Source organism: Tasmannia lanceolata, unplaced genomic scaffold (genome assembly GCF_043159265.1).
Source record: "Tasmannia lanceolata isolate RefF3 unplaced genomic scaffold, GAP_Taslan_0.1 ptg000006l, whole genome shotgun sequence".
NCBI classification, from domain to species: Eukaryota; Viridiplantae; Streptophyta; class Magnoliopsida; order Canellales; family Winteraceae; genus Tasmannia; species Tasmannia lanceolata.
In genome coordinates this window covers 28,860,367-28,932,455 of record NW_027518683.1, presented here as the reverse complement: position 1 = coordinate 28,932,455, position 72,089 = coordinate 28,860,367, and the positions used below count along the sequence as shown (strand labels likewise).

The 72,089-nt window shown below is 39.0% G+C and overlaps 3 protein-coding genes across 4 annotated transcripts; 2 read left to right on the top strand and 1 right to left on the bottom strand.

The window, feature by feature from the left end:
- The first annotated feature begins 26,916 nt into the window (after positions 1 to 26,916).
- On the top strand, positions 26,917 to 41,185 carry LOC143878537 (N2,N2-dimethylguanosine tRNA methyltransferase). Of its 2 annotated transcripts, none has more exons than XM_077380810.1 (6): positions 26,917 to 27,773; positions 38,066 to 38,266; positions 38,355 to 38,454; positions 39,184 to 39,387; positions 39,887 to 39,949; positions 40,749 to 41,185. In XM_077380810.1, the coding sequence occupies exons 1-6, from the start codon at positions 27,106 to 27,108 to the stop codon at positions 40,851 to 40,853; spliced, it is 1,341 nt and encodes a 446-aa protein (XP_077236925.1). In that variant the 5' UTR covers positions 26,917 to 27,105; the 3' UTR covers positions 40,854 to 41,185. The 2 variants fall into 2 exon arrangements, with proteins under 2 accessions (XP_077236925.1, XP_077236926.1); XM_077380811.1 differs by having other exon boundaries at positions 27,637 to 27,773; positions 38,140 to 38,266.
- A 10,395-nt stretch (positions 41,186 to 51,580) lies between these two features.
- LOC143880212 (small ribosomal subunit protein eS26y-like) lies at positions 51,581 to 58,180 on the bottom strand. Its single transcript, XM_077383024.1, has 5 exons — positions 58,021 to 58,180; positions 57,845 to 57,937; positions 57,069 to 57,153; positions 56,863 to 56,993; positions 51,581 to 51,856 (listed from the first exon to the last, which is right to left on the bottom strand). The coding sequence occupies exons 1-5, from the start codon at positions 58,021 to 58,023 to the stop codon at positions 51,791 to 51,793; spliced, it is 378 nt and encodes a 125-aa protein (XP_077239139.1). The 5' UTR covers positions 58,024 to 58,180; the 3' UTR covers positions 51,581 to 51,790.
- Positions 58,181 to 67,561: 9,381 nt separating this feature from the next.
- Positions 67,562 to 68,948, top strand: LOC143878906 (uncharacterized). The gene is made up of 2 exons (XM_077381122.1): positions 67,562 to 68,349; positions 68,906 to 68,948. The coding sequence occupies exons 1-2, from the start codon at positions 67,562 to 67,564 to the stop codon at positions 68,946 to 68,948; spliced, it is 831 nt and encodes a 276-aa protein (XP_077237237.1).
- The last annotated feature ends 3,141 nt before the right edge of the window (positions 68,949 to 72,089 follow it).

Genomic DNA, 72,089 nt, shown 5'->3' with positions numbered 1-72,089 from the left:
TAATTTAAGAGGAATGCTAGCAACACGCGGTTATAGAGCCGCTTGAACCACGCCGGGTTCCTATTGGCTACTTTTCCGGCAGCTGGCCTTATTTAAAAATACGGAATTCTACTCTTTAACCATGGTTAATATAAATCCCTAAATTGTAGGTTTCCCTTTGCATCGCTTGCCAAATAAATACAGTTTTTTTCACTACTTTTTCTAATCGTAAGTAGCTTTTAATGCTGGGCGCTAAATTCTCCTCCAATCAAACCCATATTCACCGACCCCGGAGCCAGAAAAGAGGGGAGAAGAACATTATCAGGTAACCCATTGCCATGAATATGTGCCAAAATGCTTCAAGAATTAGGTGTCCAATTATGTACCATAACCGATTGGAGTCCATGAGAAATCAGCAATTGTGACTTTGCAGCCATTACACCTGATTTGATATGAACACCTATTCCTTTTTGCGTTGTTTGAGTGAGTTGAGGTAGAGGAACAGTATCCCAGCGGGTTGAGGATGATACCCTGATGGTGCCCTTAGTTGGAATAAACTTTCACCTTATCTTGTGGCTCATCTTCACACTTGGGAGTCGGGATTTTCTCTGGAGTGATGAAATCTTAGGAGGAGGGGGGGGGGGAGAGAGAGAGAGAGTGCTTGGTAAACACCCCAATCATCTATTACTGGCTTTTAGTATGATGCCATCATATTTTACTTTTTTTGCAGGAATTGGCAAACTCCCTGGACATTACAATCGAGAGTGCTTTCGTAGATCAACCATTTGATCCATACATGTCACTACTAAAGACTAATGGGGTTTTAGTCTTCCTTGGATTTTCAAGTAAAACAAGCCTCAATATGGGTACCTCCATAACTCTTGTAGCCATCAAACCGCTCTCTCTTCCAGATTATTATACTCTCCTTCAAGATCTAATAGCCCAATTGTGTAATAGTCATTTACAAACAGAGTCTAAATGACTTGATTAACCGTACGAAGGGCAGGACATATATTTTTTGGATCCACATGATATAGTAGTACGAGAGGGAGAGAGGGGCGGTAGATTTTTCCATTTAATCAAGAGAAAATGACAAAAAAAAAGAGGCTTTATTATGATAATGATGAAATAAATAAGAGGGGGGTGAATTGATTTTAACACTAAATTAGCCATTTTGAAAATTAATTATGAACCCTATTTTGAATTTTCTTCTCTTGATTAAATTTTTGGTTAGTGCAAATAAGATTAACACAAAATGAAATGCCAAACCAAAAGGGAATGAAAGTGCAAGAACAAGAAAGAACACACCGATATATAGTGGTTCGGGTAAAGCCCTACTCCACTCTTCTTAAGATCGTCCTTAAGGTTTTCCACTATGTGAGACCTCCACGATGCCCGGCTCCGAGGCGATTACACTTCCAAGGGATATTAAATAAGGATGCCCTTACACCTTTACACCGACTCTCCTTCTTCACCGAGTTCTAAGCGATGCTCCCTAGGGTATTAAGGTAGGATGCACTACCCACCTTTACAATAAAATGGAAGATGAATAGCTTGGCTTCTTCTTGAAAGCTTGATGCTCTTTGAAGTCCCTTGATTGCTCTTGAATGGTGGTAGCAAGTGAAAGCTCTAGATAGGGCCGGCAATTTCACCCGTGAAGACGAGGATCCGCCCCGCCCCGCCCCAAACGAGGCGGGGCGGGGACGGAGGCAAAAGTGATTCCCGGTGCGGGGGCGGGGATGGATCTGGGATCGCCTCGCCCCGCATAGTAATACTACCAATGTAATCGAAACAGCGAAACTGATTCTGAAACGGTGAAACCTTTCCTTTATTCTTGTAGTTGTAGTGCAAAAATTAATTTTTTTGTTATAGGCTACTGATATTGGCAGCCATGTTTTATAAATACACTAACTCGTATTGGCATATTGCCTTTTACTATTGAAAGTTTGAAACAACTGTCAAAGACTCAAAAGTCAAAATTCAAAAGTTATTAAAGTTTCCAAAAATTAAAAAACAAAGAAGGATTGGGAGGTAAGCATTCCCCGCGGGGCGGGGATGGGGATCCCCCGGTTCCCCCGAAAGCGGGGATGGTGCGGGGACGGGGAATTCAACCATATGCGGGGGCGGGGGCGGGGGCGGGGAATGCAACATCCGGCCCCGACCCGCCCCGTTGCCAGCCCTAGCTCTAGATCCAAACTCAAAAGATTTGCAAGTTGCAAGGCAAGTTTGGGAAAAATAAATTTTTAAGCTCAAATGGATTCCAAGTGTGTTTGAAGGCTTAAGAAAGTTTTTAAAATGTTCAAGAGAGAGGAAATAATCCTCTTGATGTTGTATATATAACCTCTCATCAAAATATGACCGTTTGGGGGTGGCAATATCAAAAGTCACAAATTAATTCAAATCCCAACGGCTATATTTTGGTCTGTCGCGAGGTTCTCGGAGCTCCGAGAAATTCTCGGAGTTCCAAGAAATATTCTCGGAGTTCCGAGAGAACGGCCAGAAGATGAAAAAATTCTACTGGACCATTTCTCGGAGTTCCGAGAAAATGGCCAGAAGCTACTGGACCATTTCTCGGAGTTCCGAGAAGCCTAAAAATCAGCAGATTTTGAGTTTTTATTGCTTGTTTGATTTTTGGCTTTTGGAACTCAACTCCTATGATAATTTTAGAATGTTTATGAGGGTCCCAACATATTGGTCCACCACATAACCATTCACTAATCCATTTTAAGTTCTTAAGTGTGTTTGAAAAACTCTTTTAAAAAACACTTTGCCTTGTCTTGGAAATCTAAAGAGAAATGATGTACAATGATACCTATGTAACTTTCAACTTCTCTTTAGTCTTGGTCTTCAATTGATCTTCCATCTTTTGTATGCTTGCTTGAGAGATGATGTGAGCTCCACTTAGCTCCTTTTACTCTTATGTTGGTACGTCTTCAAGCATGACCATGTAGTGTGTTGGTTTCTTCAATTGATCAATCTTATCTTAAACACAACACTTCAAGGCAAATTGATTAGTATTCAATAACACAATCAATTATGTTTAGAATCATCAAAACAAGATAGGAGAGTAGACCCTTGGGCTTACAAATGACGTGTGAAGGGGGGAGAATTGAAAATGACAAAGGTTAACGTTTGAGAAAAGTAAAAACCACAATTTTGAACTGAGGGATAGTTTGGTGTTAAAAGTCCCAAACCTGTCACATATATTTTTTGGATCCACATGATATAGTAGTATGAGAGGGAGAGAGGGGCTGTAGATTTTTCCATTTAATCAAGAGAAAATGACCAAAAAAAAGGGCTTTATTATGATAATGACGTGTGAAGGGGGGAGAATTGAAAATGACGAATGTAGAGTGATAGTGACAGGTTTGGGACTTTTAACACCAAACTATCCCTCAGTTCAAAATTGTGGTTTTTACTTTTCTCAAACGTTAACCTTTGTTATTTTCACCCTCTCTCTCTCTCTCTCTCTCTCTCTCTGGCATTTCTCTCTCTCTTCAGCCCTCTCTCTCAACGGCACCCTCTCTCTCTCCCGCCCACTATCTCTCTCAACGGCACCCTCTCTCTCTCCCTATCTCCCGCCCTCTCTCTCCTGTAGCCTCAAATTCTGAGCGGACCTCCTCTCACAGGTAGGTACTCTCTCCATCTCAGTTGTTTTTTGAGATTTTATGTTAGGGTATTGAGAAAATCAGTTTGGAAACCAAAAATTAGGGGTTTTGAGAAAATCAATTTAGAAATCTATGGTTGGGAAAAATAGTACTCTCTCTCTCTCTCTCTCTCTCTCTCTCTCTCTCAGCTGCGAAAATCAACAACTAAACCTTTATTTTGTTATAAATCTAAGGTTTAAAGCCCTAAAGTTTGATTTAAACCCCTAATTCTTTTAGAAATCTATGGTTTAAAGCCCTAAAGTTTGGTTTAAACCCCTAATTTTTTTAGAAATCTATGGTTTAAAGCTCTAAAGTTTGGTTTAAACCCCTAATTTTTTTAGAAATCTATGGTTTGTAGACACCTCCATGTTGCTACGCTTTGAAAAGCAAGAGATTCAGAAGTTTCATCAAGTCTTGAGTCGGTCTTCTGCATTAGATTAGGTACTCATGCCTTTTTAAGGAGTTTTGAAGTTGGTTCACAATCCTAAAAGTCTCTAGGGGGTTCCATTAGCCTCTAGAAGATGAAAATTCAAGTTTCCGATCAAGTAGGAAAACTTGCTAATTTTGGAATTTCTTAGGGATTTCCTCATTTTTCATCGATTCTTGCACTATATGGGTATTTTGGTCATTTTCAATATGTCCCATTTGACCCTCGAGTTGTGTCTGAGAAATCTTAAGTGATTCCACAAATTTTGAAAAACCTGCTAAATTTAGAACTTCTCAGGGGTTTTACTTGATTTGGAAATTTGAATTTAAAAGAATTTTAAAATAATTGTCAAATGGGTTGGGTCAATATATAAAATATTGAATTTAAAACAATTTTATTCAATTTTTTTGAAAAAAATCCAAAACCCATGTGAGAAGGCCCATTGGGCAAAGCCCACATAGGAAGGGGCCCAAGTGGACCCACCCATGTGGGTCGGCCACATAAGTGGGCGCCCCACATGGGTGGTCCGCTTAGTTGGGTGTCCAACATGGGATGAGGTGGTTGGTCACATCATATTTATTTTGAAAAAAATTATAAAGAAAGGAAGTGTTATAATTAGAAAGGGTTAGTATGGTCAGGTTAGTAAAATGGCTATAACTTTTTACCTTCTTGTCCAAAAAATTTACGATTATACTTGTTTCGAACGTCTCAAAAATATCTACAACTTTCTAGTTTACAAGTATATGACTTTTCCTGAATCAGCCTCTAAATAGGTAAAAAATGAGCTCAAACGTTGGGCAACCCTCTTTGGACGAAAACCATTCATAAAAGCTAGTTTTCTATGTGAGAAGGCTTCTAGATTGATTTTGAAGGATCTCTATTGTGTAATTTAGCATTGCTTAGCTTGCAAGAAACAAGGTTTAGAAATAAGTTCAATATGAAAATCAAAGAATGAGAAAGTCAAAGCACAAATTGAAAACAAGCTAAAGAAATGAGCTCTCACATTGGAAACTACTAATCTTCTCTCAACCCTAATCTTTTCTATAAAAGCAAGCACACACAACCGTTGGCCCTACTCCCTTTGAAAATTTTGTCCCTCTCTCTCCTCTCTCTTGGAATTTATTCCACTTTTTGTGTGCTTTGGTGTTCATCTCTACCACTTGGTTCTACACAAAGTGCTTTCATATATTCAACATATTCAACATTGGAGGCTAATCAGGATTTTCTTTGCAATTAAAAGGGTAAGTCAAAGCGTATATCCAATAATTACTTACCCTAGAGACAAGGCGACCAAGCAAGGTTGGTCTTCCAAATTCCTCTTTCATATAGTTTAAACTAGAAGCATGCTAGGAGTGAAATTGTGATTTTCTTCGAAAAGCTATGAAGATGAAATTGTTTGCACGTGAAATTCTGAGGAGATAAGATCAGGTTTAGGTTATTTCATAATTTAAAATTTTTTCTTGGAAAATCTATTTTTTAACATTAAAATCTAAAATTTGAAATTAAGAGGGTTTAAATCCACTTTACAAAGCAACTTTAATAAGCCTTTCAAATTTCTTGAATTTTTCAATCTCTGACTCTTTTGTGTATTAAAAAGCATAGAAATCTGGAATCTCCAGAAATTTTGACTTCATTTTGACCACGATTTGACATTTTGAACTTTACCCTTAAAGGGATAAAATTTCAAAGATCGAATTTAAAAAGATGTCAAAACAGATCAAAAAGCAATAAAAATTTAAATATAATAGAATTTTAAGGTTTTGGAATAGTACAAAGTTTTGGAAGAATTTTGGATTTAATTTAAGAGGTTTAAAAATTTATTTAATTCTAAGGGTATTTTTGGAAAAAACAAATTTTCGAGAAATACATAAGGTTTCTAGAGATGAAATTAGTATGAGAAGTAACTAAGACTTAATGTAATCTCCTGTGAATTTTTTAAGATTTTTAGTTGCTGTTAGATATTTGTTTATGATTTTTCTACCAAATCAAGTATGCAATATTAAATCAGATACAAATAGTAAATTGCAATGAAAAATTCTAGAAATATTTTATTGAGAGTTACTGTTGGAATTACATGTTTTCATAAAGTTTGGATTGATTTGAATTAGATTTACTATGTGTTTATTTGTAAATTCATAATCTGGATAGATACTTTTAAAATCAAAAAGTGATAGTAAATCAACTTTAAAATTCATGAACATTTTACAGTAATCTTCTCTAGTTAAGAGAAAGCTAATGTCAAAATTTCATCTTATTTTAATTAGATTTTCTATGAGTTTATGTGTAAATTTATAATCTGGACAGAAATCTTCAACATGGGAAAACTGATAGTATATTACATAAATTGTACAGTAACCTTCTCTGGTCAAGAGCAAGTTACTGTAAAAATTTGAATTTATTTAGATTAGATTTGTTATAAGTTGCCGTGTAAATCTATAATCTGGACAGAACTCTTCAACATTAGAAAGCTAATAGCAAAACATATTTAAAATCCATAAAATTTTTACAGTAATCTTCTCTGGTCAAGAGAAAGCTACGGTAAAAATTTCAGCTTAATCCAAATAGATTTGCTATAAGTTGATGTGTAAATCTCTAATCTGAACTGAATTTCTTTAAAATACTTAAGAAAATCAAAATAAATTTGAATTGCTATAAAACTTTTCAAAGAATTCTAATGCTCTATCATGTATTCAATCTTTAAACTATTGAAATAGAAACTTTAGGGGTCATTGATTTTCTTTGCTAATTTGCAATGTTATGATAGTTTAATCGCCCAGATTGTATTCATAATCGTATCCAATTTGCGATCAATCCTTGATAATTTGAGTATTTAAATTATAGTATGTTGTTGGCTCCGAGATCCACTGTCCACGGAAATCTTGAAAAATATGCCATGCAATAACATACTATAACTTACGTGCCAAATTATACAAGGGTGGAAAGCACGATTCCCTTTCATGAATGCAACTCAAGGCTTAAATTCGTCAACCCCTAGAGCCTTTGGTATTCCTCAGATGTTAGGAATTAAAATTTTATGAAAAATTGAAAATCATTAAATTAATAAATTAAGATCGTTTGATCCATGCTTTTGGAACTGTTTGATTGCGGTCTCCCATCGTAGGAACCTTTAGGGCCTCTTATGAACACTTACATCATGTTGTGTCCTAGATTTTAGGGTGTCCTAGAGTTAGGGAGTTCAGCCTCATCACGACCGATTGCTATTATTAGCAATTGAGTCATAGATCTAGTTACACTAGTTACCCATTTTTTCATAGGACAAGCCTAGTTACTTAGGATGTAGGTTCACCTGCATTAGTCTAAGAGATAGGACCTACATTAGTCTAGTGAGATAGGACCTATAGCATCTTAGACGGAGTCCTAGGATAATAAAATCTACTCAACTTGAACTAAATAATCTCTCTTAAACTGTTGAAACAGTCATTCCAGTCTAGATTGGTGTCCTAGATGTCTTAGGCATGTAGCTTAGTTCAGGCACCGAACTACGATCGACTCTGATTCCAATGAGGCTTGGATACGTAGGCAGCTTTGGATGCTTTGATTGGCATACTAAGCACGAGTCGGCCCACCACAAATGGTGGGGTTTTGTATATTAATTTTTTCTAAATTCTTAACTAAATTAATTAAAATATATATGATTTTCCTCAAATTAGAATCTTAGGAGAACATTCATTTAAATTGAATACAAACAAATTAAGAAAATCAAGATACACATTAGGGAATACATTGAAATTAGATTTTAGGATGCATGTCACATAGTTCATAGAGTTAAATGAGCCATTTAAAAGAAATTCAAGAGAGTTAACTTTTGGAATCGAATACCGGATTACCGGGCAAGAATGGTGCATGTGGTGGTAATTCACCATACCTTCCATTCTCGTAATCAGGTAACCAGTCTAGATTTCTGGTTACTTATGGGTTCTAGATCTCTCATCTAGGTGGCGACTCTGTCATTCTCTTTTGCGTGAAATTCGGATTGCTTTTGTGATCCCAAGTTCACGGAAAATATGATTTATATCAATAATAAAAAAGCACACGCCAACCGCGTCGGTACGAGAGACCAAGAGAGAGTGTGGCGGGCCACTCCCCTCTCGCGGGATCGGGTTCCACATGGTTTAAAGCCCTAAAGTTTGGTTTAAACCCCTAATTTTCCCCAAAATTTTCACAAATTATTGGTTTAAACCTCTAAGTTTGGTTTAAACTAAAGATTAGTTTAAAGCCCTAAAGTTTGGTTTAGAAATTCAGTTTAGAAAACCATATATTTTCCCAAATCAGCTGAGAAACCCTATATTTTGGAAAATCAGTTAGAAAACCGTATATTTTCTCAAATCAATTGAGAAAACCCTATATTTTGGAAATCACTTTAGAAAACCCTATAAGTTTCCCAAATCAGTTTAGGCTCAAACCAATAAGTTAGGGTTGGTACCCTATGATAGCTGGGTATTAACTGAGATACAATACAATAAAAAATATATGGTTTAAACCAGTAATTTCTCACACCTTATTGGTTTAAACCCCTAAATCTTGAATAATAAATGGTTTAAATCAATAATTTATGACAAATCATTTGTTTAAACCCCTTCTATTTCGGAAATCAGACTCTAAGTTTTGAAAAATAATGGTTTAAACCAATATTTGATATAAATCATTGGTTTAAACCCCTAAATCTTGAAAAATCAATGGTTTAAACCAATAATTTATGAGAAATCATTGGTTTAAACCCCTAATATTTGAGAAATGAGTTGGTTTAAATCAGTTGTTAACTTTTTTTCATCACATTCTGTCTGAACAGGTCCAAATCTGATTTATTGGATTTGATTCCATCTTTTCCACCTAGTGATCATCTCCTCAAACCATGGTAATGCCTCCGTTACTCTTTTAAGCCTTGTATTTTTTTAAAATGTTGTATATATCTGATAATAGTTTGTTTTTCAAGTGTCTTATGCTACGTCGAGATGCTGTCCCTCCAAGTTTCACGACTTCTTCAGGTCCCATGAGTTGAGAAAAGTACATACTGATATGCTAGAGAGCAGCCCATTTGGGGCCTTGCTTAAACTAGAAGGTCTGAAATTGCACAAGGCAATAGTGACCGTCCTCGTGCGATCTTGGATACCCAAGTCGAGGGCATTTAAAATAGGTGGCATATTAGTCCCCTTTGAGGTCAAGGATTTAGAATTGGCATTGAGCCTAAGCCTTATAGGGGATAGAATACGGATAGACTGGCATTCGACAGAGGAGGTCGAAGGTTTGCTGGTGCTTGGGCGAGATTTGGTGAGATTGCAGATGTTATCAGGGAAGAGTCCAGATCGAATGAGATTGCATCGGTCCAGACGACGGTGAGACATGTGTTGCTGTTCCTGTGCTGCTCTGTGCTTTTTGCCCGGGCTGATCCTGTGGATCACAGGACGAAATCCTGCATCTTTCCCTACTTAGGAGCAGAGACCGTGGGAAGAATTGATTGGGCATACCCCATCTATGACTTCCTGGTAGAGTCATTGGATTCATATTCCAAAAACGGGAAGACGAGATATATCAACGGATGCGCTATTGTGCTACAAGTAAAGAGTATATATATTATATACATGATTCTTCTTTTGTAAGTTTGGTTATTTGTTCTATAAAGACTGTCTGTCTTCATTCCAGGTGTGGCTATTCGAGCATACTACCTTGTGGGCACCTTCAGCTCTAGATGCACATCCATGCCTATTGAAGTAGATCACAGGGATCCAAACAAGGAGGAGTGACCAGGCAGCCCTTATCAGACAGATCCGTGATGGGAGGCTAAAGAAGACGCATGTTAGACCTAAATCTTTTGTACTCCCCTAGTACTCACTTATTCTAATCGAGATTAACTATTCAATTTCAGGTTGTGAGGTGCCTACTACATCTTCCTTGAGAAGAGCTATCCGTCGCAGCTCCTCGAGAAGAGGGCCTGATATCTGTTGCGGCAGATGAGGTCGAGGAGGCACGTACTCTGGTGGGAGAGGTAACGAACATCACTCTCTTTCTTGCATAGGGTCGTTATATTCAGGTTATCTAAATTTTATTAATTGTTCGTAGGTTGCTAAGACAGAATATCTCGGAAACGAGGAAAGCGTCCACGATATTCCCATTTCAGAGGGTCTCGTATCCGCCGCAGCAGATGAGAGCGAAGAGGCTGCTACTCCGATCACAGTGGTAAGGAACAACCCCTGTCTTTCTTACATAGGCTCGTCATATTCAAGTTATCTAAATTTCCTCTATTGTTCATAGGTTTATAAGAAAGAACCTTCCGTGACCGCCCCAACAGACGAGGAATGCCTCTAAGACATTCGGATTTTAGAGGAAGAAACGATAGCGTCTCTGAGTGATATGTTACTAAAGGTACTGAATTTTAAGTCCATTTTTAATTACTATAAAGTCCATTCTCTGAGTGATATGTTACTGAAAATCCGATGTAGGGGGTCCCAAGTTATACTAGAATGGCAACACAATGAGGAGGGAGAATATGGTTGTTTTAAGAAATAGAATCTACCAATTTAAAACCTTTTAAACCGATTTTAAGATTAAGAGATCAAGAATCAATATTCAAGCATACAAGTTAAATCTAATGGTGCAATGCAAATAAGAGAGCAAAGAGATAGAAAGAGTGCACCCGAGATTTAAAGTGGTTCGGTCCTCAAATCCGAGGCCTACTCCACTCCACCAACCTAACCCGTTGATGGCTTCACTATTTGATCTTCTTAACCTTGGCGAAGATCGAATGCCAATTACAATAGCTTTAACTTTGGTGGCTATCCTCACCCCAATAGCTTTAACCTCGGTGGCTATCCTCACCACGGAGAATGGGCTTCGCTTCTCCGAATACTCGCCCGAATACAACACTCGAAGGTTGAAAGAAAGAAATGAAAAATCCCTCACAAGGGTTACAAAATGGATGTACAAATTTGAGCCTATGATCCAAATCCTAAAGATGGTGATGAGAGGCACAATTGAAGTTTGATTCACTCTTGGATATTCAAATGAAGTTTTAGAGTGTTAGGATTGATTGTTTGTATGTTTAGAACACCCATATTTATAGGAAAACCAAAATATGACCGTTCAATGGCATTGACGTAATTCCAGCAAAATTCCAAACGGCTCTTTTTCAGACCGTTGGAGTGTTCTCGGAGTTCCGAGAATAATTCTCGGAGTTCCGAGAATTCTCGGAGTTCCGAGAAGCCACACAGAAGTTTGGAAAAAGTCTACTGGACCATTTCTCGGAGTTCCGAGAATTCTCGGAGTTCCGAGAAAAACTCTCGGAGTTCCGAGAAGCCTATGCAGAGCAGATTTTCAATTCTGTTTTGGGCTTCCAGTTCTCAACCAAGATGGGATTGCTATGAGGGTTCCAAGGTGTTGGAACTCCACAAATACAATCACTTGTTTATTTAGGGTGTGTGAGATTACCTTAATTATGCCTCTAAAAAACCTAATCTAGGTTTGGATCAATTACATTCTAAAAGACAAAAAATGGTTTTCAATATGAATTTCTTCATGTCTTCAAGTCTTCATGACTTCTTGCTTGATGACTTTGGCCTTCCAATTAGTGGTCCAATGTGGGCTTCCTGGCCTTCAATCCAAGCATCCTTGATCTTACTTTATCATGATCTACAACTTAGACAATCAAACACATTAGTGATAAATGATCACTTGTGTATTGGAATCATCAAAACAAGATGGGAATGCCAAGGTAAAAACCATTGGGCTTACAATCTCCCCCTTTTTGATGATGACAAGCACAAGAGATTTGCAAATCAAAGCATATACTCTTTTCACATTTTTCTTACTCTAGAGTCTTTACTCTAGATTCTTCTCCCCCTTTGTCATCAACAAAAAGAAGGGGTAAGAAAAACAAAGGGTTTAAAATTTACAATTTTAAAGCTCTCCCTTTTTCAAAGAAAAATTTAATTTTAACTCCCCCTAGTTAAAATAATTTTACAATACAAGAGGGGTTATCAAAAAACCATACAAATGAAATATATTCAATTTTAAGTTCAAAAACCCCTAATCTACACAATATGAATAACATCATATGGGGGTTTTGGGAACCCAAGATTTCTTGGTCCCACATCTAGCCCTACTCTTGGATGCACATTGGAATTGGTAATGACCATTCATTCCACAAAAATGGCATCTAACAAGAGGGTTAGATACACTAGTCCTATCATGATAAGCATGTTGAGGTCTACGACTAGTTTTACTTAGGATTATGTCAATAATTTTATCTTCATTTAGAAATCCATGTAAACATAATCTAAGTCTTTCATTTTCATTATGAAGATGGGATGTTTGAACTAAAAGCTCATTTCTTTCATCTTCATAAGAATTGGAGGAGCTTGCCATATTTTGAAATTTTAAAAGTTGGCAAGTTTTCTCATCCAAACTACCCTTAAGGGTATTAATCTCAAGTTTATGATTTTCAAGTGTAACTTGTTCTTGAGATATGGAAGAAGATAAATCTCTTTTCAAAAAATCAAGTTCTTTTTCTAATTTTAAAATGGATTTTTTAAGAACCTTGTTTTTGGAAATTTGGGTATGCAAGGTTTCACACAATTCATCATAAGGTATGCTCTCACTTTTACTACTAGATGAAGAATATGAGAGGTTAGAGTTTACCTCAACTTCATGGGTGAATGTCATGAAGCAAATATCATCTTTTTTATTGTCTTCCCCTTCACTTGAGCTTTTGCCCGATGTGCTTAACGCATCCCAACCGGCGGCAAGAGCCTTATGCTTCTTCCAATCCTTCTTACCCTTGTACTTAGAGGAAGTTGATTTTAGAAGTGGACAATCCGGTCTTTTGTGTCCAATTTTCTTGCAATTGAAGCATCTTAAGGCTCCATCAACATCACTTTCTTATCTTTCTTATGCTTCTTTCTCCACAAGCTCTTGAATCTTCGTAAAGCTTCTTCTTCGTCACTATCCGCTTCACTTGATGAGTCTTCCTTGGAAGCCTTGAGTGCTAGGGATCTAAATTCCCTCTCCTTCTCCTTTGGCTTCTTTTCCTCTTGTCGGCTAGTAAGGAGCATCTCATGGGTGATGAGAGATCCTATAAGCTCCTCTATGGTTAGCGTCTTGAGATTTTTTGACTCTTGAATCGCGGTCACCTTTGGATCCCAATGTGGAGGAAGAGACCTAAGCAGCTTACTTACAAGCTCATCAGTAGGATAAGATTTACCAAGATTAGCCAGTTCGTTAGAAATAATAGAAAAACGTGTATACATTTCCGAAATACTCTCGTTTGGACTCATTCTAAACATTTCATACTTGCTCTTTAACAAGTTTATTTTGGAATCCTTGACTCGTGATGTTCCCTCATGGGTAGTCGCAAGGGTATCCCAAATAGTCTTGGCGGAATCAAAAAGAGCAACTCGATTGAACTCCTCGGTAGCTAAGGCACAAAACAAAGAATTTATTGCTTTGTAGTTCAAATTAGCTTGCCTTTTCTCTACCACATTCCATTCTTCAAATGGTTTGGAAGGTACATTGTATCCATTTTCAACAATGTACCAAAGTTCTACATCTATCGAAAGAAGATAGATGCGCATCCTTGTTTTCCAATGTCCATAGTTTGACCCATTGAAGAAAGGAGGTCTAGTTGTGGAATGGCCTTCCGGAAGTCCGGTTCCAATTTGGTGTGTCATTTCACAATTAGAAGTTGCCAAATAAAATCTTTCCCTAGTTAGATTTTGAAATAACTTTCACAAAAATTTTAAAATCTTTTAAGAGCCAAGGCTCTGATACCAAGTGAAAATCCGATGTAGGGGGGTCCCAAGTTATACTAGAATGGCAACACAATGAGGAGGGAGAATATGGTTGTTTTAAGAAATAGAATCTACCAATTTAAAACCTTTTAAACCGATTTTAAGATTAAGAGATCAAGAATCAATATTCAAGCATACAAGTTAAATCTAATGGTGCAATGCAAATAAGAGAGCAAAGAGATAGAAAGAGTGCACCCGAGATTTAAAGTGGTTCGGTCCTCAAATCCGAGGCCTACTCCACTCCACCAACCTAACCCGTTGATGGCTTCACTATTTGATCTTCTTAACCTTGGCGAAGATCGAATGCCAATTACAATAGCTTTAACTTTGGTGGCTATCCTCACCCCAATAGCTTTAACCTCGGTGGCTATCCTCACCACGGAGAATGGGCTTCGCTTCTCCGAATACTCGCCCGAATACAACACTCGAAGGTTGAAAGAAAGAAATGAAAAATCCCTCACAAGGGTTACAAAATGGATGTACAAATTTGAGCCTATGATCCAAATCCTAAAGATGGTGATGAGAGGCACAATTGAAGTTTGATTCACTCTTGGATATTCAAATGAAGTTTTAGAGTGTTAGGATTGATTGTTTGTATGTTTAGAACACCCATATTTATAGGAAAACCAAAATATGACCGTTCAATGGCATTGACATAATTCCAGCAAAATTCCAAACGGCTCTTTTTCAGACCGTTGGAGTGTTCTCGGAGTTCCGAGAATAATTCTCGGAGTTCCGAGAAGCCACACAGAAGTTTGGAAAAAGTCTACTGGACCATTTCTCAGAGTTCCGAGAATAATTCTCGGAGTTCCGAGAATTCTCAGAGTTCCGAGAAAAACTCTCGGAGTTCCGAGAAGCCTATGCAGAGCAGATTTTCAATTCTGTTTTGGGCTTCCAGTTCTCAACCAAGATGGGATTGCTATGAGGGTTCCAAGGTGTTGGAACTCCACAAATACAATCACTTGTTTATTTAGGGTGTGTGAGATTACCTTAATTATGCCTCTAAAAAACCTAATCTAGGTTTGGATCAATTACATTCTAAAAGACAAAAAATGGTTTTCAATATGAATTTCTTCATGTCTTCAAGTCTTCATGACTTCTTGCTTGATGACTTTGGCCTTCCAATTAGTGGTCCAATGTGGGCTTCCTGGCCTTCAATCCAAGCATCCTTGATCTTACTTTATCATGATCTACAACTTAGACAATCAAACACATTAGTGATAAATGATCACTTGTGTATTGGAATCATCAAAACAAGATGGGAATGCCAAGGTAAAAACCATTGGGCTTACAATCTCCCCCTTTTTGATGATGACAAGCACAAGAGATTTGCAAATCAAAGCATATACTCTTTTCACATTTTTCTTACTCTAGAGTCTTTACTCTAGATTCTTCTCCCCCTTTGTCATCAACAAAAAGAAGGGGTAAGAAAAACAAAGGGTTTAAAATTTACAATTTTAAAGCTCTCCCTTTTTCAAAGAAAAATTTAATTTTAACTCCCCCTAGTTAAAATAATTTTACAATACAAGAGGGGTTATCAAAAAACCATACAAATGAAATATATTCAATTTTAAGTTCAAAAACCCCTAATCTACACAATATGAATAACATCATATGGGGGTTTTGGGAACCCAAGATTTCTTGGTCCCACATCTAGCCCTACTCTTGGATGCACATTGGAATTGGTAATGACCATTCATTCCACAAAAATGGCATCTAACAAGAGGGTTAGATACACTAGTCCTATCATGATAAGCATGTTGAGGTCTACGACTAGTTTTACTTAGGATTATGTCAATAATTTTATCTTCATTTAGAAATCCATGTAAACATAATCTAAGTCTTTCATTTTCATTATGAAGATGGGATGTTTGAACTAAAAGCTCATTTCTTTCATCTTCATAAGAATTGGAGGAGCTTGCCATATTTTGAAATTTTAAAAGTTGGCAAGTTTTCTCATCCAAACTACCCTTAAGGGTATTAATCTCAAGTTTATGATTTTCAAGTGTAACTTGTTCTTGAGATATGGAAGAAGATAAATCTCTTTTCAAAAAATCAAGTTCTTTTTCTAATTTTAAAATGGATTTTTTAAGAACCTTGTTTTTGGAAATTTGGGTATGCAAGGTTTCACACAATTCATCATAAGGTATGCTCTCACTTTTACTACTAGATGAAGAATATGAGGGGTTAGAGTTTACCTCAACTTCATGGGTGAATGTCATGAAGCAAATATCATCTTTTTTATTGTCTTCCCCTTCACTTGAGCTTTTGCCCGATGTGCTTAACGCATCCCAACCGGCGGCAAGAGCCTTATGCTTCTTCCAATCCTTCTTACCCTTGTACTTAGAGGAAGTTGATTTTAGAAGTGGACAATCCGGTCTTTTGTGTCCAATTTTCTTGCAATTGAAGCATCTTAAGGCTCCATCAACATCACTTTCTTCTTTCTTCTTCTTATCTTTCTTATGCTTCTTTCTCCACAAGCTCTTGAATCTTCGTAAAGCTTCTTCTTCGTCACTATCCGCTTCACTTGATGAGTCTTCCTTGGAAGCCTTGAGTGCTAGGGATCTAAATTCCCTCTCCTTCTCCTTTGGCTTCTTTTCCTCTTGTCGGCTAGTAAGGAGCATCTCATGGGTGATGAGAGATCCTATAAGCTCCTCTATGGTTAGCGTCTTGAGATTTTTTGACTCTTGAATCGCGGTCACCTTTGGATCCCAATGTGGAGGAAGAGACCTAAGCAGCTTACTTACAAGCTCATCAGTAGGATAAGATTTACCAAGATTAGCCAGTTCGTTAGAAATAATAGAAAAACGTGTATACATTTCCGAAATACTCTCGTTTGGACTCATTCTAAACATTTCATACTTGCTCTTTAACAAGTTTATTTTGGAATCCTTGACTCGTGATGTTCCCTCATGGGTAGTCGCAAGGGTATCCCAAATAGTCTTGGCGGAATCAAAAAGAGCAACTCGATTGAACTCCTCGGTAGCTAAGGCACAAAACAAAGAATTTATTGCTTTGTAGTTCAAATTAGCTTGCCTTTTCTCTACCACATTCCATTCTTCAAATGGTTTGGAAGGTACATTGTATCCATTTTCAACAATGTACCAAAGTTCTACATCTATCGAAAGAAGATAGATGCGCATCCTTGTTTTCCAATGTCCATAGTTTGACCCATTGAAGAAAGGAGGTCTAGTTGTGGAATGGCCTTCCGGAAGTCCGGTTCCAATTTGGTGTGTCATTTCACAATTAGAAGTTGCCAAATAAAATCTTTCCCTAGTTAGATTTTGAAATAACTTTCACAAAAATTTTAAAATCTTTTAAGAGCCAAGGCTCTGATACCAAGTGAAAATCCGATGTAGGGGGGTCCCAAGTTATACTAGAATGGCAACACAATGAGGAGGGAGAATATGGTTGTTTTAAGAAATAGAATCTACCAATTTAAAACCTTTTAAACCGATTTTAAGATTAAGAGATCAAGAATCAATATTCAAGCATACAAGTTAAATCTAATGGTGCAATGCAAATAAGAGAGCAAAGAGATAGAAAGAGTGCACCCGAGATTTAAAGTGGTTCGGTCCTCAAATCCGAGGCCTACTCCACTCCACCAACCTAACCCGTTGATGGCTTCACTATTTGATCTTCTTAACCTTGGCGAAGATCGAATGCCAATTACAATAGCTTTAACTTTGGTGGCTATCCTCACCCCAATAGCTTTAACCTCGGTGGCTATCCTCACCACGGAGAATGGGCTTCGCTTCTCCGAATACTCGCCCGAATACAACACTCGAAGGTTGAAAGAAAGAAATGAAAAATCCCTCACAAGGGTTACAAAATGGATGTACAAATTTGAGCCTATGATCCAAATCCTAAAGATGGTGATGAGAGGCACAATTGAAGTTTGATTCACTCTTGGATATTCAAATGAAGTTTTAGAGTGTTAGGATTGATTGTTTGTATGTTTAGAACACCCATATTTATAGGAAAACCAAAATATGACCGTTCAATGGCATTGACATAATTCCAGCAAAATTCCAAACGGCTCTTTTTCAGACCGTTGGAGTGTTCTCGGAGTTCCGAGAATAATTCTCGGAGTTCCGAGAAGCCACACAGAAGTTTGGAAAAAGTCTACTGGACCATTTCTCAGAGTTCCGAGAATAATTCTCGGAGTTCCGAGAATTCTCAGAGTTCCGAGAAAAACTCTCGGAGTTCCGAGAAGCCTATGCAGAGCAGATTTTCAATTCTGTTTTGGGCTTCCAGTTCTCAACCAAGATGGGATTGCTATGAGGGTTCCAAGGTGTTGGAACTCCACAAATACAATCACTTGTTTATTTAGGGTGTGTGAGATTACCTTAATTATGCCTCTAAAAAACCTAATCTAGGTTTGGATCAATTACATTCTAAAAGACAAAAAATGGTTTTCAATATGAATTTCTTCATGTCTTCAAGTCTTCATGACTTCTTGCTTGATGACTTTGGCCTTCCAATTAGTGGTCCAATGTGGGCTTCCTGGCCTTCAATCCAAGCATCCTTGATCTTACTTTATCATGATCTACAACTTAGACAATCAAACACATTAGTGATAAATGATCACTTGTGTATTGGAATCATCAAAACAAGATGGGAATGCCAAGGTAAAAACCATTGGGCTTACAGTTACTAATTTTTCATTTCCGCTTTTCAGATGAGCATACCTTTTAAGGGGATGAGAGGGAGAAAAAGATGCTGATAGGGAAGTGAAGGAAGAGCATGTGTCTATACGCAAGGCTGATTTTGATTTGTTAGTGGAGAGGGTTAGAGAACTTGAAGAGAGGTCAGTATGACATGAAAATGAACTAGTCGAGCTTAAGATGATCAGTTTCCCTACGAACAAGTTATAATTATCCGTAGGTAAAAGGTGTTTTTCACTACATAAATGGAAAATAAAATCTGTAGGGATAGTCTTTTTCAATTTTTTTTTAAATCCTTATAAATAACCATTTTGTGCGACCAATGGTACCCGTACTTTCCAAAAACAATCTATACATATTATCAAAATTTCTATTATAACATCTATTTTCCACAACAACATATACAAATATGAAAAAAATGTTGTCTTTAGAATATTTATGAAATCACAATTCATCCATAGCAAACATCTTGAAATTGTTCCGTCAACAAAATACTACAATATTGTTCCCAACCACATATCAAAACAATATATTACATTGTTCCCAACTATATCAAAACAAAATACTACATTGTCGCCAACCACCTATCAAAACAAAATACTAGCTTCATTGTTCCAAACCATATCAAAACAAAACACTAGATTGTTCAACATTCTTTATCATCTCCTCTCTTCATCATCTTCATCATCTCCTCGATCCTCAGTATCATTTGTGATTTAACAATTTAACCTACAAACACAAATCATGTATAAATTAATGGTAAAATCAACACATGCATATAAAGTAAATTCATTTTTAGAATTTAAATTGTCATTTAAAACTAATTGTACACTTACAAATGCACGAGGCTAGGCAACATTATTTCCTAAGGCATCGCCGATGACTTTAAATTTTCCATTTGGTCTTGGCAACTTTTCTTCTCAAGATATACCTCCATTGAGCATTACTTCACACCTCCCACATCCAATCTTCCCCCCTACAATTTGTGTGGAATCTTCACTTTTGAGCAACCCTTTTGCCACAACAATGCCTTCAAAATTCATCAACGTACAAGGAATACATACATGAATTTGAAAACAATTAAATCATAAACATGGTGCACATACAACCATAGATAAGAACTTCATTCATTCACTAATAAGAACTATTATGTACTTAAACCTGTACCGCTTATTAATTGATAGTAGTATGGCATACAAAATTTGAAATAATTTCTCTACAAAGCTCTACATCCCTATGATCCAACATTAGAGTAAAGGATTTTTTTGGGCTGTTAGCTTATTTGATGGTTTTAGATCAAGCACACAAATCAATAAATCATGAAAATGAACTTCAAATGTATCATGATCAAGTATACATTAACATCCTACTACTAGGGATGGGAAATGGGGAAGTAAGAAAAGTGAGAGTGAACAAGAAAGAGACATGGGAGTGGTGTCATGCCTAATTGTAACGGTGTCTATATCAGCCCTTGAGAATATGTAATTATATTGATTTCCCATGTTGGTTGTTGTGAACAGAAAATCAAATCCATTTTTGACTTCATAATGCAAAGCAGTTGCTCCAAAATAAGGACCCCATCCTCCATGCATAAGCAGTTGTTCCAATGCCATGTTGGATGCAACCAAAATAGATACTCAAGTTTAAAGGGGACTGTACATGAACTCCAACATAATCAATTTGGATCCACTGTTCAATGAAGAAAACTACCTCCTCCCTGGTTTGTCCAAACCGGCTGGTTTGGCAATTCAAGCATTAATTGATCCGGATATGCATGCTCCCAAAGTTGACATTGAGCCTGCCTCACCCAACGGGTACAAGCAGATTCTTTTGACTAATATCTCATCCTTAAATGCTGAGGAGAATATTATAGTAAAGGACAGCACGAAATCTACAATTGCCATGATTTGTCCTACTGACTTGGAAAGTGTTAAATGTAATATACCCTTAGAGGTGTATACTTGTCAAAAGATATATAATATATATATAGTGGTTCGTATGGGAGAGATTGCTTAACACAACTCTCAACCATACGGCTTGTTGTCCCCTCCATCGTCTGTCTGTCTGTCTCTCTCTCTCTCTATGTGTGTGTGAACCATGTAGTTATCTAACAGAAAGAAACTTCTGTCCCTTGTAGGAAAACCCTTCCCGCCAAAAGGATATTCAAATTAAAGGCATTCATGGTCCCAATGTCTGTACTTTGGAAGAGGCCAAGGTCAGTCCTGTTGTGACTCAAAGCACAAAAGAGGACATTATACCTTTCAAATCTGATGGATCAATCGAGACAGAGTCTAATCGGAAGTCTACATCTCCAAAGCTCTCTCGTCCAGCAAGCTTCATTGCAGAGTTTCATCAAAGTTCTAGCTTGAGTCCCACTGGTTTCTCTTCGAAACCTACTAATTCAACATTTTCTGTAGAAGGAAAGTTCACCTCTCCTCCATGCCATTTATCCCTTGAAGGCCAAACCCTTTTTTGCTCAATCCCTAATCTTCCAATTAAAATACTTTCGGCAAAAAATGGGATTGAGAAAAATGACCCCTTTGTGGCATCAAAATGATGGCCCTCCCAAAGTCCCCCTCATTCCCATCTCTTCTACTAAGCCTCCAACTCCCTGGAAAGCTCTATTGGCTCAAGAAGCTGAGGAACCTGTTCAAACAAATCTCAACTTTATCATTCCGGAGAAGGAGGAATTGGATAATCTGTAGCTGGATATCAAGGATGAGGAAACAAAGGAATCAGATCTTAAATGGTCAAACTGTCTGGTAGGTTATTTCTTAGGTAAGAGACCTTATTTTATAGCTTTAAAGGAAAACCCCACTCGCAAATGGAAGCTCAGAGGAGCACTTCAAATGTTCACATTGGAAGATGGTTTCTTCTTGTTCAAATTCGTGAATTCAGAGGATTGCATTTGTGTTCTTGAAGAACCCAGCCATAGCTATGGTGGGAGACCTCTTATTCTACAAAAATGGACCTCTGAAACTTCTCTTGTCAGGGAGAAATTGCTTGAAATTCCAGTGTGGATCCATCTCCCGGGGCTGAACCTTAAATTTTGGACAACACACATTCTCAGTCGAATCGCAAGCATTATTGGGAAACCTCTATACATGGATTCTCACACTGCTGAATCCACTAGACTCAATTTTGCAAGGATGTGCATCCGAATCAAGGCAGGACAAAACCTCCCTGAAACAATAAATCTCTAAACATCTTCGGGGGTTAGTGTATGAATGGAAACCAGAGACATGTAGTACATGTATGGGTTTCAACCACAAATCATCTGAGTGCAGCCAAGCTTGTAGACAACACCTCTCTCTCCCGAAAAAGTGTGGAGACCGATTGCCAAAAATGAGGAGGATCCAATTTTGCAAACCTCAAAGACCCAAGAGGACCACCTCAAAGATGAGTTCCCTGTTCGCAATAGCATTCCTGTCATCATTTATTTTCTTCTTTTATATTAGTCACCAAGGAAGATCAGCACCTTCTGATAAGAATTTAAAGGACTACCAGGGAAATTAATAGCAAGAAAAATCTAAACTAAATCAGTTAAATGCTAACAGTATGAACCATTTAACACAATAAATCTACAAGAAACAAGGGAAATAAATGAAAGGGACCTCCCATCAGTCACAACAGTTAAAACATCCCACTAATCTATTGTAACTAAAAGAGAGGATGGAATATATATAATGCATAAAATATCAATTAACAATAAAAATTGGTAATTGAACACCAAAGCAATGAACTCCAATGTGTAATGTGCAATTTCTCATCGGTAAATGTACAAATTGTCCCTGAAGGCTATTTATTGGATTCCATAAATCCATATTTCACGCCTAAAAGTATTTTAACAAAAATAAAAAGGGGCAGAGAAAGAAAATTGGAACTGCATACCTTCCAGGATTTTCTGAGACCGGCGGAATCACATAATCGATGATGATAAGGATATCCAACAAATGCCTGATCTTCTCCTTCTACGATTCAACCACCTAGTGGTTAGAATCCAAGTCGTTGAGCTCATTAAATCCAGGAAAAATGCAACAGAACGCAAACTTCAATAACCCAAGATAAGATATCACAAACACCAAACACCCCACAACACTAAGGCAAAGTAGTAGAGAGAAGAAACGAAAAATTAAGAAATATCAATAGAAATAAAACTACAAGAAAAGACAAGTGCAACATTAAAATGAGTAATGCCACGACATAGATGAATATAACATTAACATGACACTTTTGAAAACAATTGTAAAATTTACCAAGGCAGAATAGATGAATACAAAAATAGCTTTTGTTCACAAGATATAAGGATAAGTATACAATCTTTTAAAGCTGCTTCTAAAGTCTAATTTAAATGAGGAATGCCAAAAATACAGAAGCAAAATTATACCACCTCAAGACTCATGTTTTCGAGGAAAGAACAACATTCCCAATATTCAGGAAAAAATGTTAAGAAAATCTGTTCTTTCCTGGTTATGAAGTAATTTTGCAAAGGTAATTAATCAATAATAAACACAAATTAGCTTTTAATAGATCTTATAGAAAATCAGAGTACCTACTTATCATTCACAATCCATCCACCGAAGAAAAAAACAAGTCCATTTTCTCTTCTAAAAAGAGAAGATTGTATCGGAAATAGATCCTAGGCATAAAACCCAATACCACCGTAATCCCTAGAAAATCAGAGGAAGAGAAAGCAGAGAAATGCAAAAACCTGAACAAAAAAGATAAATGAAATATACATCACGATCAGACTCGAACTGAAGCCTGAATCAACCACTCGGTTCACAAGAACAAATCAAAGAACTCAAGTGTAAACCCCTCTCTGTTCTCTCCTCCACATCCAAATACCTTAAACCCTTCTCTAGTCTCTCCTCCACAGCCAAATACCTCAAGCCCCAATTTCTCCTTCACAGAAATATCTCTTCCACAGATGTTGAAAACTGTCGAACTAAGAGAGAATAGAAATTAAGGCTTTAGGGAAAGTTAAGAGAGGAGTTCTCGAGAAGAATAAGAAGAGGGACTTTATGATGGAGAAGAAGAAGATGGGTCTGGAAGAGAGAATATGGGTTTCATTGAGAGAGAGAGAGAGAGAGAGAGAGAGAGAGAGAGAGACTGGGCATGGTGAAGAGATGGTTCGGTGAAGGAGAAATTGGGGCTTTTGGCACAATAGGAGAGGACCAATACTGCAAGAACTTCATTCCCTTGGCCATTTCAGAGAGAGAGAGAGAGAGAGAGAGAGAGAGAGAGAGAGATCTGAAGGCTTCTCCACCATCGTTTCCTTCCAATCCAAAAACCCTAAAGTCCCATTTCAAACAAAACTGTAATGTCGAGGAATATAGTTCGGATGAGAAAGAGAGGGAGAGAGACAACCTGCTGTTGTTGGATGGAGGCAAGGATAGAGGCCACCGAGCACAAAGAGGAAGAGGCCTTGCTAGCTAGGGGACATAAGAAAACACGAATGTGAGAGGTTTTGACAAAATAAAAGAAGCAGAAAAAGTAATCGCGCGACAAAATAAAAGAAAAGGGAAACGTGAGCGCGCGACTAAATTTTAAGTGATTTCCGTATGGAAAATAAAAAAAGCATACCCCTACAGGATTGGTTATTTTGCCATAGGCAAATATACCAATTTCCCTACAGACACATATTAATATCCGTGGGTAAAACCATATCGTAGGCATATATAAGACGCTTTGCTTACGGATTACTATACCAACCGTAGGTAAAAGTTTTATCCCTATGGAAAATTAAGCAACCGTAGGGAGATAGTGTATATCCCTATGGATTTAGGATCCGTAGGTAAAAACAAAGCTTATCCCTACAAACGTAATTTAAGTCGGTAGGGAAAGCCCAGTTTTCTTGTAGTGCATTGATCTTTGAAAAATCACAACTGATTTTCGATATATTACGGGTTTTAAACAATGATTTCTCACAAATATTGGTTTAAACCATTGTTTTTCAAAAGTTAAGGGTTTAAACTAATAATGTTTGAGAAATTATTGATTTAAACTATTGATCTTTGAAAAATTAGGGGTTTTCTCAACTGATTTTTAAAATATTAGGGGTTTAAACCAATGATATCTCACAAATTATTGGTTTAAACCATTGATTTTTCAAACTTTAGGGGTTTAAACCAATAATGAGTGAGAAATTATTTGTATAAACCATCGATCTTTAAAAGATTAGGAGTTTTCTTAACTGATTTGTTATATATTACGGGTTTAACCCAATGAATTCTCAAAAAATATTGCCTCAAACCATTTATTTCTCAAACTTTAGGGGTTTAAACCAATAATGGGTTAGAAACTATAGGTTTTAACCAATAATGTATGTGAACTTATAAGTTTTAACCATTGATTTGTGAAAATTTCGGTCTTTATCAACTGATTTACAAAATATTAAGGGTTTTAACCAATAATTTGTGATCAATTGTTGGTCTAAACTATTAATTTTTTAAAAATTAGAGGTTTTTTCAATTGATTTTGAGGTTTAAACCAGATATTTCTCCTAAAGTATTGGTTTAAACCATTAATAGTTCAAAACTTAGTGGTTTAAACTAATAATTTGTGACAAACTGTAGGTTTAAACCATTGATTTTTCAGAAATTAGGGTTTTCCCAACTGATATTCTAAAATTTGTGGTGTAAATGAATGATTTTTCACAGATTATTGGTTTAAACCATTGATATTCCAAAATTTGGGGTTTTAAACCAATAATGTTTGAGAAATTATTAGTTTAAACCATACATTTTCCAATAATGTGTTCCTAATTATTAGTTTAAACCATTGTTTACCGGAACAATAACTGAAGGAGAACAATAACTGAAAAAATTAGGGGTTTTCCAGACTTTATGAGAACAATAACTGAAAAAACTAAAAGACAAAGTGACAGTGAGAGGGGTACCAACCTGAGAAGCGCCGCCGTGTGGGGAGCGCCCTCTTTTGTGCCGGTGACGAGGAGAGAGAGGGCCGGTGAGAGAGGTAGAGAGAGTGCAGGAGAGAGAGAGAGAGGCGGGAGAGAAACGCCGGGGAGAGAGAATGAGAGGCGGGAGAGGGAAAGCCGAAGAGAGAGAACGAGAGGTGGAGAGAGAACGCCGGAGAGAGAAAGAGAGGCGGGAGAGAGAGAGAGAGAAGTGGGTGTAAAGTGGTTTGGGGCTCTCAAAATATTACAGCTGAAGGTAATCATCACCTGTAATTTTATTTGATAAGGGGAGAGAGAGAGAGGGAGAGGGAGAGAGAAAAACGTACACTAGGGGCATTCTCGTCTAAAAAACTCTACATTGGTCATTTACAACTCTCCCCCTCTAACAGATCATTGTCATATCAAAGCCATTTTTTTGGGTCATTTTCTCTTTAATCAACCAACGTGCATGAAAACCAATAGATTTTGTATAAACAATCAAACTATTAGATTCATGTCTGAAAGTTTGTCTTTCTTCTCCTTGGTCTTCTAGAATCTTAAACTTAGGTTCCTCTCAGTCGTCTTTTTCATTTGCATTCAGTTTTAGTTTTTGGTATCAGTAGCTTTGGAGGATTTCTCGGAGAGAATTCCCTTAGGCTCTGTTCACTTGCGTTCTTGAGAAAGCAAATCCCTGGAAAACAGCCTCTTTTTTCCTTGACAAGACCTTGACAAGACAGAATTTTGGTGTTCACTTGCTTTCCTGAGAAAGTAACAAGCCTAAGTGGAAAATGTCAAATAATGACATGGAAATTGCCAAAAATGATGTGGAAATGTCTCTTTTTTCACAAGTGTGGGAAACCAAATCCCACTATTTAGGTCGGATTTGCTTTCCCGGGAAAACAAGTGAAAAAAGGTGGGCAAGCAGTTTCTTGGGAAACCTTTTCCTGCATAGTTCCTGCGTACGTGAACAGGCGCGGGAAACCTTTTCCTACACAGTTTCCATGGATTTCTTTTCCTAATGCCACGTCAGATTCTCGGGAAATCTTTTCTTTACCTTTCCCGGGAAAACAAGTGAACAGAGCCTTAGCAATAGGTAACTTACCATTAAAACTAGCTTGAATGAGAAAATTCCTTTTGCAAGCGATGAATATGGGTTTGATTGGGGGAGAATTTATCGCACAACATTGAAAGCAACTTTACGAGTAGAAAAATTAGTGCCAAACCTACAATGTAGGGATTCATAATAAAGAGTAGAATTCCGCATCTTTAAATAAGGCCAGCTAGGCGGATTAGTAGCCAATAGGAACCCGCGTGAGTTCAAGCGGTTCTACAACCTCGTGTTGCTAGCATTCCTCTTAATTTAAATGGACTGCAGTGAATTTATAATTATCAGGCCGTGGTTAGATTCCAGTTTTTTTTTTGGAAAAGTTTGAAGAATTTTTTTTCTCTAAAATTTCTTATCTTGACCCTACTCTTTTCTAGGCTAATATCCCTCTAATTCTCTAAATTAACCCATATTCATTCCAGTTTGCTTTAAATTGCGGGATGAAAATTTTTTCACACGAATATTTTCTTCCGTCAGAATGGTTTTCTTGCAATCCAACTGAGAGAAGCACTGTACAAGTACACGTGGCAGCATTTACAAAGCTTCAATTCAATCCATTCCCGCTTTAACAATTTCAAACAGATGAGAAAACTCTCCTCTCTCGCCATGCCCCTCCCTCTTTCAATATCCTTCTCTTCTCTATCCTTCGCTTCTCTTTCTCCTTCCCAAAACCCTAACCCTAACCCTAAAAAACCCTATCCAACCTCTTCAATAATCCTAACTCTCCAAACCAACCTTGACCACAACAAAGACCAGCATCAGAAGAAAACAGAAAGGGGTCTCGAATTCCAGACCGGCGATTCCTTCTTCCGCTCCGAAAGCGCCATCGGCCGAGACCTCGGAATCCTTGCCGCATCTCTCTACAAGAAATCCAAAGGAAATCTTCGAGTTCTAGACGCCATGTGTGGCTGCGGAATCCGATCCCTTCGATACCTTTCACAGGCCGAAGCCGATTTTGTATGGGCGAATGATGCCAATGAAGAGTATAGACAGACCATCATTTCGAATCTTTCGGGGGAAATTAGGGTTTCGGAAGAGGGAAGTTTGAGATGGGTTGTGACCCATTTGGATGCGAATAGGGTTATGGTTGATAATTATCTGCATAGGGATTTTTTTGATCTCATTGATGTGGATTCATTTGGTAGTGATTCTTCCTTCATGAGTTCTGCATTTTCTGCTCTGAAGATTGATGGGTTGCTTTATATTACTTCCACTGATGGGTATTCGTCTGGCGGGCATCGGCCTCAGCAGTAGGTGTTTTTTCCCCTTTTTTCTGTGAATTTTGATTGTTTAGGGTAAGTAGAATTTGGAATCTCTTGGAAGTTTCATAGGTAGATATTTTGGGAAATTAATGAGTAGAATGTGTGTATCTGTGAATTGTTGCAATTTTGTTTGAATGTTAAGGGTGCTAATGCGTTTTTGTAACTTAATTTCAGGTTAGTTTGAGTGTGTGCTATATTTAGAACTTGGGTTCAATTCGTGCCAAAACTTGCAATATAAAAAGATTTTAGATTGTAATTTTACCAACTAATTGTATTTCCAAACTACCCCTATTGTTATTTGATTGATGAAAGGGAATGGGATCAATTTCATGTGGGATTTCTATCTCACGCAGACTTTCAAAGCCCAAGGAAAGGATAATTGTATACCAGGCATATGTTCCATATTTCTACATTGTCACAAGTAACCCTTGATTTGCCAATCTATCAATCAAGGAATTGCCTTTCATGTGTATAGCTAGACCAGTTCCAAGGACTGTTTTTCTTCACCCAGATCTTTGATTTATACAAATTTTCTTTATTGGAGGTAGCTGGATTGAACCCATGGCCTCATGAGTTTGGTCCAAATGACATTCCAAATGAGCTAAGCTGTAAGGCTAGTGCTCCCACCTCAATGGCATGAGCTTAACCAGCAGGGGCGGAGCCAAGAATTTACAGTTGGGGGGGGGGGCTGGACTAATTTACACTTGTCTCCATTGGTCATTGGGGGGCGATGGCCACTAAACTAGCTAGACATGCATGCATAACCATACACCATAAAAGGAATTTTGCAAGTCATTGGAGGGCCATGGCCGCCCTCAAGCTATATGTGCCTCCGCCCCTGTTAACCAGTGACCATTGTCTTAATCAAATATTATGCCTATCTTCATTTGCTATTGTACAACCATCGAAGCTGGCACAACAAATGAGATCATTTTGTTCCTAGATTTATTTACTGCTTCCATCAAAGTGGAACCTGAGCTAACCAGTTAGATATGGAGGGTTTGTCCATCTATCCCATGCTCTGATGGGGATACAAAAGCTCATAATCAATCCCAATACCAAGGTAATTGCCGCATGGAAATACCTTTATAATAAACTTGTCGTAGGTCTCTCATAGAAACATTGAGAGTAATGTCTTTGACAGCATCCCTCCATCCTGTCAGTGTCAGAGAAAACTTATGTTTCATGTGGTCCACATAATTGGTGAGAAAGGATTTGCCATAAACATTATGTCCTCTTGTTTCTTATTGGTCGTTGTCACCTAAACCAAACCTTGGAAAGAAATTGATAGAAGTATTAGTATATATTAAACAGGTTAAGGAAATAAAACCATACATGTCTTTGCAGTCTGTTCTATAGAATTCACTTTTCGCTTCCTTTCAAGAGGATCAAATTGTTGTCATCAGTTATATAAATTGGTTTAGGAATAGTACCATCGAGACTGTTATGTATTTTTCTCTCCTGCTCTCCACCTTGGTGTGGGATCTTTGTTTTCTTTTAAAACCCTAAACCTAAATCCTTTGTAGTCAATGAAGTTGTTGGTATTTTTTTGTTTTTTTGAGTGGCAAAGGATTATTTTAAGTAGAGAAAAAAGCGGGAGGCCCCACGACCGAGATGGTCAGTACAAGATAGCATAGATTGAAATAGAACACAAATAGCAGAACAAAACCCTCAAGGAGGGAGATAATTGAAAATCTCTAAGCCCTCCTTGGATACCCCTGCACTGGCCAAAATACCGGCATCACTATTTGCTGATCTTCTGACATGCTAGAAAGAGATGGATGACCTCACCACTCAGTCTGAAATCTCATCAAATCAATGAGCAAATCTCCAAGGGAAGGCATGACTCCTTGTTAGCCACCTGATAACACTAAGAGAGTCTCCCTACATGATCAATCGCTCAAGGAGACTGCCATCTAGTATCCTGATTCTTTGAGAACTGCTCTAATCTACACCTCATTAGAATCATTGATCCCAATGGGTCCTGAAAAGCCCACCTTGTGAGATTGTTGGTATTATAACTCCAACAATGATATTCTTTATAACACTCTTTTCTTTTCATTTGTTCAGTGCCAACTGTCGGGTGAAGTAAATTTGGGATGTGTAGGTTTGTTTGGAGATTTATAGCTATTGTAAAATAAGAAATTTGGATGCTCTGAGTGTTGAAGACATGATGACATGATAGGGATGGATCATTATACATGATTTCTTCCATTTTTACTGCACCAAATTTGGTAAGGACTTGATTGAATTTCTTGTTAGTTGATAGTCTTTTGAATTTTGAAATTTTCTTTTCTTTTTCTAGTAATTTGTTTACCAAATATTCTCTATTGAGAGTAGTTCTTTTATTTTTTTGAATGGTGAAAATTTATTAAAGAAAAAAAACACACAAGGCCCAAGGACTGAGATGCTCATGAGAGACACACAACGAAAAGAGGGAAAAAGACACAGCTAAACTCATGGTGGAATGCGGAAGATGATCAAACACCATTCAAAAAAATTTGATGAAATTGTAATTATTAAAAATTACTTGAACCCTTGAAGTTTGAGATCTATTCTTGGGACTTTTAAACAACCTATATCAGTGTTAGTTGCATGTGGAACTGGTTGATGATGTTGTATCATAGTTGTCAATTCTGTTTCAAAGACATTTTTGTTTGCCTCCTAACTTGGAATGTTTCGGAGTTATGTCTGTTTTGGTCTTTCGTTTTGGAAATAATGCAAAAAAGAAAAGAACAGAAAAGAAAATATTTAGGTAAGTCATCAAATGCAACTAGCGTTAACTTGGATCTTGATGAGCTAAGTTCGCAAAGTCTGACGGTAAATTCACCCCTATTTAACCTTCTGTGACCTTTTTCCATAGTCATAATATCACTTTTTCTTTTTTTTTTTTTTGGAGGGGGGGGGGGGGGGGGGGGGGGGGGGTGGGTGGGAGGGCGGGGGTGGGTGGGACTTGGTAAATAAAGGTCTGATTTATCATTTTCCTTTATGAAAACATAAACTTGCGTCTTGAACTTTTTTTTCAGATCATTAGCCATATATATATATATATATATATATATATATATATATATATATCAGATAAAGGTTTCTGAGCAACCTCAGATAGCTTATCTGAGCAAGCTCAAATAAATAGGTCAGAAACTATATATATAAGCTCATATATATAAGCTATATGAGCTATAGCTCAGAAACCTCGCTTCCATATCAGATAAAGGTTTCTGAGCGATACCTCAGATCATGGTTTAAAATTTCGACTGAAATTCGAAATTTCGGATATCGGTGGGGACCGAAATTTTCCGAAATTCAATTTTTTGCCATTCGGATTTCGGTTCGAAATTTCGGTTTTATAACATTATTTATTTAAAAAAAAAAGTGTTACAAAATTTCGGTCTGAAATTTCGAAATTTGGGTCCGGAATTTGGAACCAAATTACCAAATTTCGGTTTTTGGTGGGGTCCGAAACGGTTACAGAAACCGAAATTTTAAACCTTGCCTCGGATAGCTTATCTGAGCAAGCTTATATAAATAGGGTATGTGATGCAGTCCAAAAATCTAGACGCTCTTCGTGGCGCAGTAGCGGATGCAAGATTGATAAAATAAATGAAAAAGGGGGCCCTTCGAACACTGTCGCAGAGAATAGAATACTTCGATCACCGTCGAAGGGGATGTGATTTACTTCGATCCCGTCGAAATCGAGTTTCTCAGAGTGAAACTAGAAAATATTCCTGCAGGTGCTAATCCAAGCAACCAAAAGTTCTCAAAAGAACTCAAAAGCCTAAAGGCAAATTTCATTCAATAATCAAAGTCACATTACATGTTTCATCCACCTCCTTCTATAGATTAGGAGGAATTCTAAAAATGGAATCTCACACAAGCAAAAAGAAACATCTAAAATTGCCACCTTCGTATTAAAGGCAACCTAAATATAAAAAGTAAACTCAATCCTAAATGACCTTATTTAGCTATGCATAGAATGGACAAATTCCTTATTTGGTCACCCATGGAAATATAAATAAATCTATCCTAATTGGCATGAAAGAAAATGGAAATAAATCTAGCCTAAATGATATGCAAGAAAATAGAAACAAATCAGCCCGTAGGATTTGGGTTGCATCAGTATGTTGCTATGTTGTTTGGGTTATGTTATATGTTGATTCTATAGGACCTAACATAGATAGGGTGTCCCTAAGAAATCATCTCCATAGGATCATGGTAAGCGTTGATTTGTTGAGGTTTAAAATGGACGTCTAGAAAATGGGTCCATTTTGTGCTTCTACAAATCGAATGATTAGGATGATCCTATGGAGATCGTTTGTTAGGAACACCCTATCTATGTCAGGTGCTATGGAATGAATGGGTTGGATGAGTCAAACAACATAGAAGATGGTGTATTTATACTGGCTTGCTCAGATAAGCTATCTGAGCTATAGCTTAGAAACCTCGCCCCCTATGTGTATATATATATAGGGTAGGATGGAGAGGGCATTAGCTGCTTTTAAGGGGTTGTCTTTAATTGGCAGGTCGAGGTAGCTGGTGGTTGGGCAGTCATCGGAAAGCTTGATCTTTGTCATTGGCGTTCACTCTTCGCCTTGGGTTTACGGACAAGTGACTAGACTAGTAGCTTACCATGGCAGTTCTTGGATAACAGATTTAGCAATTTGGCTTTCGCACTCTAAAGTGTCAGGTCCCAATCCTTAAGTCTCAATTGTTAGCAAACAGAAATGATGAGCAACTGACTCAAATAAATAATCCTCTTCATCATTACCTCCCACATTGATGCAAGCAATGATCCGTGAGAGACCACTGAAGATTTGGATTGAGCCAAGAAGAAACCCCTTATGGTTTTCATGAATAATTCTGCGATTTATGCTAGTCGAAGACATGATTCATCGATCAAAGCCCCAATCCATCAATCAAGGTGATTAACCATCGATTGAAGTATTCTAGCATTGATCTATAGATCTACGCATCGATCGAGAGAAAGCACGGAACAACTGTGAAAATTTATTTTTAGGGTGCTGATGAATTCGCTCCCAAAAATATCCCTCTCTCTCTCTCTCTCTCTCTCTCTCTCTCTCTCTTCTTTTACTGGTAGTGAAGCCCACAACCAGCTACTCTCTCTGATATTCTCTCTCCTTTGCCCATTGCCTTCCACCCAAGGTTTTAAATTTCGGTTTCGTAATGCGTTTTGGTCCTCACCGAAACCGAAATTTCGGACGAAATATATCGAAATCAAATGAAGTAATATTTTATCCTGTACCAAAATTTGACAAAATCCCCGAAATTTTGGTAATTTCGGCTGAAATTTCGTGATAATATTAAGTAATAAATAAAATCCAAATTTTTTCGCAATATTCCTTAAATTTCGACTGAAAATTTGGATTTTGGTCGAAATTTGAAACCTTGCTTCCACCCCATTCCTGTCAAGAACATGGGTTGTCTCCTCTCTCTTTCTCTCTCATATTCTCTCTCCTTTCCACATTGCCTTCCACCCCATTCCTGTCAGGGTTGTCTCCTCTCTCTCTCTCATATTCTCTCTCCTTTGCCCATTGCCTTCCACTTCATTCCTGTCAAGAACATGGGTTGTCTCCCTGGTAGCATTCTAAACAGGTAAGCAGGCAGCCCCCACCCTGTGTTTCCTAATCTTGTTTCCTTCATCACTCAGTAAGGTGAATGGTAGCCTATACTTAGAAACAGCCTCCATATCCATTCCTAAAATAAGCTTCAATTGAGGAGAAAGAAAAGACCAGAATAGAGGGGAAAGAGTTTATATATTTGAGGTTGGAGGAATAGTCACCCACATCGAATTATAGGTGTGAGACGTTGCATAGTTATCATATCTTGATGAGTTGCTCTTAGCGTCAAGTGATCTCAGGGGTGGTGGATAACCATTTCGATGGCTGTGATAATGTCACACTGCTACTCGATGCAGGTCTTTTGATGTTGTGATTCTCTATCCATATTGTGCATGTGGAATATTTGTATGGTGAATGAAATTGTTGATCTGCTACATGATCAGGTGGTACTTGGCCCTCTACTCTCCGCACCGACGAACAAAACAACTTGGTCAACTTGGTTCTTCGCCATGAGGACAAGCAAATTCACAACCCTAGATATGACCAATCAACAAAGGGACTTATGACCGGGCTTTCGCATTGTTCATCTTCTCAAGCAAACACCTTGCCAATCTCAAGGTTTTGTTATGCTCGGTATATAATAGTTGATGGTCAAAGATCGTGGTTTCATATGGAAAGATGGAGCAGGCAGAGGGTTTTCACACGCAATGGCTATGCACTTAAACCTAATAGATTGGTCATGAGGTTTCTACTCTTTAGGGCTCTGCCACATTTCTCTGTTTAGAATCTGATTCCTTGTGACTAGGGAGGTTATTTTTACCCCTGGATCAAAGCCATGGCTAAGAGCTATCCATTAGTGGATGAGCTCCAGTTGAAGAAAATGGTTATCTTTAACAAGAGCCTTTAGTTCTTTTGCACTTTCCTGAGTTTCAGGGTGGTAACAGTGAAGAGGGAGAGCCGGAGAGGTGATATTATTATTATTATTTTTTGGGGCGGGGGGAGGGGAGGGAGCCACATGGTTTTAATTTTGGCCGAAATCCGAAATTTCGACCGAAATATTTCGGTTTCGGTTTGGACCGAAACCGAAATTACATTGAATCGGATTTTTACATGATTTCGTTTTTCACCCTTATTTACAAAATTTCTACCAAAATATAAAAGATTTCCACTGAAATGGCCAAAATTTCCACCAAAAATTTGTACTTCTATGTAGAAATTTTAAGGAAACCAAAAATTTTGTCAAATTTTTACATGATTTCGGCCGAAATTTCCACCGAAACCGAAATATTTCGGTTTCCATTGTGGCCGAAACCGACATTTAAACCTTGGGGAGCCACAAGAGAGATATAGAGAGAGGAAAGATCCAGATAAACTGATTGTCGGCTTCACGACCGGTAAAGAGGGGGTGGGGGGATTTATTAGCCCCTTATTTTAGCATATTTTTATTTTAGTTTTTTTTCTGTTTCTCGGATGTTTCCTTAGCGAATTAGGAGTCTAATTTCATTTAAGCGATGCCATTGTAAAAGCAAAAGCACATTCTTGGGTACTAGGGCAGATTATGATATGATATGTTTGAATTTAAGTTAATCACAACATCTTTCATTGCAAATTCAAAAATGATTTGGTTGAAGATATGAAAGATTACTCAGATGATTTTTTTTTTCCAATTTTCAATAACTATGTTGATGAATATATATATATATATATATATATATATATATATATATATATATATATATATATGAGAATAGAGTTCCTAAGGTGTCACCTCATATAGCTTATATGAGGTGGCGCTCACAAAACATAAGGGGCCCACATTTTTGGGGTGATCGAAACCACTCATTTGAAAGGCCCATAGATGGATATGGTGCCTACAAAAAATCAGGTCCATAGGATCATCCTAACCCTTCCATTTATGGAGGTTAAAAATGGGCAGATTTATGGAGGTTTATACCCATCCATTTCAACCTCCACAAATGGAAGGGTTAGGATGATCCTATGAAGTCGATTTTTTGGGCACACCCTATCTATGTGAGGGCCTATCATATGAATGCTTTGGATCATCCAAACAAAGTGGGCCCCTTATGTGTTTAAGCGCCACCTCATATAAGCTATATGAGGTGACACCTTAGGAACTCTATTGTCTCTCTCTCTCTCTATATATATATATATATATATTTTTTTTTTTTTTTTGAATAGCACTATGTTGATGAATATTACAAGGAGGAAATCTCTTATGAAGATTCTCCAGCTATTTATGATTTATATGAAAATGATGATTACTATGAGAAAGAAGAATCATACGACAAGATCGCAGCAACCTATGACGATATTGAAGTTGAAGGAGAAGATGACTGTGAATATGAAGATGAGGAGTCGTATGGGGACAACTGGACAAGTGTGAACGGTTTGCTATTAGAGGATCTTTTGTCACGCTACGATTTAATTTCAATGACGATTCGATCCATGCAACTATAGGCAATGCTAGTGTAATTAAGATGCTGGAAATTGAACACCCAATCGAGGATGATTTTCGTACATTGTTCTTGAGGAGTTACTACTTGAGCTACCACCAAAGTGTTCTCGTCACAAAGATCTTATGATACAGCACCGTGAAGAAAAATTGAGGAAAGGGGAGAGAAATAGACGAAAGGGGATAGAATTAGAAGAATAGGGGAAGAAGAGACGAAATAACCTGAAGATGGGACGGAAATAAGCAGAAGAATAGATGAAATTAGGGAGAAGAAGAGGAGAAGAGAAGAAAGGGAAGAATAGAAATCTGGGGGAGAAGCTCTCAATTCATTCAATTAATCATCAAAGTTACAAAATAAGCTGTAAAGAGGCCTATATATAGGCAAATAAGCAACCTAAGAAATAGAAACCTTCTAAAATAAGAATTCCCTAAAACACTAAACTTGGAAAATAAAATCCTAGAAACTAATAACATGGAAATAAAAATAATGTGGAAATAAATCCTAATATCTGCATCGTCTTATTTGCAACTCCATGAGCGAATTTGTTCTTTGATTTGGAGATCATTGTCATGATTTATTCGATGACTATCGATTAGCTTTGGATAAGGGTGATTTAAACTCAAGGGCGAGTTCTCTCCAACTTGTAGAGAATGATGCAGGCTAGCCCCTCAAGGGTTTCATGGATAATTCTGTTATTTCTGTTAAGTGAAGACATGATTCATCGATTGAAGCTTCAATCCATTGATCGAGGTGATTAACCATTCGTCGATGTATTTAAGCATCGACCAGAAGATATAGTAATTGATTTAAAGAGCGCAGAACAACTTCGGAAATTTATTTTCAGCATGTTTTAATTTTAGTTTTCTTTATTTTTCTTGGATGCTTCCTTGAATTCTGAGTCTAATTACGTGTTAGTGATGCCATTATGAAAGCAAGCACATTCTAGGGTTCAATATATTATGTTTGATTTTAGGCAATGCCTATAGAGTTTTTACTTTATTTTGAATGAGAGCCGAGTTGGATTTGTCTCATCTTCTTGATTTCTCATATTCTTCTTGTCTATGTAAATTGCAAACCAGATTCTGTTCCTCAAATTCGTGATCCCCACTTCCACACTGGATCACACTTGCTCTTGAGCATATTCATTGGCGCCCATTTACTTCCCCTTTTCTGTAGTAGGCGACGACAACTACGAGTGTTAATAGATCCAGGCGATTTCATTGAAATGGGGTTGGACATCAATTTCAATTTGCAAATCTTGAAATTTTCATTTCAGGATCCAATTAGGATTTAGATTGAATCCAAACCTGTAGGCGCGATCCACTAATATGTCTGACATGTGATTAGGATTTGATGAATTTCAAAAATGCCCTTATATGGGTTATATGCTTTAGCATACTCACAGGAGTACTTTTTTTTAAAAAAAAATTTACATGACATCTTATAATCCATCACCAGTTCAACTCCATTCTTTTTCCCTCGACTATTCATCCATCTCCAACCTAGTAAACCAAGCTCCATTGACCTCCTTGCCACTCTGTGTCTGCAGCTCTCTCTCTCTCTCTCTTAGGAGGAAGAGAAAGGGTTACTAAAATAGTTTTATTGTGTAACTGTTGTTATGGCAGTAAAAGAGGATTTCCTTTTTATTTGTTGGATCTTGCATGGTCCAATTCCAAATGGACTTGGATTCAAGTACCAAAGGTGTAATCCGAGGAATTCCCCGATTAGTATCTGACCCAATAAGGATGCAAGCAGATCGTGTGTGGACACGGATGGACCTTATCGTAATTTGGCCAGTTGACACCCCTAGCAACACTGCTTATTTTTTCAGTAAATTGTCTACTACGCCCATCCTTGTTGAAACGGGCATATGATCCCACGTGACCCACTCCTGCATGACATCAATGTTTCTATGCTGATGGAGTCTGAATAGTAAAAGCACTATAACATTACACCTTTCTCAGAACTTCATCTTTTAGTTAAAAAAGGTTGGTATGGAGGCTATAATGGGGGCCGTTTTATTATCTTCTATGCGAACATTCTACTATTTTGCACAAAACATTATCGGTATATGTAGACACTTATTTGCAGCATCTTTTGCTCAGATGTATGGCATTTGCTTTGTTATTATCTGACAACTATATTGAACTAAACCTGTATTGTCTAGTTCCATGTCTGGATCGTGGTTACTTTTATTATGACGTTCACAACTGTTCTCTTTTTCTAGTTCTTTAGCTTCATATGGAGCATACGTACGCCCTATGCCATATTCGAATGAGGTTGGTTTACGAATGCTTATAGGTGGAGCTCTACGGGAAGCTGTTGCCTTGGGCTACCAGATTTCACCACTGTTCTCTTACTATTCATACCACGGGCCCGTTTTCAGAGTGATGCTCCGGGTCAATCGTGGGAAGCTTCCTGTAAATAGGTGAATCTCAAAATATTTGAACTATTTTAATAGTTTAGTTGGTGCATTTTGTGGCTGACATTATATGGTATCCTCATATTCTCTATAGGAACTATGGTTTCATCAGTTACTGCAATGATTGTGGAAGTTCACAAGAGTTCGCCTTTGATGAACTTGGGCAGATTTGTTGCCCGTGCAGCAATGGAAAGGTTTGGCTTTGTTCTTTCAGTTATGTTTGTAGATTGTATAAGCATTATCTTTGTTTCATGTCCATTTCTGGTAGCTAAAATATTGAATTGTCTAACTCTTGACAACATGCTAAATTTATGTCCAGGATTTCACTCGAGTGTCCATGGCCAAGCATTTGGATGGTTCTAATATACCTGTCCTACTTTCTAGCTTGGCCCTTTTCTCTTATGTTGTGACTTTAGGAGTGTTTGTTAACAGTCAGGTCTCTAGACATGACGACACATTTTCCACTTTTTGATTTCAGATATTTCAAAGGCAATTCATTCATTTTAAAGGACAATTCCTTTGGAGAAAAGTACCTAAACAGAACTAGATAAACATAAATGTCAATGTGTATTTTGAAAGTTTTTTTAATCTTTTTTTAACATGCTGTCTTGGTGTGCTCAATCTCTGATGTGTGACTGTCTTACCAAAACTTGTATAGGCATTGCAACTACACCTGAAAATGAATTTTTTAATTGAAATGTTTATGTAGATGACATTGAGGCTTTCCCTCTTTAGCAATTTGGGCCCTAGGTGTGGAATGGTGGAATTTGTGTTTAATGATTGCTTCCTATTTCCATTATGCAGTTTAGCAAATCTTTCAATTTGATATGCCATGACATCTAATGGAGATGGGTCTACTCAAAATTTGATAATTTGTTAATGTTTCTTAGTTTTGTCTCTAATTTTCTGTTGCTTCTGTATAGGTTTCCCGTTCACTGGTTGTGTCAGGACCCCTTTGGACTGGACCGCTTCATAATGCTGTTTATGTTACTGAAATGTTAAAATTAGCTGAACAATGGGGATGGGCATGTGCTGGGACTGCAAGCATGAATATTGAAAAGCTTTTGAAACAAATGATCGATGAAAGTGACCCTGAACTGCCATTTGGTTACATAAAGCTAGATGAGGTTTTTATGCTATTTCATTTTCTTATCTCTAGCTCATTGATTCATCAGAAAAAAAGTTTCTTGTTTACCTTTAGGGCACGTTTGGCTACCATGAATTTCTTTTCATGATAAATCGGTGTCTCCAAGTGGAGATGAGGGTGAAGTGGCTAAAAATCAGGAAACTAAAAACAGGAAACTTGTGTCTCCAAGTGATGAGAAGTGGCTAAAAATCAGGAAACAAAAATTTCTACTCAAAATCGGGTCTACTTTTTCAGGAAACAAAAATTTCTACTCAAAATCGGGTCTACTTTTTCCTGATTTTTAGCCTCTTCACACGCTCATCTCAATCGTGCCCTCTCAAATCTCTCTCCTCCCACTGCCCTACCCCTCTCACCATTTGAAGAGACCAATTTATCATGAAAAAAATTCCTGGCAGCCAGACATGGTTTAGTGTTTTGAACTTGCATTGTCTTTTAATTGAAATATTGCTAAATCCAATTTGTTTGCTTGTGATCAACAGGTAGCTAGCCGTGCAAAAATAAACTCTCCTCCACTCAGGACCATGATCAGCACCTTACACAATGTAATAATCTATTCATCTATGTTTCTTAGTGAGAGAATATTAAATGGAATCCTATCAACATGCTTACAGAGTAGAGCAGTCATAAATTTATACAAGCAAATGCTTTCGTTCTCATTATAATAATCTGGCATGGTAATCTCCATAATACAGAAAGGGCCTTGATACTTTCATTATTTAAACTCTTTCTTTTATTTAAACTCTCCATTATTCAAACTCTTTCTTTGGCACAAAAGGCTAATTGGGAATTGTTCAGCCAAGAAATTTTAAAATAGCGGGGGTGTAATCCACTAAAACAAAGGGTGCAAGTAGCAGCCCCATTCAATAAATGCTAAATGCTCGAAATGTAGGTCATAAAATTTTATTTTAATCTTGGTTTACAGATGTGGTCAACCCATATCAAAGTCCTCAAAACTAATTTGGACTGAACAAGGTGTTCATCCTAGATTTGAGCATGTATACAGATGCATTTCATAACTTCGATGTTATGATTTGGAAAATTCATATTACATATTTAGGCCCAGTCTGTCATGGATTTTGAGAACCAATTGCAATTTCAAAACTGATTATTGGACTCAAAATTAAATGTAAATTTGAGTCCAATAATCAGTTTTGAACTCACAATTGGTTCTCAAAATCCAAAACAAACAGGGCCCTACTGTACACTATAATGTTTGCAATGTGGTTGATGCTATAATCTAGATATAAATGTTTCTTAACATACAATAGAATCTGGTCATGCTTGAGTCTGACTGAGTTTATGGAACCAGTTACTATGTTCATTTCTGTTAATTGATTTCAGGAAGGATATGTTGCTAGCAGATCACACATTGCATCTAATGCAATCAAGACAAATTGCCCCATGGCTGTGTGTATTCAAATTGCAACGGATCTCCAACAGTGCTAAAAGCCACTCCAGAGACATTCGCGTCTATGTTTGTATTGAACACAACCATTTGTCTCATGGTAATGTGACCCTTGCCTTCACAAGGCTTGAGTGATCAAAAGTGTGCAGATTTGGCCTTGCAGGCCGAAAAGTTTTGACCTCACAACTGCAGATAAGAGTACAAAATCAACATTGTGGCTCGGAGTTGTCTTTCCACTGGCATATTTGGGACTATCCGATATGTCCCAGGTTCAAATTGGTGGAAAAATTTAGGATTGCTTAATCAGAGGGTAAGTTGTGAGATTGGCAATCCTAATTTAGTGTCTCTCCCAAATGAAATGAGGTTTTCTCAATCCCAATTTGCAGGCATTTAAAATTTCTTCTGAATTTTCATAGTTTATCAAATAAATGATTGTAGGAGTTGGTTTTTATAAATCAGTTATGTCATTGTAATGTATCTGGGAAAGGAGAAATTATATGATGCCCGGCCGTCAAAATGTAAAGGGCGGAAGGAGACAAAACCTGCTGCCTTGGTTTTTGAACAATGGAAAAGTAAAAAACAGTGCTTTCCCTTGGATTAAAAATCAAGGGAGAGAGAGTTTGTCTCTCTCCACCCTTTATTTTGACGGTCGGACATCATATAATTTCTCCTGGGAAAGAATCCTTCTTTGTAAAGCAGATATAGAGAAGTCATGGAATGTGCATCAACATGGGGACCAGGACCAAGTGGGTCCCCTCATGCTCCTCACAAAATCAACGATCTCAATCAGGGACACTTGTACAATCTAAGACCTAGGATAGATCGTTAGAATCAAATTCTAATGAAGATTGCATGGTGGTCTCTCTAAAGGGCATGTGAAAAATTATTCCATGGAATATTTGTTGGCCCAATTGTGAGAGATGGACAAAGAGGGAAAAGAGGGAGATACCTGACAGGGCGGGAGTGGGAGCAAAAGAAATCCTGCAGAACGATGCGAAAAAAAAACACTACTTAAAAATTGAGCTTTTCATACTCCGTCACACCCCGCTCCACCAGACATAAGTATTCCCTAATTCAACTCTTCTAATCTCAATCTATGCCACAGGATTTGCTAGGGACCAGAGCGAAGACATTTCACTGGTGGGTGGTTGCATGTGAGACCAGCCACACGGGCTCGGATTTTGTTTTATTCAATTTATTCATCTGAGGTGGCTTCTCTCACATGCAACAGCCCACCTATGAAACGCCTTCTGTGATGGTCGCTAGCAAATCCCTTATGCTATATATAAAAGAAGTCTAGATTGAAGGGAGCCCTTGAAAAAAGGAGCTGAAAGGGTTCTCCCAATGGGTGCACATCACCATCCAGCATTAATAATGGCTGAAAAGTCACGGTGATGTGCAACCAATGAGGGAGTCCTTTCACCTCCCTTTTGCAAGGTCGCCCATCAATTTAGACTTCCTCCGTATAAAATGTAGCTCCTCCCTGTCTTTAGAACGATTGCCTTACCTGTGGTTGGAAAATTTAGAACTTGGCAAATAATTTACATGTGAAATGAGTTTAGCGAATGTTAGAAAATTTATTTTCAATGATAAAAAACCAATAGAAATCATCCATGGAAAAATTCCCAATAAAACAAGGTTGGAGAGAAATTCATTCAACCACAGGAGGTAGTTCAGAGACGCCAAGTGTAAACTCCTCGAAAATTTCTGTACTTTCACTCTCTTTGGAAAAAGAAACTATGGTTTTGCTGGAAGTATTTTCGCAGAAAAGTCAAAGACTAGGAAATGTCGAAAACGGATCAAAATTTCTCTGAAATGGATTTCTGATCGAAGTAAATTCCCCATTTCCCTTTACCCCCCCTACCCCCCCCCCCCCCCCCCTACCCCCCCCCCCCCCCCCCCAATTTTATCGTTTTTTATTTTTTTTTTCAAAATAAAATCCCAATTTGAGATTTTAAATCGCAATTTGCGATTTGAAAATCGCATATTGCGGCTTTTGGTCTAGTGTTAGGTCGGTTGGGGGCATTTGGGGTATTTCGGGAGTTTTTGGAAACTTTGACAGACCATAACTCCTTCGTTTGGATTTGAAAATCACATATTGCGGCTTTTGGTCTAGTGTTAGGTCGGTTGGGGGCATTTGGGGTATTTTCGGGAGTTTTTGGAAACTTTGACAGACCATAACTCCTTCATTTGGATTTCAAATCCCGCACGGTCAGTACCATTGGACTCCTTGCCGCAAGGAAAATCCAATGAACCTAGTTTTGTAGTTTGAATTAGTGTATGCAATTTTTGTACATTTTTTACTCGAAGTTAAATTGGGCGAATGCAGTTTAAAAAGGGGATTTTTTGGTTGTGCCATAAAAAAGCGGGTGCCGTGTGAAAACGGGCTTTTGGTTTTAACTTTGGGACAAATTCATTTTTGAGAGATATTTCCTATTTCGCAAACTAGAGATAGATCGAGAGAAAGAGAACATGGGCCTTGGGCTCGTCATAGGACTCATCCTCGCCATTTAGAAGAAAAGAACAAAAAAGACATAAACTTCAATGCAACGAGATGAACATGAAGAAAAGAAATTAATGGTTGTACATCTTATGTGAAGAGAGTTTTCAAACAACAGATCAAACAGTTAGAAAGTTTTTGAACCTAACCCCTTACCACCCTAAGATCCAGCCTCTACATCACAAAATGCAACTAGTAAAAAAGCCTAGGGAGAAAATAAAATGAATCTGAAGTTTCGAACCCTACCAGATCCTCTAGGAAGAAAATAGCGCCCAACAATGCTCTCCAAAACCAAATATTTTCCAGAAAGATAGAGATATCGAGAGATTTATGGATACAAAAATTGGATTTTCAAAACCCTAACCCTTGGGATCAATCATCTCTGTAAAAAAACCCAAGAGCTAGGGTTTTGGTACCCCTGTTTTCAATTGAACGAAACACAAATTGGATTTTGCAAAAATGGAAAGAAACCCTAACCCTACATCTTACCGAATGCCGGAAAAGGTCGCCAAAGATTGGGATTCATATGCAATATAACAAAAATTTCCTTTTAGAAAAAGTAAAGATAAACCCAGACCAAAAATCAAATCTAGGTAAAGAAGAAAACCCAAAGAAACTGTGATGCACCGGCGGCGGCAACGGTGAGGCGGCAGCAACGATGATGGTGAGTGCGAAAAGAGAGGTGACAGTGAATGGGAAAAGAGAGGCGGGAAGGGGAATAGATGAGATGATCTCGCACGATAGGCTAGTGGGAATGACCCTAACGGCACTTTAACCAATAAGTTAGTGGGATCAACCCTCACGACTAGGGGTGCAAGTTTGGCCTTAGTGGGATCAGCCCGGACAGGGTCAGATTTGGAAAATCCAACCCTAAGGGCGGCTTGGGTTCATTTTTTAGGGCTTGACTCAGGGTCGGATCGGGCTCAGGGTTGATATCTCGGGCCAACCCGACCCGACCCTGTTTACACTTTACCCCTGACCTGGCCCAACCCGGCCCTATTTACACTTTACAGTATATGTGACTTACCAAACCACAAATGGTCTTAACTTAAGATCATCATATTAACATGATTTTAGGGGCATGCCCTATTTATATTGGGGCAAATGGCTTGTATCTTCGAATAAGGTGGCCTCCACTACATTTTTATGTTTTTTGGAAAAATAAGTGCCATTAGTTTCAAACTCCTTACACTATAAAAACCCAAGTTGTAATGGCTTTTGGGCCATGGTTTTGGGCTTAAGTCCTAGGTTTTCAAACACATTTTTGAGTGTGTGTATGGTTTCCAAAGATTTAAACTTATGTATGAAAACCATTTGAAAACCTTTTGAAAGTGCATTTAACATAAAATCAAGAGGACTCTAAATACATTCTAAAAGTGTATACCATGAGTCTTCTTGGAATGTATCGGCTCCTTTGCACTTCCTTGGACTTCTTCGGCTTGAGTGAACATCTTGAACTTGATTCAGCTCTTGTGACTTTTCCTCCAATCTTCAATACATGTTGTGACGTGCATGAGGTGTCACCAAGGCATGTTCAACTCCAAGCTCCTTCTTGACACTTGCTAGGAATTTGTAAGATCTTCATGTTGAGCTTCTTGACTTGAACATCTTCAATTGATGATGTCTTCATTGTGAGTGCAAGCTCTTGGTTCCTTTGATCCTTGATCCACAAGCCATGTGTTGAGAAGAGTTGTGTAATGACGATTATGACATGAAATTCATGTATACAACGTAACACCTCAAAGCAACACATTATTCCATAAATGCTAATCAATTTAGTTTGCTAGCATCAAAACAAGAAGGTAAGGCGAATGATTAAACCCATGGGAACCCTTGGGCTTACATGGATAGTAGAGCTTCGACGAATGGAAGTCCTGCGCTCACAGAAAACACGTTAGGGATCCCAGAGTTGTGACTCTCGGAGACCACTCCGACACTTAAGCCAGAAATCGGCATAGCAGGAGAAACAAAGCGAAATGAGAATTGGAAGATAATTTTTACTAGTGATTGTGAAGTATTGAAAATGCGTGCCTTGGAGCATGGGGTCTATTTATAGAAGAGGAGATCACAATTGTTTATGAGACTTGCCTTAATAGGAGTCTTTCCTGAGGCGATTTCCTTAGAAGATAACTTCTATATTTATCCGGATAAGCACCAAGTTTGCTCATGGGAACTAGTTTCTATTCTGGTCGAGCGTCCTTGTTCGCTGAGACTTTCTTTTTGGAGCACTTTCCTTCTTAGATAAGGTTACTAATTCGTGGAGATATAGGATCCTACTCGATCTTGCTTTCTAGGTGGCAAGTTCGGTTTCCTTTTATACTCCATGTCATGTTTCAAGCATCTAACGGAGGTGCTAATTTTACCCCCAACATTATCCCCGCCTATAAAAAAACATAATGCTCCCCACTTCCTTGAGCCGTTTTTGGGTTGAGGAAGTAGTCTTCAGGCTTCGGAGGTCTTTTGCGTTTCTCGGTACCAACCTCTAATGAGGCGTCCTTTAGATGCTTAACCCAAACTTGATGAAGCTTGGGGGTTTAAAGCTCGGAATTGTGAGTCCGTCTTAGGCATATCCGAGCTCCTTGGAGATTCTAGAGTAACTTGGGCGAACTTCAACACTTGGTAATTTATGGAAAGTCATCTTTTGGCTGGAATTTGAAATGTCATGACGCTTCATTTAAAGGAAAGACGAGTCTCTTAAGAAAACGTTAACGACATCTATTCAGACAGAACGGTGTCATGCCATAAATGACATCTGTAACAGTGTCATCATGGGCGTCATTTCAGTATCAAATATGTAAATGCCACAAGGTGGGGGTCCCATCACCCGAAATGACGGGACCGCTCCCCCATGCGGGCTGGCTTGTTTCGTACCGTCTCTTTCCCATTTCTTCTGCTATCAAACAGGGTAGGTTTTCTGGCGATTTTCCTTCTTCCCTAGCGATAACTTTTCTGTTTCCGATCATCTTCTTTGGTGAATCTTTCACTTTCAGCGAATGTCTATTTCCTAGAGCTTTCTTTAATCGGTGAGTTCCACCCTTTTCCCCTTCTTTTCCTTCTTTTCTGTTTCCTTTTCACTCATCTAGTTTTTCCGATATGTCGAATGCCACGGATTCCCAGAATCCAGCAACAGATTCCCAGAATCCGGCAACAGATACCAGTCACTTCTCTGCATTGAACACACCGTTGGTGGTGAAGGTGAGCAAGAGTATAGACTTGGACGTGAGAGACAAACCTACGTAGTCACTGAGAGAGTAGGGAAAGGAAGAGAGGAGAGTGACTCTGAGGCCACGACTAGGGGTTCTTATGTTCCGAGTCTGGTGCATCACCGACTCATGATAGGAAATCCAACGAAGAGTCGGGAGTTTCTAGAGATCGAGATTGACCTAGACCTAGCTGAAAGGTCATCATGAGCGAGAGTGTAGACTTGGACGCGAGAGACAAACCTACGGTAGTCACTGAGAAAGTAAGGAGTGGAAGAGAGGAGAGTAACTCTGAGGCCACGACTAGGGGTTCTTATGTTCCGAGTCCCGGTGCATCACCGACTCGTGATAGGAAATCCGACGAGAAGAGTCGGGAGTTTCTAGAGATCGAGATTGACCTAGACCTAGCTGAAAGGTCGTCATGACGGAAGGTTTCGGACGAATCAGGAGACAACATAGATAGCTTCCCTTTAAGCACGATATTGAAGAACAAGATCCAGTCTGCTAGTTATCAAGGGGAAAGGTTCACAGATTAGAGGGTGCCATGACCTTTGTGTGTCAGTTGAGAGGGAAAGATATAGATAGGATCAGGAAGAAGTACCAAATTCCAAAGAAGTACAGGCTTCGCCTTCCCAAGGCCAACAAGCGAGTTTGCGAAAGCTTGGAGGAAGGAGAAGTTGCTTTCTACGAGGAGGCCTTCAGGGATGGAGTTTGATTTCCTTTACCGAACATCATAGATCCAGCCGTGATGTTCTATGGAGTAGATCCTACCCAACTACTCCTGAATGGATGTCGTAATATTCTCGGATTCATGGTGAAGATTCAGGTGTTCAAGGCCTGAGTCTCACTGGAGATACTTTGCAAGTGTTTTCCCTTAAACAAACAAGGAGGAGAGGAAGGGTGGCTGTATTTAACCCACCGAAGGGGGTTAAAGGTAGCGACAGGAACCCCTTCTTCCATAAAGAGATGGAAGAATGAATTCTTCTTTGTCAAACCCCACCCCCCGAAGGAGTAAGTGGTCGTTTCCGACCCTTTGGAATAAACCAGTGGAGGAGAATAGGAAGTCGGTGCCGGAGTTGGGCAGTGCTGAAGAAATAATTTCCAGGGAAGTTTTGAGCGGTTTGTGATAACCTGCAACGAGTTTAAGTTGAAGAGAAATTTGGTGAAGAACAAGTTGAGTACCTCCGTACTTAGTTCTGATGAGGATGAGGACAATGATGAAGAAGAAGTTGAAGAAGAAAAATGAGAACATAGCAGTAATTTCCCTTAGCCGACCTTCTCTTAACTGTTATATTTTATTTTTACTTGTCCAGAATTTACTCTTTTTTGCAGAGATGGCTCCGAAGAAAGGCGTGCTCCCTATCTTGGACCCCTCAATAGTTGATGAGGCTCGGAGGTTAGTAGCATTGGGTCCAACTCTGAGAAGAGCCTATCTTGGACCCCTCAATAGTTGATGAGGCTCGGAGGTTAGTAGCATTGGGTCCAACTCTGAGAAGAGCCAGTGGAAGGTCGGAGAAAAATGCAAGCACTTGGTGAAGGGAAAGGATTACTGAGCAAGAAGGTGGTAACGGAGGACAAAATTCTGGCAGATCCTAAGGTTGTAGGAGGATCCACTAAGGGCCGTTATACAAAGGTTGACGGCTTTAAAAAGGCTAAAATGATTCCGCCACATGGTTCTGGAGGGCGGTAAACCCAGGGCGAGGTATTCCGCCCCGACTGGTTCATCCTTTGGAAGTGAAAGAGGAAGAAGGCGAACAAAATGAGGAGGAAGAGGGAGGAGCAGATGGAAAGGAAGGTGGAGGAGTAGAGAAGGAAGGTCCTTCAGCAGTTGAGCTCAATACCAATGAAGACAATTAGGTGCATGCTGGAGAGGACCTTTCGTTATTATTATCCAAGTCCTCTTCTGCTCCTTCCTCAATCTCTAGCTCCGGTGACTCATCATCAATCACCTCCCACTTTTCTCTTTCAAGAGTCCTCTACTATCAACTCATCAACTTCTAAGGCTTAGGCATACCAATGTATTTTGGCATCTTCCGAGGCTTTTCCTTGTCTGTTTTTCTGTAATTCAAACTTCTGTAATCAGAACTTTCTTAAAACTTATTTTATAAATTGATGTAGTGTAGTGGAGTAGTGGGGATATGGCTCATTTTTATGGCGAGCCAATCACTTAATGTAATCGGCCGAGGAGCCTTTCTGTGCAAAGACCTTTAATGAAGTGCTTCTCTCTCTTCTGTCTTTGATTTTCTTCATTAAACTTTTGGAAGAATGGTGAATTAGTTTGGAAAAGTAGCTGAATTTCGAGACTTTATTCCATAAAAGGTTAAGTCCGAGCTTCATTTCTTTGGCGACTTTCCCGAGCTTCCTTCCCCAGCTGCTTAAGAGTAGACAGGGCCGAGCTTCTAGACTTCTGACCTTAGGAAGTTGGCCGGCCCGCATTTACTCTAAGGAAGTTGGCCAGCCCGCATTTACTTTCCCGAGCTTCCTTCCCCAGCTGCTTAAGAGTAGACTTCTTTGGCCCCTTGGCGCTTTATGGAGAGAGAATAGTCTCTACCGTACCTTAAAAGGTACAGTGTTTGGGCATTCCCTTTGTGCCTCGTGCACGTCAAATGGTCGTCCTCTCGAGTGATTAACTCGGAGTTGGCAGGCCCGCATGTCCTTAAAAGGATCAGGAGATTTGTACTAGGAATGTCTAACACTGATATCCAAGCGATCAACTCCAGTCACACACATATCCCTGGTTTAGGATCTGCAGATCCTTAACAATAAGAGTGGTCGATCCCTCTTAAAAGCAAGGATGACCTTCCTCAGGAGCTTTCCCCTTCCAAGTCAGCTTAAAGCACAGTTAGGTGGGTGTTAACCTTAAGAGACTAACTAGGGACGGCGACCTTCTACCTCTTGTGTGTACGGCTGAACCGCCCTTGGAGATCACTGGAGTAACACACGCACACACACAACTTGGAGACAATTTGGAGACAAAAAATGAATTTTTATTCATTGAATATGGAGAACTTTTTACAAGACGAATGAATTATTCCTGAAAAAAAACATAAAACGAAATAAACTAATACAACTACTTACTGATAAAACTTTCTCAGGTTTTCCATATTTCATGAGCAGGGGATTGAAGTTCCATCTAAAGTTTCAAGCAGATAGGCGCCTGGTCGGAGAACTCGGCGACCTTATAAGGACCTTCCCAGCTGGGGGCGTGTTTTCCCACATTCCACCGGTCGGAGACTTCTGATCGACGAAGGATGAGGTCTCCAGCTCTTAAAGCTCTTTCCTAGAGTTGTAGTACCTAGCGACCCTTTGCTGGTAGGCGGCAGTGCGTATCCGAGCTTTCTCCCTTGTCTCCTCAGGAGCTTGGCATTTTCTCGCTCATTAAAATTCTGAACTCTGAAGGACATGATCCCAATCTCTACTAGGATCACCGCTTAGACCCCGAAGGCTAAGCTGAATGGGACTCCCCTATTGTGGGTCAGGTTGTGGTGCGGTAGGCCCTTAGTACATTGAGAAGGTTGTCCGCCCATGACTTCTTGGCGTCCTCCAGGCGCTTCTTGAAGCTCTGTAGGAGGATCTTGTTGGCGACTTCAGCTTGTCTATTTACCTGAGGGTGCCCTAGCAAGGTGAAGCGTTGTTCAATGCTGAATCCGTCATAGAACTTTCTAAACTGGGGGCTGGTGAACTGCATGTCGCTGTCTGTTACCAATATCCGTGACATTCCATATCAACACACTATATCGTGGTAGAAGAACTTCTCTGTTGCATTGGAGTCAGCTTTTGCTACGGCCTTGGCTTCAACCCACTTGGTGAAATAGTCTATCGCGACGTAAAGCATAGTACGCTGTCCACTGGAAGGAGGGAATGGGCCTAGGAGGTCCATCCCCACATCTCGAACACGATGGGACTGGCCATTGGCGTATACTGGGTGGCTGGGTGGCGCGGCATCGGGGCGAACTTCCAGCACTTCTCGCAATTTTTGACGAAGTTCTGTGCATCCTGGACAATCGTGGGCCAGAAGTGGTCATGCGTGAGAATCTTCTGAGCAAGGACTTTTTGCCCCAAGTGATCACAACAAACGCCTTCGTTTACTTCTCACAAGGCATAGTAAGTTTGGAGAAGTCGGAGGCACTTTGAGTACGGCCAAGAGTATGACCGCTTGTAGAGGTCCTTCCCCACAAGGACGTATTGGGCGGCTTGGGTGACTAGTCTCCAGGCCTCCTTCCGATCTCGGGGGAGCGTACCATCATTCAAGTACCAGAGAAAAGGATCCATCCAACTGGGCTTGGGGTCGAGCTCCATGACTTCTTGGCGTTCAATGTTTGGGGACATTGAAGGATCTCAGTGTAAACTGTGCCGAGGTTCTAGTATTGGATGATGCCATTCCGTTTTTGACGAGGCATCGGCTTTGGCTTACAATCAAGAATTCATGTACCTTTTTCCAAAGTAATTCAACATTCCATGTTCCTTTGCCTTATATAGGCCATTTATTTGCCCTAGGATAAGCTGGGAGTCACTATTAACTTTCAAACTAACTGTTTTCATCTCCTGCTTCATTATTGGAGGTTTTGAACTCAAGTTGCAAAACGCATTCAACCAGGAATTTATCAGGACCGGGTTTTGAACTCAACTACTACAAACTCTGCGTCCAGCAATCAAGTTGTAAGTGCTGTGGCAGTGTGTGTGTGTGTGTGTGAGAGAGAGAGAGAGAGAGACAGAGAGACAGAGAGCTGTGTTGATTGTCCTATCACTCTATCAGCTACATGCTACTCCTATGGTGGTGAGACTCGCAGGGAAGAAAGCATGGTTTTAAAGGGTTGAAGTCACTGATAAGAAATTGGGGGCAGCGAAAGGGCGTCACCCAGCTCATCACCGGACAACCCGAGAGGGAATGGGGGCACTTGAGGCCAAGGAACCAACAAATTGTCATCTCTTTCCAAAGGGGCACTTCCACACAATTTCATGAGGTCCCAACAAGAACAAAAGCGAATAACTATACTAAATGACAACAGTCTACTATATTGGCAGAATCTCATACACATTAGACCCACCATTCCCTGAATAAGATAAGTTTAACCCATGAACTAGAGAAATCCATTAATCATGCAAATATCCAAAATCTTAAAACCAAAATCGCATTTCAAGTCTCTTTTCAACCCAAGTAGCTTTCTTTCATTCCAGGCTTATACAGAACATTGAGATCCGTCCTCGTAAGCTTTTAATATCCAGAACAAAAATACAACCAAGTTATCAAACTAAACCAAAAAGCACAGCAGCATACTCATGGGCGAACAGGGTTTGGAGCTCCAGCGGGGCGAGGTGCTTGCCCAGGCTTAGGCATATCATCCTACAAAGACAGCACAAGCCAATAAAAAAACACCATTTACAAACCACCATTTACTCACTGCATTATAAGTGTATCGTAAGATTCTCAAAACCCATATTAATTGATGCAGTCACAGAGTTAAATAATATATGACAACAGTAACTGCACATAAACTACATATTTGCATGTGCTAATGGTTCCGAATATTTATGTTTTTTGATAGGTAAGCTGGGATTGAACCTGTGGCCTCAAGGTTGAGAAACAAAGCATCAACCATTGAGCTACAAGTCCAATCCCATGGTTCCTGATATTTTAAACTACAGAGGGCACGAGCCCTGCTGACAAACAAATTTCAACAGGTTGGTTTGGATAAAATCAATCTACATGGAATGATGTAGCTCATTACTGTACAATACTAATAGAGGAATGCTAAACTGAAGGGCACCATTGCAAAAACCAGCAACAAGGGCACCCTTCAGTATAGCATTCCTCATATTAATAATGGAACATTCATTTTTTCAAATTATAATTAATAAATAAAAGAAAATTATCAAAAACAGTCGGATAGGTTCAACTTTGAAAAGGCAACGGCCTTCAAGCAGAACCTGGCCTCTACAGAGAACCACAAGATTGGCGATTTTTTTCCAAAATATTTAAAAATGAAATTGTCACCACGATAATTATTGCAAGTGGATGAAAATCTGGAGGACAGCCATACCAAGTCATACGATAATTATTGCATTTTCATCACAACTCGCTACCCCTCTAGCTGATTTGGGCATCTCCTCCCAAGATCTATATACTCAGGCTACACTTGGGGGAAGCTTTCATTCACTAGTGCATTTGCCAGTGTTTCCCTCCCTGAATTGATGCTAGCACAAGGGGTTAAAACTTGCCAGCATAGCCAATATCTATGGCCAGAAGTAGCCAATAGACCAAAGGGATCACCCCTTATCGATGGTAAGAGCTATTAACACCTTACTATCCGATTCATCAATCACATCACCCATGTTGTGGTGAGCCGAAGCCCATCAAGTAGAGCTCTCGTTTTCTCAAACATTTTGGTACCTCTGCCACAGAAAAACGACAATGCCATCAAAACCCAATCTTTATCCTCACGCATGATTCCACCACATCTGGACTCACCAGGATTCCCTTTGGCTGCTCCATCAATGTAGAACCCCACTAACTGGTCTCTTCCACCATATACTTTGAATTGTAGTACAGAAAACAACAATACACATCTGATCCATCACCAATCTCGATAGCATACTAGCTTTCTTCAGTGGCATGAAGACTTTTGGCCATATTTCTTATACCCTCTGTAATCGCCTAATAACCCACTGCATTGGATTCACCCCACCCTCCATGCTTCTAGAGCAACACTCCTTCCAGATATCCCAAACAATGATCAGAGAACTGCCAAGAAGAAATACATCTTGAGATTTCCTCTTATGAGCACGATCAAAACAAAAGACTGCAATATTAAATCATTGTTGACTAGAAGGTGAACCAACTTGGGATTTCCTCCTACGAGCATGCTCAATCCAAACCTAGCAGATTGAGGTGAACAAGCTTCACTTTCCATATTTGAGCAAAAAAGACCAAATACCTCCAGCTAGATCGTTGTTGACTAGAAGGTAATCCACATTGTCCTCATGGTGCAGACAGCACATGCACGTAGAGGTCAACAGCATTGTTATGTCTTTGACCCGAGCATCCACCCATTCTACATTGTTAAACACCTGGGATCCTGAACTGATATTCGGGATCCTACGACTCTGGGTCTTTGTATGCTGAAGATGATTCGAAATTTTTCAATCTGTTTTATCGACTCCACTTCTTGGGATTCCGATATTTCTAAGAAGTTGATGTAGGGGCATGTTCCCTTCTCCTTTTTGTTATGGATTCTATCTTTTTTTTTCTTTGTTCATTCTTTTTCTTTTTTTGCTTGGATGTCGAGGATGCCCCTACTCCTTGATTTTTTGAACTCGAAATCCCATCGGAATATATGGCCCAAGTATTCTTTTGAGGCTCATATTCTACGATTGTGACTTTCTTGTCCGAAAGTTTTATCTCAATCTTTTCATCATCTTCACTTGATATCTGCTATTCGTCCTTAAGACTTTCTCACTTCACCGACCTGATGTCTAAAATTGAGGGAGTCTCACATTGAACAGTGCCAAGGCAAGCTCCCGATTTATCCTCATAGAACCAAGCAAGACTTCTTTGAACCCTCTAAATAGGTTTATCGATTCTTCGCGCTCTTCGGGAGATAAAGTTTTGCCAATCCGTATTTCCCGAGTTTCGGATTTCTATACCACTATCCAAGGTTTCGATTTCATCTTCAAGTGGCTTTGCTCGACCTTTTTCCTCTTGTTTGACCATCTTTCAGATCTCAAAGGGAATTCCGTTGGCATCCTCATCCGAGGAAGGGATCTTAGTTCTGTTGTTAACATTAGATCCAAGAGCGAATACACAAGAATATTGACAACACATGAATCACATATTCATTTCATTGAAAATTTCAAGTACGCCAGTGATAATTTGACACGCCACAGTGGGCTCTACATCAAACTAAACAGAGGACTGGACACTGACTCACAATAAAAAAGACCAACAAACACACCATACTAAGACTTGACACTAACATGATCAGACCTACCAACATTAACAAGAAAGTTGGTACATAGACAACACATGACAAACTCGAAATAGCAAAGAATTGAAAGCATACAAAAGACATATTGTGAAAGAAGTCAACTTACGCTAAAAGTGCATGGGCGACGCACCTTCCTCAGTTGGCTAGAGAACTAATTCTAAAAATAGGATGTCAGACGGGGCGGCCCCACAAGGTTCTGTTGACCTGGCTCAGATTGATCCTGGATAACCGGTATCGATGGAATCTTCTTGTCCGAAGAGGCTAAGGTCCCCATCATCCATCAATTTTTGGATTTTAAATTTTAGAGCTTGGCAGCTTTTGGTTCCCCATGGCCGCGACCTTGATGATACTTCACAGATTACATTCTTGTTGTAGTGCCTCGGAAGAGGATTTGGAGTGAGGCGTGGGGTCAAGGGGAGTTAGTGAGCCTTCTTTGATTAGCTTCCTCAAGACAGCTGTAGCTGAACAGGGTAACTGAGAAAATTCACTCTGGAGGGCAGAGAGAGTAGATGAGAGAGAGAGGAGATGAGAGACAGAGAGGGTGAAATGATATATTCACCCCCTATTTTTACTTGGGACAGCACCTTATAGTGTATTACATGCTTGTAAAAGTCTTAGTCTTGTTCTAGAGAGTTATTTTAATGAGTGATTAATTTTTATCTTTTGTTTATATGATTTGTAGTTGTCTTCCGTATTTGTTTTTTTGTTCTCATCTGACTATTCCATATAAAGGCTTTTGATCAATGGCTTCCCTAGTTTTATATGACTTCGAATCGCGTTTGATTTGCTTCTGGTAGATTTCTTACTAGTATAAACGTTTCGTCAATAAGTATTGCCATCATGTTTCATGTGTGTTTCCCTTAGGTTCCATGTACATTTCACTTGTTTTTCCAATATTTTTCTCTTGCGTATCCAAAATGTTTCCCAATACGTTTCACATGTGCTTTTCTATCGTCTCTCATTTCTCGTTTCCTTTCTATTATTTTCCCGTGCTTCACATTTTGCTTCCCGAATTTGTTTCCCAACCTGGCAACTATAGTCTAGACAACTTACCTCCCTCAATGGGTCAAAGGACCAATTCCTAGAAAGATCCTCCATGAAAGTCGAAAGCATCCAAGCAATGTCGATTAGGTCTAAGGAGACTGTGACTCCTTTGGGGTATTCAGGTCCAATTTTATTTTTTTTAAATGGTATTTTCAAGTCCAATTGATACAAGAAATTCTAACAAAGCATGTGTATGGTGTCTATGCTTGCCGTTGCATTCATTCGGAGTAGCTTTATTGTGGTATTGTTGAGGGCAAGATTTTAAATTTCGACTGAAATCCGAAATTTCGGGTTTCGGTCAACCACGAAATCAAAATTGCAGTAAATCGAAACTTTACATTATTTCGATTGAAATTTTGAAATTTCGAGTTTCCCTTAAATTTCGGACCGGGATTTCGGCAAAAAATCTGGAATATATTCATTATTATATCTTCCAGAAATTTCAGCTGAAACTGCCGAAATTTGGGCAATTTTCGGCTGAAATTTGCCGAAATTTCAGGGGGATAAAATAATATGTTTTTTATGTCGTGGGATTTAGAAGGAAATTTCGGCAAAAATTTCGGTTTCGGTGAGTACCGAAACGCACTCCGAAACTGAAATTTAAAACCTTGGTTGAGGGTGATTCCCTTAACAACATTGTATGGCTGAAGGATAAGAAGAGTTTTTCATGGAGGTTTACTGATTTTTTGGAGATTTTTTATTTTGCTCAAAAGGGCTGAGATTGTTGCTAGACATGTGTGGAGGTCCACTAGAAGGTTGTTTGGCCAAAGCAAGGCCAGCTAGAGATGAGATTACTTTGATTTACTTCCTTCGTGAGGTCTAGGTGTACTTTTTTTCTTGTTTTTCATTTGTTTGTCGTGTTGCTTTCGGTCTTCTCTCGAGCCTTCGGGCATTTTATGGAATCGTCATCATTTTTTGTCTCACCTTAACTAGCAAGCCAACTGATTTTCACCAATCTTATCTAGTACAGATTAAGAACAAGAAAAAAAGGACAGAAGCATTGAGAAATAAGAGTGATCAATTGCCCATCAACTGAATAGCAGCAGTCAAAAATCCCATTATCAAACAAAAACCTAACTTCTAAATTCTAATTCAGCAAAAATCATTCATTTACTCTTATTTTTCTATCATTACTTAGTTATGACTAACCTTCGTACAAAATTACAGAACAAAAATAAACATACCAAATGGAGCAGAAAACAAAGAAAAAATCTACAGCTACTTTCAAGCAGAATATTTCTTTGTATCAAATATATCACAGAATCAAAACCATAGCTCAAGAACCTAAAAAAATCTGAAAAATGAGTGTTTTAGAAAATACCCGGCGCCTAAAGCGTTGCGGAGGCTCACGGTTCCTCCTGGCTACACGAGATCTAACCCTCACAACATGTGAATGGATTGCACAAGAAACGCAATACTGCATCTTGGCATACAGCTTTGGTAGAGTATACCCTAAAAGAAACCCATTTTGATCAGTAAAAAAAGATTGAGTACAACCAATGAATCAGGAAATTAAGCAAGTATTACCATCATAAACACAGGCTTCTTGAACATCCCTGACAGCAGCTTGCTCAACGATGTTCCGCACAAGAAACCTCTTGATAGCTTTGTCCTTGAAGAAAAACAAAGGAAACAACGATCAAGTTTTAAACCCGGGGTTTAACATAGGGCTCTCAACTACTGTTTCTGATTAGAATTAAAATGTTAAAAAAGAAGACCTAAGGTTTCAATTACGGTTTTCCGATTAGCATTCCAAATGCTCGTTTCTGATAAAGGATTCATGTACTGCTATTTTTGGAAAAAAAAAAGGCTTAAAAAGAAATTATTTCAATTGCTCGGTTCTGATAAGAAAGTGGGGAGAGAAGTCTCTAGGGTTTCGCATACTTTTTTTCCGATAAGAAAGTGAAGATAGAAATATCAGTTTGGATTCAAGGAATTCTTTGGAAAAGTTTGGAAAGGAAAAATATTTCTACACTTTCCTATGATTTTTACACACACACAAACAGATAAGTTGAACCAATCCTACTCATTTTTTCTTAGAGAGGCCTTCAATTTATTATACCATCCTTCTAAATTAACCACAATCATATCTATCATTTGCCTCTAATTTTTTTTCACAAGTAAAAATTTTCTGTCAGAAATATTATTCTCGCAATACAAACAGGGCCTTAGTGTATTTGTGATTAGCAAGAGCTTTATATAGAAAAAAATTCCAAGGAAAAACGAATGCAGGGTTTTCGATTAACAAAACTAGATCAGAAACCTATGGAAAAGAGATCGAAGAGTGAATATAATGAGATTACCTTAGGGCAACATTTTCCACAGTTAGAGCAGCGGATGAAGTTCACATGGCCACGGCCGTGCTTGTTGCGGCCACCATTCCTACGCTTGAACGTCTGTAACAAACACATAAAAGAGATTAGTCAATAAGAAGAAGATTAGGAACCTAGGGTTTTGATTTTTCGGTAGATTATCTCACCATTAGAGATTGTTTCTGGTTTTTGGAGAACCCTAACCCTAGATTTGAGGTTTTTCCTCCTCCTCTCGGTTCTAGGGTTTCTACTACCGAGAGACAAGAAGATGCGGGTACTTATAGCGGAAGATGCCCTTAGAGCTTGCTACGGCGTGACGGATAGAAAACAATCCTTCGGTTCCTCTTAGGTGGGGCATATGGCAAAGGCTAAATGTACATTGCGTGGGTCCTTTCAACGAGTCCCACCCACTACCATGGACCCCACCTTGATCGGACGATCCTAGATTCATCAAGCCTAATTAGTACTTTGCTAAGAAAAAGATAAACCGTTGATTTCTTTTAAATCTTTATCTTGGTGATGGGATGCATGGTTTTAAATTTCGGGATTTCGGATTTCTATTGAGACCGAAACCGAAATTTGGCGAAATCTGAAATTTTGGGTTTTACCAAATTTCAGCCGAAATTTCAGTTTCGGCAAGGGCCGGAATACATACTGAAACCAAAATTGATGTCCTTCTACATTGGACAGACCATGTAGGCTTCGTCCTCATGATGCTCTACACGATCAATGGTCTCAATTATGCATACATAGCCCCATGCGGGACCCAAAAGTTGATCATTAGGATTAATCTGACGGTGATTTGTCTGTCTACTCACATGAGTGTAATTTGGGCCGGGGTCCGATTGAGCTTTTGCTAAAAAACGAATTGGAATCAACTCGGGCCTAACTCTTTTTCTTTCTTTCTTTTTTTTTTTCTCTATTTTTTTTGTAAAACTTCAACCAAAATTCTCAAAAAAGTCCCACGTTTCACCCTACTGCTGCCCTATTCATTTGAGATTGTGACAGTCGATGGTGAGGAACCAACCCCCAAAATTAAACATAATTTTGGGCCAATAATCGGTTGGGGCCCTCACCATCGGCTGTCAAAATCTGAAACGAACAAGGCCTTAGTCATAGAATGATTTTTTCTATTTCTCATTCTAGTCCGATTAAACGGTGAGAAAAGAAGTGATGAAAATCTTTAGAAGCGGATATTTATCGCTTTGAAGAATCCTATTTTTTAGTTGAAAAAGTAGGTGAAATTTTAGAAACGGGTCGTCGCGCCGGTCACACAGCCGAACGATATTATTGAGATTTTTTTGGCTTTCCCCATTCTCCGCCCCTAAAAGAGGAGAAATCCCGTCAAATAATAATCGCCGAACGCGAGCTTTAAGGGCACTTTTGGCTGCCATGAATTTTTTTTCATGATAAACCAGTGTTTATCATGAAATAAAAAAAAAAAAACTCTACTCAAAGTCCGATAGACTGTTTCTTGATTTTTTGCCACTTCCCACTGCTGGAGACACTAGTTTCCTGATTTTTAACCACTTCACCCTCCCCTCCACTTGAAGACACAAAATCATCATGAAAAAAAAAAATCATGGTAGCCAAGCTTATACTGTCCGGATCAAGGAAAGGTGAGCTCCATATATGCAATATGGGTATGCAATATGGACTTTGATCCTTCAGCGCTTCCGCAAAAGTTCTTTCACATCTTAGAGGCTGATAGGAGTGACATGCTCTACATGAGATTGTAATTTCCATCCAGTTTTCTTTTTCTCATTTTTTCTGTCTTCTTCCTTTTTGTTTCTTTTTGTGTATTCTGGTGGGTCTTGCCTAACCCCAGCTTAATTATCCAAAAAAATAAAATATACATGGGTTTGCTACACTGATTTCCAATGAGATTGCATCCTACTTTGAATGATCTAAACTGTCCATTTTATGTATCTGACTTTGCCTAAGTGTGGTTTATTGGCGGTCCATATTAATTGAGGAAAAAATTGGATAAGGACTAGTTATTGTAGTGATTTTTAGGTCATAGGACTAGTTATTGTGTGACCAAATCCATTGATCAGAACTGTAACATAAATTCAACCAAATGCTGTTGAGAACACATTGATCGTAGTCTCTTTATCTGTTAAGCCTTATTTAGGGTCAGGATTGAGCCTCTAGCTCGATGGTCAAGGCTTTGTTCTTCAACAGTTCAACCTCAAGGTCGAAAGTTCAATCCTAGCTTACCAATGAAAGCCTCGTTTAGGGTTCCTCCATCAGATTTTCTCTTGATCTTTGAGATTTCCATCTTGAACTGTCAAGATAAAATTATAATTTTATATTTTTTAAGTTTTCTATTTTTAATTAATTAATTATATGTAGTTCATGAGCATTTTCCATTTATCTTGTTGATTTATACCATTTATTTTATTTTAATTACTTATATGTATGTACTGAGCATTTTTCTATTATATATCTTGATGATTTACACCATTTAATTTTCCACTTTCCATTTTTAATTAATAATATGTATTTCCTTAGTAATTTATAAAATACTTAATTTATATGATATCATTTTAAAAAAAAATATAATTTATCTAGTATTTAAACTTATGTTTTTTCAAGTCTGGGAGTAAACTCTACTCGACACAATTCAAGTCAAAAGGCAGTAAATGCACATTGGCAACTTTCAACCAATGTGGGCGCCCTCTCATCTCTTTTGTGCAAGGGTGCCCTTCAGTTTAGACTTCCTCTTCAAGTGAAATCCGGTTTTCAAGTTTTTGAACTATGATTTGATGCTTGATTTTTGATAAATTTGAACATCTCTGATTTCATCTTTGAGGTAGGATTCGTCATTTGTCGTCTACTTGGAGATTTGGAGCCCTTGATTGTGATTTGCTATCGATTAGGGTCGCATGTCAGTTTCTAATTTGATCAGGTGCATTTAGTAGCCAATCAATCCCTGAAGTGCTGATAAAAAATAAAAAGGTCTTACTTTTCCATGGGGTTGGATTATTTGAATTTGTGGTATTTTGCATAGGAATTGCTAGGGTCCATTGCAGAAGGCGCGGCTGGTTTGTCGCATGTGACCAGCCACCTCGTGAATGGACCATTCACGAGGTGGCTGGTCTCACATGCAACCATGGTTTTAAATTTCGGTTTCGGTACCGGTTTCGGACCCCACCGAAATCGAAATTTCAACCAAAATTTTAAATTTTCAGCCCAAATCCGGTGAAACAAGATAAACAACATTTTATTCCATACAAAATTTCGGTAAAATATTTAATTAATTAAAAAAAAACCTGGTTTTTGGGTGAAATCTCGAAAAAAACAAATTTTCGACCGAAATTTTGAAATTTCGGACGAAATAAAATACCATTTCGGGTATCTATGATTTCAATGTCGGTCTCGACCGAAATAAAAAATTTTGGTCCGAAATTTCAGATTTCGGTAGAAATTTAAAACCATTCATGCGACAGACCAGCTGTAAAATGCCTTCTGTGATGGACCCCAGCAAATCCCATTTTGCATTTATTCAAGAAAATTTGACAGAGGGGGGACAAATAAAAGAAATAATATCAGAGGGGTCAAGTGTATGCTGGAAATGACAGAAGGGGGTCAAAATTTGGTTTTCAAAATTTTCAATGACGAGAATGCCCCTCTGGCAGAAACAGGTGATATGACTTTTAAAAATAAAAAAGCATTTCAGTTTCTTCCCTCTGTTTCTCTTCCCTCTTCTCTCCTCCCGTCTGTGTTTTTTTTTTTCCATCCTCTCCTCCGGCGATCTCTACGGGTCTGTTTGGTTCGTGAATCTCGACGGGAATGGGAAGTGAAAGGGGATTTGTGCAGAATGGGAATGAAAGGACCTTATGGGGGTGGGGTTTTGAAGTAACGTTTGGTCGTAGGGATGCTTACTAGAATTTCGTTGGAACTAAATTCCCAAATGCCATTTGGTTTCAAGAATTTCGCGGAAGATATGCGACGAAGCAGTGCGTGGAGCCTCATCCGTCGTTTGAGAAGCCCATTCTTGTTGAAATTCTAATAAAAAAACTCAGTTTGGGGGTTTGCCATTCGGTTCTCATTGGAGAGCCATGTGGGCCGACCGTGTCCCGACATTGTTGTGGGTGTTTTGACCATCGGGTTTGAAAAACACAACCAAACGACGTGCCGGCATCTAAAATTCCCACGAAATTCTAATGAGATGCCTGGTTTTTGACAACCAAACAGAGCCGTAGGCAATATCTCCGGCGATCTCGATGAAGGTGAAGCACGTATGAAACCTCGAAAACAGTAAACCCTACCTGGTCTCTGTTTATTTTTCATGATTTGTCTTCAGTGTGAGTACAAAGTAGAGATGTAGTTTGTAGTCAGTTAACAAATTTGTATTCTCACCTGTCATAGTAGAAATGTAGATGTAGTTTGTAGTCTCACCTCTCATACTAAAAGCTTTTGAACTACATTTATGCTTTTGAACTTTCCATGAATAAAAGCTTTCTTAACATCCATTTATTTTGAGCAACAAATTCTTCAAACTAACAAATAAAGATTAACATTAAAGAAATTGATGCTTTAACAATAGGAGTTGAGTGTATATTTAGAGAAAAAATAAACCATTTATGGCAAACACACAGTTGGGGTACATGTTTCCAGATGGCATTCTTATACAATCACATATCTTTCTCCGTTGCCTTCACCCCCTTGTTATCTTTCATATTATTTTCTTTACTATCTGAAAAAAATAATTTCCAAAGATTTTATTTAAGACAATTGTGGCAGTGTGATATGATAATGCGCAAAGGGTGGTTGTGCTCCATAAGATATTGCTATTATTAGTAATTCAAAACTCATGCTATCCCATTTAGCTTTGGTGTTAAATGTGAAAGTGCTTGCGAAAACAAGACAGACATGAGTTTGATGAGTGTAGGGATTGAATTTTTCATGTTGTGATTTGTTAGTGACATAAGAGATTCGGTCCCTGTATTTTATTTTATTTTTTATATCCTCCATTGGGTAAAAGAAATGGCCATGATTTGATGTTGCAACTCATATTGGAAGTCTCATGTGGCGATTTGAAAAGAGGAAAAGAGGAGATTCAATGTGTAGGAGAAACATCACGATTTGAAGTATGACGGTAATTCAAGTCATTTGAGACTCAGAAAGCGAAGTCTATGGTTCGCTTCTGTCAAAAAAGGCGAAGAAAATATCCAGGTGGGTCGTGGCAATGCTCTAATTGGATGAAGAATTTTTTGTTGAGAGCTTATTTGTTGAGAACTCCAATTTCAGCCCATTTGATTCTCACTATTTTGTCCGACCTTAAACCAGGCAAGAAAAAGCAAATAGGAAAAGAGGAGTGAGCAGCTCCTGTTTTGCAAAAGTTTCGATCTAGGATTCCCATTTATGTAGTTGAAAACCCCTGTTTATGATGCGCCCTCCATGGTGACTTATTGTACCCCATTTGAGGGCTCATAATTCCTTCTCTAATACCGTGCATAGCTCCCCTCTATTGCCCTTGAGAAGCCCCCCCTAGGCACTAGTAACCCCATTTTTTGTAGCTGGAAACCCATGACTTTGAATTTGAGGACCATCTTCTGGATTTGATGGACCCTGGAAGGGTACTTCTTCTACCCCATTTGGGGGCCCACAATCCCTTGTGTAATACCATGCATAGCTCCCCTCTATTGCCCTTGAGAAGCCCCCCTTAGGTACTAGTAACCCCTTTTTGTAGCTAAAAACCCATGACTTTGAACTTCAGGACCATCTTCTGGATTTGATGGACCCTCGAAGGGTACTTCTTCTACCCCATTTGAGGACCCATAATCCCTTCTCTAATACCATGCATAGCTCCCCTCTATTGCCCTTGAGAAGCCTCCCTTAGGTACTAATAACCCCTTTTTTGTAGCTGAAAACCCATGCCTTTGAAGTTGAGCACCATCTTTGGATTTGATGGACCCTCCAAGGGTACTTCTCCTACCCCATTTGAGTGCCCATAATCCCTTCTCTAATACCATGTATAGCTCCCCTCTATTGCCCTTGAGAAGCCCCCCGTACGTACTAGTAACCCCTTTTTTGTAGCTGAAAACCCATGACTTTGAACTTCAGGACCATCTTCTGGATTTGATGGACCCTCCAAGGGTACTTCTTTTACCCCATTTGAGAGCCCATAATCCCTTATCTAATACCATGCATAGCTCCCCTCTATTGCCCTTGAGAAGCCCCCCTTAGGTACTAGTAACCCTTTTTTTGTAGCTGAAAACCCATGACTTTGAACTTCAGGACCATCTTCTGAATTTGATGGACCCTCTAAGGGTACTTCTTCTACCCCATTTGAGGGCCCATAATCCCTTCTCTAATACCATGCATAGCTCCCCTCTATTGCACTTGAGAAGCCCCCCTTAGGTACTAATAACCCCTTTGTTGTAGCTGAAAACCCATGCCTTTGAACTTGAGCACCATATTTGGATTTGCTGGACCCTCTAAGGGCACTTCTCCTACCCCATTTGGGTGCCCATAATCCCTTCTCTAATATCATGCATAGCTCCCCTCTATTGCCCTTGAGAAGCCCCCCCGTATGTACTAGTAACCCCTTTTTATAGCTGAAAACCCATGACTTTGAACTTCAGGACCATCTTCTGGATTTGATGGACCCTCCAAGGGTACTTCTCCTACCCCATTTGAGGGCCAAAAACAGCTTCTATAATACCATGCATAGCTCCCCTCTATTGCCCTTGAGAAGCCCCCCTTAGTAACCCCTTTTTTGTAGCTGAAAACCCATGACTTTGAACTTCAGGACAATCTTCTGGATTTGATGGACCCTCCAAGGGTACTTCTCCTACCCCATTTGAGGGCCCATAATTCCTTCTCTAATACCATGCATAGCTCCCCTCTATTGCCCTTGAGAAACCCCCCTTAGGTACTAATAACCCCTTTTTGTAGCTGAAAACCCATGCCTTTGAACTTCAGGACCTTCTTCTGGATTTGATGGACCCTCCAAGGGTACTTCTTCTACCCCATTTGGGGGCCCATAATCCCTTCTCTAATACCATGTATAGCTCCCCTCTATTGCCCTTGAGAAGCACCCCATAGGTACTAGTAACCCCTTTTTTTAATGCTAAAAGTCCCTGAGTTTGAATTTGAGGAACATGTTCTGGATTTTGTGCCCTCCAAGGGTACTTCTTTTACCCCATTTAAGGGCCCATAATCCCTTATGCTGTAATTTACTTAAGAAAATATTATATCCTTGCCAGATCTAACATGTTAAACTAATTTCTCGTAGATTTCGTCTTTAAACTAGATTTCGTACTGTGACCTGTATACTTGAAACGCAATGTTCACTTATGTTCAATTATTTGCATGCTTTAGTCTGGTATTAAATGTACTGAGAAAAAATATGTTATCATCTTCTTGTCATGTTTAAGTCTTAACCATATCATATACTCCTTTTGCAGACAAGTTTTCAATCAGGAAGGTCATATTTTCTTCTTTCAACGTGTGCCTCCGAAGGTTTTGCTCAAGTCGGTCTCTACTTATTCACCTTGAGAAGCCCCCTTTACGTACTGGTTCTTATCATATCTTATCTGCCCTTTACAGATCTTCGTAAACTGGCACGCACAATGCTTTCTCTACTGTTATACTATGATGGCATACTAAAGGATGAAGTTAATTGGGAATATGTTGGTGGGAGTAAGAAATTCTTATTGGTAAGTCCCCGAATGAATCTTAAAGGATTGGAGGCTCTAATCCACAGTCGAATTGGGAGTATTGGAGGACGGGTGTCACTATCTATCAAATGTCGATATGTTGTTGATCCATATATAAGCACTCTAATCGACGTCGATAGCGATGAAATCTTCCAATCGTTGGTTAAGGTGCTTGAGAAAGATACTTTCAACTCTGTGATGCTATACATAATAAAAATTGACAATGGCCTAAATTCATCTTATTCTTCAATTCTGCCCACAAACAATGTCATACCTTCTACTTCCTTTTCACCTCGAAATCCCTCTCATAACCTGGCCATACATTTGACTTCTGTACCACCGATTCCCTCTCAAAATCCCTCTCATAATGCATGCATACCTCCTACTTCCGTTCCACCGATTCCACACCTAAGATATCCACCGGAACGAGTAACCGTCACTCCCGACTCTCGTTTTGAAGTAGACTTAGAAAGAGAATATGAAACAGAATTGGGTAATACAAGCATAGGAGGTGACTCGGCACAATTTAGTTCAAGGTATGTCTTGTAGAATTTTATTTATATTCAAGTACTGAATCTACTATCCTGATTTTATATTGTTGAACTGTGTAGGGTACGAGTTGACCTAAATGAAAACTTCTCGGACGATATGTATGAGAACCCTATCTCCGAAGATATCATTGTCCCCGGGAATGATGCAGATGTGCCGTTGGAGCATATTAACGTTTTCGAGGATGATATGAGTCTTCGGTTGTGATTTCGAAGAATTTAGAACTGAAGATGACAATGATGATGATCCTGCAGAGGATGATGATAAGGATGATGACGAGGCTGAGGCTGAGGTTCAGGATGAGGAGGGTGATGAGGCCGCCCATGATCCTGAAAATTATAATGGAAATCAAAATCACAACGAAGATTCTGGTGAAAACCTTAGGCCAACAGAAGTGGCTCCCCCTACCGGCAATGGTCGGCCATTTCTACCTGCTGGCACAAGTCGGCCACTCGAAGTAGACGACATGTATGTTGGGGCTGATGAGGTAGATGCAGATAATCTTCAGTTCGATGAGTTAACTGTTGGGGCTATGTATCCAAATATGAAGCAGTTCAAAAAGGCCGTTAAGGAGTATGCAATTCGGCAGCGATTCATGTTCAAGAAGTCACGGTCAACTCCCAAGAAGTATGCTGTTGTATGCAAGGAACCAGGTTGCAAGTGGCGTATATCAGGCATTAGCCGTATGACTTATGTGTTAGTGAAGAAGTTTGTGAGCGACCATACATGTACATCTCACTTAAAGGGCAATGATAATCATCTAGCTACATCCCCATGGGTTGCCGAGACATGCTTACCCCTATTTGACCGTCCAGAAGATGTGGGGACAAGGATCATAAGACAGTACATCAAGTCGCACTGGGGTATAACCATGACCTACCGTAGAGCACACCTTGCGATGAACATCATCCTTGAAATAAAGTGTGGAAATGTGGAGGACTCGTACCGCTTGCTTCCTGCACTGATAGTTGAGATGATGAGAACAAACCCGGGCACCTACATGCGTGTTTTTCGAGCGAGAGATCTACGTCCAGGGGGAGATGATAAATTTGCTCGCTTATTCTGGGCATTTGGTCCCAGCATAGGTTCTTTCCAACGAACACTCAGATCGATAGTTTTGGTCGATGGGACGCATCTACGTGGAAAGTAACTTGGAATCTTACTGATCGCAGTTGGGGTAGATGAGAACAACGGATTAGTTCCATTAGCTTTTGGTGTTGTCGAGACTGAGAACGAAGATAGCTGGTGCTGGTTCCTCTATTTAGTGAAGCGGCACGTATTGCCGGAGGGGATAGGCGCATTGACCCTATGCTCCGATCGACAAAAGGGGTTGATGCAAGTAGTGCCTAAAGTAATGCCTATTGCAAACCATAGCTACTGCATGCGTCACCTCGCCGCCAATCTGTACACCGACTTCAAAGACCCTTTACTTAAGAAATTATTCTGGAGAGCTGCTAGGGCTTTGAGAGAGAGTGTTTTCATAGACACAATGGAAAAAATTAAGGCGAGGAATGAAAATGCACACAACTGGATAGCCACTATTCCCAAGGAAAACTGGGCTAGTTTCTACTTCAAGGGGGAAAGATATGATGTGTTGACCACCAATAGATCGGAGTGTTACAATGCAGTGCTAAAGGATGCCAGAAAATTACCGATTGCAGCTGTGGTGGAGCTGACTCGTTTTAAGAGCTCCGAATACATACAGAAACATCAAGCGATGGGCCTTCAATGGGAAACAAAGTGCACGCATTATGCAGAAAAACATTTGGGACTGGCCAGGGAACAGGGTCGCGGATATGATGCTTATCGAATAGGTGTGCACGAATTTGAAGTAAGATCCCGTGATCATCATGATGTCGTAAACTTGATGCAACAAACCTGTACATGTCGTGAGTTTCAAACGCTTGGGCTTCCGTGCGGACATGCCATGGCAGCCATTGCCATCACAGATTTTGATGAGTACGATTATTGCCATAAATGGTTTCGTATAGAGATGTATCGGGAAACGTACTGTGAGGTGCTTCACCCTACAGTAGATCGCACTCAATGGGAAGTGCCTCCAGAACCTCTGCAGACTGTATTACCTCCAATAGCGAAAAGACCACCTGGACGGCCGCGAACGAGAAGATCTGACCGCGAATTGCAGAGTGGAGTGCATCGCAAATGTACGATTTGTGGAAAACTTGGCCACAACAAAAGAACTTGCAGAGAACCTCCCATGGAGAGACAACTGCCTGATGAATCTGCCATTGGACCCTCTGCCCCCGTTTTCAATAGGTACATGATACGTAATATATGGAGGTCAATAAGTAGTATAAAACATCCCCGATTCCATACTTATTCGGTGTGGTGGTGGTGTTGTAGGTCGGGTGTACCTTGTGCAGCTCCTTTTTTCACGTAATTACTCCGCGGACAATGCATTGGAGGCTCCACTTAGATGAAGGAGGAGAAGTGGATTAATTAAAAGTGTGCACAGTAATTAGTTGTTGTATTTAATATTTTTTTGAGGGAAACCCATTTTTGGTATACTGTAATTAGTGGTGTGCATAGTTGAAGGCTGCCCAGTTTTCTGAGGAAAACCCAGTTTTCTGAAGTTGGAATAATGTAATTTTTGGTATACTGTAATTAGTGGTGTGCATAGTTGAAGGCTGCCCAGTTTTCTGAGGGAAACCCAGTTTTCTGAAGGTGGAATACTGTAATTTTTGGTATACTGTAATTAGTGGTGTGCATAGTTGAAGGCTGCCCAGCTTTCTGAGGGAAACCCAGTTTTCTGAAGGTGGAATACTGTAATTTTTGGTATACTGTAATTAGTGGTATACTGTAATTTTTTTAGGGAAACCCAGTTTTCTGAAAGTGGAATGGGTTCTCATAGTTGAAGGCTGCCCAGTTTTCTGAAGCTGGAATGAGTTCTACCTTGCAAGTATTGTTAAAAAAAGCTTTTCCCTGCTGCTAAGAAAATTCAAGAACTGGAAAAGAAATTTGGTTGTATATATATATATATATAAAATCCATTTCAACTGAATCAATTCAAATGCTCTAAATTGTAGTTATGAATTTGATTTCGTTTTGCATTGTGGAGATTGGAACATATCAATTCAAATGCTCAAATGCTCTAAATTGAGCCAATGAAAGGAGCCTCCGATGTTGAGAGTTTTGGTCTTAGGAGGCATGGTGAGAGGAAATGTGGGTGGAGAGAAAAGGAATACGTATAAAAAAAGAGGAATACCCCTAAAATGGAGGAAAAAAGGAGAATTAGAGAAGGGAAGAAAGAAAAAATTAAAAATGGGTGAAATGGTAGGGTTTTAGGAAGAAGAGAGGTCCTTGGAAGGGAGATGAGGGTTTTGGAGGAAGATATAGGGAGAAAATGACAGAAAAAAGCAAAAATGGAGTTAGGGTTTGAAGAGAAGTGGAGGGAAAGAGGGAAAGAAGGAAAGAGGAGAAGAAAAGTTAAAAAAACGAATTGTCTTCCACGGTTATAACGTTGCTGGGGCGAATCTCGGAGCTCTGACACATATTCTCGGACTTCCGAGAGTAGAAGAAATTTGTTCCATTCTACTGGCCCCATTCTCGGAGTTCCGAGATATGTGCTCGGAGCTCCGACTTTCCAGACGGTTGGAATCTCGGAGTTCCGAGACATTATCCCGGAATTCCGAGAAGGGACGGATGAAAGTTAAACCTACTGGACCGATTCTCGGAAGTCCGAGAAAAAAAGTCGGAACTCCGACAAATTGTCTGGACGAAATCTCGGACTTCCGAGAAATTGAGTCGGAGTTCCGAGAAGAGACGGATTGCAGTTATTCCTACTGGACCGAATGTCGGAGTTCCGAGAATTTGTCTCCGAATTCCGACAATATTTCCAGGTTCCGTCTGCCCATATTCTCGGAGATCCGAGACAAATTCTCGGAGCTCCGAGAATGTTAAATTTTGTTTTTTTTTTTTTTAGCCAGGACGACATACCAAGTACAAAACATGATCTAAATGCATGAATTGTCTTTTGCCATACAACCGATTTAAATTGTGGCCCATCAAATGGACGTTATGGATCTTCCTATGCTGTGGGGTGGATAGTCCATTTGGAGAGAAGGGGGTGACTGTTGTCATAAATGGTGTTCAATTTATGAACAAGTTTGAGGAAGAATTTTTTTCTTCCCAACAGTTCAATCAACGAAACAAAACCGGAATTAAAGTGTGCACAGGGATAACTTATTTTCCCACCAATCTCGTAGGGAGATTTTTCTTCCAGAAAACTTCCAACAACGGGCAATTTGGGGCTCTATCAGACAATGTCCTAACATTTTTACATACAATAAAAATATAAATACCCGGAAAAGCACAAAAAACAGGGCTCCCACTGCCAACTATGACGATGAAAATAAATTAAAACTACAGAAAATAGCCACAATTCAATACAAATAAATCATATTTCCATCCAATAGAAATATAAATTCCACCAAAACTTTATGAACAAATATTTGATAATTTTCAAAGTCCTTTACCATATTTCGCAATGAACCCAATGCCACAACCACCATCACTTGACAGAACTTGATTTTTAATTACAAATACATACTTGTCAGTATGCTGAGATACAAACAAACCCTCCCTCTGTGTCTCTACAGCCTGCTTTCTGTCCTACACATATGCGCCTAACAATTACAAATAAATTTACCCCATTTTACCCCATTTTGCTTACAAATAGACACAAAACTTCACTACAAAGACCATCAATGTCCATCCTGTTTACAACATCCATCAGAACTTCAAGAGCTCTTCTTCATTTTTCACTCATATATCCTCCTTAAGAAAATCACCACAGTGCTCGAACTCTCCGCGCAAGAATCTTTCGCACAGCTGCAGCCGATAAGCGGGAATGTCAATCTTGCTGAAAGTAAATGGATCATTTGCATACAGATGGTCGATCGCTTTAAGCACGAACAAACCACAGTCGAACCTGCATAACAACTGCTGTATTGAGCGAATCAAAATCATAGCCTAGAAAAATAAATATTTAAATATACTAATATACTGACCCATTGGCCTGTTGTGGGAAATTTTCCATCTGAGCATATTGAAAGTGGTCTATATCACAACCCCTTTCCTTTAAGTACTCCTTCAACAACGCAACCTGCAAGTGGTTAACATTGACAGGTTTAGGAAACATAAGTGTTATACGTATAGATTTATAAGTAGGAAAACATTAAAGATGCTAACCCACTTACGGTCAATCCTGCTCTTTCCTGGAACTCCATTCCTTTACACGAATTGCATTCGTGGAAGATTTTGTTGACCATATCGACAATCAGAAGAACCCAATGGTTGTCTTCACATAATGGTAATAGTACCATTTTGACTGCTTCGAGCTGGTGGTTTATAAGTCTACTGTGCAGAGCGTCCTTCGCTGTCTTCCACTTTTCTACCCTCAGCTCCTCAGTGACTTCGCTCCCCACTGCAGTCAGAATTCCCTATAAAAAAAAGAAATTCAATGGGATACTACAGATAAAATCTTATGTAACCTCAATGTGGGATGATAGAAATTACACTTACATGTACCACCGATGGAACGAAGACAATTCCCCCTATTGTAGGATCTACTAACCCATCGTCGTTGGAGGACTGTACGTGCTTCCCATATATATCGACAATCTTCAAGGAAGAGAAGTAAATGTCAGATGTACATTATTACCTACGGTAATGTAGAAATTAATGATAAAAAATGACACTTACAGTACCAGTCAGGTATTGTCTGACATTCCAAAGCTGTTGTAGGTCTTCAGCTATTAGGTGTACATCATCCTTTTCCATGAGGATATCACTGCAAAATTGTATTAAATTGTTAGTTAATAATTTTCAATTCTTATCACCTTAAATCATGGTATAATATAGTTCACATCTACTTGCCTTTTTTCATGCTTTAGAAGTCTCTCTATCAGAGCTGTTCTCCTTCCCTTACGCATCTTCCCATCATCCCCTTTCTTCTTGGCCGGTGGTTTAGGTATGTTGGGGTCCTCCCCCTGTTT

Bases quoted from the DNA above. Each gene is read 5' to 3' on its own strand.
- LOC143878537 (XM_077380810.1), top strand. From the start codon at position 27,106: ATGAGAAAACTCTCCTCTCTCGCCATGCCCCTCCCTCTTTCAATATCC. The intron at 38,267-38,354 runs GTGAATCTCAAA...TATTCTCTATAG, and splicing joins GGGAAGCTTCCTGTAAATAG to GAACTATGGTTTCATCAGTT. The intron at 39,950-40,748 runs GTAATAATCTAT...AATTGATTTCAG, and splicing joins TGATCAGCACCTTACACAAT to GAAGGATATGTTGCTAGCAG.
- LOC143880212 (XM_077383024.1), bottom strand. The intron at 57,154-57,844 runs GTAATCTCATTA...TTTTTCTTCAAG, and splicing joins GTGGAAAATGTTGCCCTAAG to GACAAAGCTATCAAGAGGTT. The intron at 51,857-56,862 runs GTATTTTCTAAA...CTGTCTTTGTAG, and splicing joins CGCAACGCTTTAGGCGCCGG to GATGATATGCCTAAGCCTGG.
- LOC143878906 (XM_077381122.1), top strand. From the start codon at position 67,562: ATGGAAAAAATTAAGGCGAGGAATGAAAATGCACACAACTGGATAGCC. The intron at 68,350-68,905 runs GTACATGATACG...TAATTTTTTTAG, and splicing joins TCTGCCCCCGTTTTCAATAG to GGAAACCCAGTTTTCTGAAA.